The following is a 72,089-nucleotide window of genomic DNA, read 5'->3' as shown; positions in this document are numbered from 1 at the left end:
TTTCAATGTCATTTCAACAAACAATAATTATTTTCAATTTTCGTTTAATTACACCCATGTACGGTTGCGGCGTAGCCGCAACAACGCACCTAGTGATGGCTTACTCAAAAATCCTCCTCACAAAATTACAAAATGCTCCCTCTCTTTCTTTCTGTTTTCTTTTTTAATTTTTCCTCTAAATTACTCAAAAAATTACTCTCCTAAGAGAAAGAGGGGCCATTTTGAATTCTTAGTATGAGACTAAGAATTGAGAAATACTTTGATTTTGAATTATTCAAAATAGGGTTCTTAATCTTAATATAGAGGGTTCTTAATCTTAATATAGTAAGATTAATACTAGATGAAAAAAATTGCGTCCAATAGGATTTGAACCTATACCAAAGGTTCCGAGTGATGAAATAGATTTCAAAGTCGAATTTTCCTTTTTTGAATATGGAGTTTAGGATTACTTGTTAATGGTTGATCAAGCTTGATGGATTCACCTTCTGAAACAAGAAGTTCTGGCCCTGGAGGTATAACATCAACCGATGGATGTCCATCTAACGCATCAACTACGGTTATTTCATAGCCACCTTTCTCTTTATGTCTAAACCCTAAACCCTAAACCCGGGCAGCAGGCTCGTGAGCACTATGGAAGGAAAGGAACAGGAGGACCTTCAGCCTCAAGAGTAAATCTGAGCACATTTTAATTAATGAAGCAGCAATTGATGTACATAACTGGGTGCTATTTAGTTAAAAGTATTAGAGAAAATAGTGGGTTAGATACTATTAGGGCTTTTTTTATTTTGTTGGCAGAGCTCTTTACCATATAATAGGTGAGGAGGACATTTTTAGCTTTAAACTTTTTTACTTTTTTTACTCTTGCTGCATTTTTCATTTGGTTCATGTAGCACTCTTGTAAATATTTTTGTATATATCAATATATCTTAGTGGATCTTTCACTAACCCTCAAAAAAAAAAAATGTTGGTGTATTGGGACTCTTTAATAAAACAAAAATATATTATGTTCTACAAATTAGTGGCACTTTGTATTTGTGTTAGCTGTTGTTTTCGGAAAATAAGTACCAATTTCATTAGGTTGCAGTAACAAAATAATTGTTTGGTGACCTAATGGGATTCACAATAATTTGAGATTTGCTTAGCATGATTGTTATTTGAATGAAACTAGATTTTTTTTTTGATAAGAAAGAACGGTTATATCCTTATTTAATTGTTATTAATAGTAAGTTACAAAGGGTATATCATAAGCACTCTGAGCAATAGAAAATTCCTTTTTTAAATCTTTTATTAAAAAAATGTAACGTTTGTCCTTCTCGTGGATTTTTTATTATAACTAAATCAGAAATAAAATTTTGCTCAAAACATTTGACCCCGTAGAAAAAATAAATAATGGAATTAATTTCAGTAAAGAAAATAAGATGAAGACTATGATTGAAATTAACTGTATATCCACTGTGATTGTATCTCCCCTGAAATTCTTTGAACATTTTTATCTGTTCATATATAATTGTGTGATTAATAAAATTGTACTTTCTTTTTTCCTGTAGCTGCTCTGTTTTATAACTGAGCTTTTCATCAACTTTTTTTTTTTTTTTTTTCTAACATGTTCTGAGCATTCTTACTTGCAGATTAACAGCCATTTGTATACATTAGCAATGTGCTCAGACATTTAATAAATAGTGCACTGATTCAGAATTTACCGTGCACAATATACACATGTTGACCATACACTGGGAGGACCTTAATGCAAGTCAAAGGTGCTTAATTAGTCACCACTATAATTTTGAATTTTTTAGTTATGTATATTGAAATTTATTGTTCTAAAAGGTTTTATATGGTACATGCTCCCTCATAAAATACTAAATGTATGTCTGTACTTAGAATTCTATTTTTATGGTTTTGGAGACACGAGTTCAAGTTCCACTACCTCACATTACGTACTTTACAGTTTAGCCCCTCCAATCTAATTAAATTTTCTACTTCATCCAAACACCTTCCTTCTTGGTGGTGTTTTGAGGGTCCAGATTCTGTTTATATCGTTTGATATTCTTGGTCCATTCTTTATTATGAAAATATGCTGATTTGACAGAGAATTCACCTAACTTTGTTAATTTTCTAATTGCATCATATGGTTGTATTGATATGAAATGTGTTACCACATGTAATATTTAAATTCTCCAATTCTTGTTATTGAGAATTAGATTTCTTTGTAAAATTGTTGCAAAGAGATGTATCTTATTTGGGACTTTAGAATGATATGTCAACTAAAGCACGATCTTCTTCGTAGAGGAACTAGTTGGTTCTCTCATTGTTATGGCTTCTCCTCTAGTCCTAGTTCATTGTATAGACTCAAAGGAATAGCAAGTTGGTTTTGTTAAGCCAATGTATCTCTTTAATAGGGAGTTAATATAAAAAAGGCGATCGTTCTATGTTCTGCTGTTTTACCTACATCATTTCGCCTCAACAGGTCAACCTGATCTGTATCCAATGTAATCAATGACTAATGGATCGGGTATGGGTTTAACACTTTTTACCAGACCCGACCTGTTCAATTTTGATGAGTAATAATTTTTTATGATTCTCTTGCTTGCGAGAAAGCATAATGGGTATATTTTAGGGACTACTGGTCTGAGCTAAGCAGTTATATGTACTGGCACTCGATACTGGAGTTCTGGTAAATTTATTTTTCATTTTGTTAAAATTATGTAATCACAATTGAGTGTTGACAACATATTGTTTGAACTATTTTGAATATGATGTAAAAGTGAATCTGGAAACCTCTTAATCAGGTTCAGAGAAATGATAATTCGATTCATATGGAAGTTGATCTTTGCAACAGGCTCTGATTTGGGTATGATGTAAGAAAAATAATCAATAGATTTTTAGAATGGAATTCATTATATTATGAATACTCAAAGTGTAACCCATTAGCACATTAAAAATAAGTGTACCATTAGAGAAATTCTAAGGAAAAAACTATGAGAGATAAAGAATGGCCAAGCAAATAAAAAACAAGTGTGAGATATACTATCACATATTGCAAGAAGAACACACCTATTATAATCAAAAGCACAGTACATATATCATCTATGTTGCAGTACATATAATATAGATTCGCAAATCCGACCAGATACAATTAACAAAAACATTTACGTAAAAAAAAGGAAAGGAAAATAACAACTGCAACTGGGAGGAGGAAACTATATTTCCATTTCACTGATGGTTCCTTCAAATTAGAGGGCAACGATCCAATTAGAAATTGCTCAGTTGCTATTACCTCTTGAAGAACTCCAGGAGAGTCTAAAAATTTCGAACATGTTGCTTTGAGATGATTGCAACTGTGCCTCTCAGCTATCAACAACAAGGAAACCACATTGCTTGTGTCAATACTACCGCACAACATCTTTTCGCATATTATCTTCAATCTCTCCAAACCATATCTATCAGCCGCAACCAATAGATGGTAAGCAATTAATTTGGTGTCGTGTTTCTCATTGCTCTCTTTTATCTCTTCAAATTCAGAAAATGTATCATTATATATGAAATGAAGAAGAACTTTGAACACTGGAGCTTCCATTTCTTCAATTTTAATCGTATCTGATTTTTCCTTCATCGGACCAAAAAATTGTGCCGAAAAGACTGGAGATCTCGCTGCGAGAATTAATGCACTTGTGAGCACTAAAAGATTGACCATCCACTTCAAATGTAACATCTATTCCATTTCCATTCTCCAAAAGAGAGCCGAGTTGCTGCGGGATGTTACCGGGTGGAACAACAATATGCGGAGTTGGCTCCACCGGAAAAACTTTAAAAATAGTAATGACACTTTTAATTACGAAACAATCATCTGTGATTTTTGACTCCAACTCTGGTCTTTTACAAAATGATTTATAGCCCCAACCCCAACTGAAGGTTTCAAAATTTATAACATCTGTTGAATTGCGCAAGAATAAAACACATCCACTTTGGTCTAGAATAGTAAACGAAACTTCGGCTTTTATACCTTCTGATTTGCTTTTAAGGTAAACATATATCGATGTGTGGTCAACTTCTGCATCAAAGGAACCATTTGGGTAGTACTGGATACTCCAATCATATCCACCCACATGAAAAATGGTTGATTCAAGAAAATTGCCTTTGCCAATTTTCTTATCTACAGAATACCCCTCAATTCTAAACATGTGAGATCTCGTTACCTTCTCAATTCGTCTTACACAACCTGTGCTTTCTTGGATTTCAGCGGAATATTGAGTGGAAAGTGACATGGATAGAAATATATAAAGGAGAGGTTTTCTTAATTACAAAGCGGAGAGGTGTCTAGTGTTTCAACGGGATAGTGAAATTTTGTGCTTAGTTTCTCTCTTTTATAGGATGGAAAAGATGGACCAAGCAATAAATATTGGTAGTCTTTTGAAAAGATGGAGAATATGATTCGTTTTCAAGACGGTTTATCTCCTCTGTTCTTTTGAAGCGCCTGTCAATTCCAATTTTCTGTAAGCTTTGTGTTATATTCTGAAAATTTTAAATTTATAAATTACGTCTAATTAAAAAATTTAGTTAACTAAAGAATAAATTAAATTATGAATGCATTTATTAAACTAACATCAAATTTTTAATTTATTAAATTATGGCTGAAAATTAATTCGAGACATTAGATTAGAAATAAATAAATACAACAATAGAATAGAAAGAACTTATGTGAAATTAAATTATAAAATTTATGACGTATTTAGAAATGAGAAATTTGTGGAAGTAACATATTAATTAAAATTTAATGAAATTATAAACTAATAACATTAATAAAAATTTAGACTATGATCATAAATAAATTATAAATTTAAATCAACTATTATTCGTAAAAAAATTTAACATAAATTCCCATTGGTTTTTGTTAAATAAAATGGAATGTCTAGTTTCGTTTAATCCTTAATTGATGTTAGGAAATTCAGAAATAATTGAACTGTTCTATTAAATCGTACAAAATCAAAATTTAACATAAATAGATAAATGAAACAAAAATTAGATTTTTTTTTTCTTTTAAAAAGAGACAAACTTTCCCAATCGATTCGAGAAGGATTAGAAAATTACATACAATAATTTAGAAAACAAAACGATTCGACACATGAAAGACCACACAGATCCCTCCTCAAACTCTTATTTCTCCCATTTCCTTTTCAATAATGGACCCTCCCCTGTCCCCCCTCCTTTTTATTCCTTCGTGGAGAAGGAAATTTTTAAAATCCCATTCCATTTCGAATTGAGATCCGCACTCCCCTTCTCTTTTGATTTTGTGACAAGTGGACCCCACCACCCTCAAAACCTTTGTTCTCCTGTCTCACCTACAATCGGGCCCTACCTCAATTAAACTCGTCTTTCTTTTTCTTTTCTTCCTTGGGAAGAAAGTCCTCTCTGAGGATCAAAATCTGCTTGTTTTAGCAAGGAAATGAGCACCCTTCTATTCTTTTATCTGAACTGTTCAAAATTGATCATGCAACGGACAGGAATGAATTTGGGGGTTACCGTTGGAAAGAACAATTTAAATGAAGAAGAAGGGACTCAGGGCAGCCGGGTCAGGAAGTTCGGGCAGGGGTCTTTTACTGACGATGACTCTGCGAGTGGACCCTTGGCAATTGATAGCAAAAAGGGGGCAGCGTTGGTCTCTGAGTCTGACAATATGGGTCCAATACCCACAACAGAGACGATTGGAGAGGAGGGGGAACTGGAGGGGAACCAATAGACAAAGGCACTGCCATTTCCAGAGTTGTTATAATGATTCATCCACCTCCGCTGAAGTTTGTTATTCCACATCAGTTTCTTTTGCTGACGTGTCCAGTCTAGAATAAATCTAATGTTTTACGCATCCATTTTAATTACTTTCTTTTACATTTTAGATCGCCTTTATAAGGCTAATACTCCTGTGGAGAGGGATTATGCAAAAAATGTACTGAACTTCACGAATTGCTGTTTGCTCTTCGTTGTTGGAAATAATATCATTTCTTCGTTTCTATACAAAATTACCTCAAAATTAGTTACAGAATCAAACTATATTGATTCTACCTGCTTCGACTATCTAAGATCGTTGCAGTTCTGGTATCAGAGCCAAGTTGGCCACATCTGGGAAGTGTCAGCTATAGAAGACGATGCCGCCAAAACAGCGTACTAACGAACCGCCCGAAGAGATCTCGTTAGATCTTATAGCCTTGAACGATCGATTGACACAGTACACTAGAGATATTCAGATTTCTCAGCAAAACCGCGATGATCAGATTCAAGCCCAGTTCCAAGATCAAGCAAATCAGCTGAATGGGTTGCGTACCGAGTTCAGAGAGTTAACGGGTATGATCAGATCACTGGTACTGGATAGGAGTAGTGATAATGGGCAGCACAGCAATCAGGCACACCGAACTGATCGGTTCTTTCGTGTTAACGAGAAGGAGGGACCTGATCCACATCCTGACGATGAAGGTGAGGGGCATATTGACAATAGAAGGCAGAATCGGACTGTAGAGAATGGTCAGATGACAAGAGGTTTCATGCCACACATCGATCTGCCTGTTTTTGATGGGAGCAAAGCAAGTGAGTGGTTAGAACAAAGTAATTTCTATTTTAATTACTACCAGACAGCAGAAGTGTACAAGGTGGGTATGGCAACCAGACATTTCACAGGAGATGCTGAGGAATGGTATGAGTGTTATCGGGTTGAGTTCCCAAACTCGAATTGGCAGGCATTAGTGAATGCTGCTTTTGAGCGATTCAAGAGGAGGAGTCATTTGAATCCTGTGGTGCAGTTTAAAAAGGTACAACAAACTCATTCAGTAGATGAATTCATAAGGGAATTTCAGAGGGCTAAATCTAGATTGCTCATTGAAACGGGGATAAGAAACGAATACTTCTTTGTATGGAGTTTCGTTTGTGGATTGAAAGAGGAAATACAGAATTCCATGAACCTGTTTAAGCCTCAAACACTAAATGAAGCTTTCAACTTGGCCTTGGAATTAGAGGTGGCCATAAGCCCTCCTGAAAAGAAATACACTTTCTTAAAACCTCAGACTCAGTCAAACTTCCGACCTCAAATCAGTGCACCTAATAAACCTATCAAGGCTATTGAAGGAAATTACAGAAAACCCCCTGAAACTTACACCAATTACAAACCTCCTGTTAAAAACCAGAATTCTATGACCTTAGACCAGAAAAGGGCTCTAGGCTTGTGTTTTAAGTGTAATGAGAAGTGGGGGCAAGGGCACAAATGTAATAAAGGGATTCATACTCTGGAAGGAGAAGAAGAAGAGGAAGAAGAGAGGGAATTCGAAGGAGAAGGGCAAATAGTGAAATATGGAAATCCTGAAAATGTAGAGGAAGAAGAAGAGATTGCAACATTGAGTAGTGACAGTAAAGCTGGAGGGGGAAGGACTCCCAAGTATAAAGGGCAAATTGGGAACATTTCAGTATGCATATTGGTGGACACAGGTGCTACTCATTCCTTTATACATCCCATGGTTGTTGATGAGCTGAAACTGGACACAAGCACTACCACTACCCTACTGGTAAGAAGTGCTACTGGAGAGAAGTTGGTTACTAACAGTTTGTGCAAGAATGTTGATTTTACCATACAGGGTCATTCTTTTTGTGCTGACTTCAGAATTCTGGAGGTTCAAGGTTATGAGTTGATTCTAGGGGTCGATTGGATTGCCAGTCTAGGTGATATTAGAATGAATTTGATGAAAGGGCATTTTGTTGTGGAGTATGAGGGTAAAAAGGTGAATCTCCTGGCAGGTAATAAGGGTGCAGATGTAAAAATTTGTGAGGGAGTCATAAATGTGGAGAAGGAGAATAAGAGTGGTAACCAAGTGTTTCTAGCTCACATATTCAGAATTGAGAAAGGAGAAGAAGACAAAACCTTGCAAGTGAACCCAAAAATCAACACATTATTGAACCAGTTCCATGAAATCTTTGCTGAACCAAAACAACTCCCTCCAACAAGGCCAGTGGACCACAAAATTACCCTTCTTCCTAACACCAAACCTGTCAACCAAAGACCTTACCGACTTTCATACCACCAAAAGGGAGAGGTTGAGAAAATTGTGCAGGACCTGCTGCAAAATTCTTTCATCCAACCTAGCATCAGTTCTTACTCTTCACCCATACTCCTAGTCAAGAAGAAGGATAACAGCTGGAGGATGTGCGTAGACTACAGAAAACTCAATGAAAACACCATTAAAAACAAATTCCCCATTCCAATCATTGAAGATCTACTTGATGAGTTGCATGGTGCTGATTATTTCTCAAAATTAGATTTGAGATCGGGTTACCATCAAATTAGAATGGATGAAAATGATATTCATAAAACAGCTTTTCAAACTCATGAGGGGTTATATGAGTTTACAGTTATGCCCTTTGGGCTAACTAATGCTCCAGCCACATTTCAAGCTTTAATGAATAGCATTTTCAAACCATTTCTCAGAAAGTTTGTGTTAGTTTTCTTTGATGATATCTTGGTGTATAGCAAAGATTTAGATACTCACATTCACCATTTGCAAACTGTCTTACAAACATTGAAGGATCAGCAATTGTTTGTTAAGAGAAATAAATGTGAGTTTGGGGTACACAAAATTGAATATTTGGGTCACATCATTTCCAAAGAGGGGGTAGCAACTGATCCAAACAAAATTGCCACTATGGTTAGTTGGCCAATTCCAAAAAATATCAAAGGGCTGAGAGGTTTTTTGGGATTGACCGGCTACTATAGAAAATTCATTCAAGGTTATGGAATTATTTCTAAACCTTTGACAAACCTTTTGAAAAAGAATGCTTTTAAATGGGACAATGCAGCACAACAAGCTTTTGAACAATTGAAAACGGCTATGGTACAAGCACCTGTTCTCAAGCTTCCAGATTTCACTCTACCATTTGTGGTAGAAACTGATGCAAGCCAAGATGGTATTGGTGCTGTCCTCATGCAGTCCAATAGACCAGTAGCTTTCCTGAGTAAGAAGTTAGGGGTAAAAAGTCAAGCCTTATCCACTTATGAGAAAGAACTATTGGCCCTATTCACAGCTGTACAGAAATGGAGGCATTACGTGATGGGAGGAGAATTTATAATCAAAACTGACCAAATTGCCCTCAAGTACCTGTTGGAACAAAGGGTTAATACTCCAATGCAACACAAAGGTTTGAGTAAGTTGCTGGGTCTAAATTACAGAATTGAGTACAAGAAGGGTGTTGAAAATAAGGTTGCTGATGCTCTTTCAAGGAGAGAAGGAGATGGAGAGGTTGTGGTGTCACCAGGAGAGGTAAAGGTAGTTAGTGTACTAATACCTAGGTGGGTGGAGGAATTGAAGGAGAGTTATGAGGGAGATGAATGGATACAAGAAGTGAGAACAAAACTGAAGAATAGTGATTCTATGGAGGCAACATTCCCTTACACTGAGTTTCAAGGACTGATAAGATATAAAGGCAGGATTTGTGTGGGTTCTGGTGAGAATTGGAGGCATAAAATTTTGCAAGAATTGCATGGTTCTAGTTTGGGTGGCCATTCAGGAATTACGGCTACTTATCAAAGGGCTAAAAGGTCATTCTATTGGCCCTTGATGAAGGAGACAGTGCATACCCATGTACAGCAATGCCATAACTGTCAGGTCAACAAGGGGGAGCATGTGCCAAATCCTGGACTCATTCAACCACTACCTATACCAAGGGAAGCATGGTGCAGCATAGGTATGGACTTTATTACTGGTCTGCCTAAGTCCAAGGGTTATGAAGTCATACTAGTTGTTGTGGATAGGCTTACCAAGTACTCCCATTTTATACCCATTAAGCATCCATACACAGCTGCAAGTGTGGCTCAGGAGTTCATGGAACAAGTGTACAGGTTGCATGGTTTGCCTACTGATATAGTATCAGATAGGGATCCTGCATTTACCAGCAAGTTTTGGGGAGAATTGATGGGAAAGTTGGGGGTTAAACTGAATATGAGTACTGCCTATCATCCTCAATCGGATGGCCAGACTGAAAAGGTGAACCAATGCCTGGAACAGTACCTAAGAGGGATGGTTTTTGATAAACAGTCAAAGTGGAAGGATTACTTGGCATTGGCTGAGTGGTGGTACAACTCAAATTGGCATAGTGCTATTAAGAGTACTCCTTTTGAGGCACTATATGGGTATTCCCCTCCCCAATTAGCTCTAGGCAGTATACCCAAAAGTCAGGTAGAGGCCGTAAACATTGTCATGAGAGACAGGCAATCAGCACTGTCATTGCTGAAAAACAACTTGAAAAAAGCTCAAGACAGAATGAGGAAGGTTGAGAATCGACACAGGAGTGAAAGAACCTTTGCTGTAGGAGACTGGGTTTATCTGAAATTACAACCTTATCGCCAAATTACAGTAAGTGGCATGAAGAACCAGAAACTCAGTTCAAGGTTCTATGGACCCTTTGAGGTAATTCAGAAGTTTGGGGAATCGGCATATAAACTAAACCTACCCCCAAATTCACAAATTCACCCTGTGTTTCATGTCTCACAGCTCAAAAAGAAATTGGGTGAAAGACAGATACCTTCACCTTCTTTACCCATACTCGGTCCTCACACTAAGGACAAGCTTGAACCTTTGTCGATCCTAGCAAGGCGCATAGTGAAGAAGAGGAATGCTGCACAAGTGCAATTGCTGATTCACTGGCGTAATCAGACTCAGGAGGATGCCACTTGGGAGGATTATGAGTGGATTGATCACAAATTTCCTAATTTTATTCATGAGGACATGAATATTCTGAAGGGAGAGGGAGTGCAACGGACAGGAATGAATTTGGGGGTTACCGTTGGAAAGAACAATTTAAATGAAGAAGAAGGGACTCAGGGCAGCCGGGTCAGGAAGTTCGGGCAGGGGTCTTTTACTGACGATGACTCTGCGAGTGGACCCTTGGCAATTGATAGCAAAAAGGGGGCAGCGTTGGTCTCTGAGTCTGACAATATGGGTCCAATACCCACAACAGAGACGATTGGAGAGGAGGGGGAACTGGAGGGGAACCAATAGACAAAGGCACTGTCATTTCCAGAGTTGTTATAACGATTCATCCACCTCCGCTGAAGTTTGTTATTCCACATCAGTTTCTTTTGCTGACGTGTCCAGTCTAGAATAAATCTAATGTTTTACGCATCCATTTTAATTACTTTCTTTTACATTTTAGATCGCCTTTATAAGGCTAATACTCCTGTGGAGAGGGATTATGCAAAAAATGTACTGAACTTCACGAATTGCTGTTTGCTCTTCGTTGTTGGAAATAATATCATTTCTTCGTTTCTATACAAAATTACCTCAAAATTAGTTACAGAATCAAACTATATTGATTCTACCTGCTTCGACTATCTAAGATCGTTGCAGATCACACGGTTTCAATTGATTCGTTTTAATAAATTATATTGATATAAAAGAAAAATAAAAGATGAGGGTAGGTGAGATAAATAATATAAATGGAAAATTGAATTGATGAGATTGGCTGAAATTAAATTAAAACTGGAATGGGCTTGATCCAAACCGAAAATAATATAAATGGAAAATTTCCCTTTGCACTGGGCCGAAACAGAATAATAAATTGAATTGTGATTTTCTTTGGTAACTTTAGGAATGAGTTGCGCATGCACTCTTGTACTGAAATTTATTACTCTAAACATAATGACTTGTTCAAAATATTTAAGTAGAGATGCTATCGGATCAGGTCGGGTTCGGATACAATTATATTTGGACCTGTACTCTAAAAGTGTTTGGGTCTGAATTTCGATCCATATATTTATTTGTTTCAAATCGGGTCTGGTCCGGATTCGGATACCTATCTACCCGTAAATATTTCGGATCCAGTTTTTTGGTTCCGAATAGATAGATACCCATAACTTGCTTTTAGATTATCGGATCCGGTTCGGATATGGAGCGGTTCCGGATCCGAAGAGGGTATATGTCACAACTCTCAAACATTTGAGAAATTATTTATATTTAAATATAATTATAATATCTTAAACATCTCACATAATAAATCACTATAATATAAATTAAAAACTGCTACAAAATAAAAATTATACTATTATTCTTGTTCATAAATAGAATATTAATATTTGTTTCAATCAGTGAATAGAGCAATAAATTTCAATAATTTGTATAAAAAGACAAATATATGGTAGACAAAGAGATCAAGAAAGATATATGGTATATATTTAAAGGACATATTAATGAGAATAATAAATTTTCATGATTACAGTAATAAATTTTATTCAAAAAATTAATATGCAAAATATGATTATTACCGTGACATTTTGTTCATTTGATTATATGCAAAATTATATTTTCATAGTTATTAATTTATATTTTATTAGGTATTTATACGGATATCGGGTCGGGTTCGGTTATGAGTCGGATAACCAAATCAAACTCATATCCTATCCATTACAATATCGGTTCCGGTTCGGTTCCAAATCGGATATTAAATTATTAATTTTGTAACCGTACCTATAATTTAACAGGTTATATTTTCTAAGTCATACCCTATCCAAATTAATCGGATTTGGGTCAGTTTCGAGTTGGATCCGAGTAATCGGGTAAAAGTAGCCCCTTTATATTTAAGTGCTAATCAAACTATAAAAAAGAAACAAAATTTATATTTAACAAGACTTGAACTTCTGGAATTTAACTCAGGCCGAAAACAGATATTTAATAGTTTTAAAACTAAAAATGAGCAAGATTTGAAATTAATACAAAGTGAGAAAATTTTAATAATAAAAGTAAAGAAGCACCGAACCAATCCCATAAATTCTACATTGTAAATTTCTCTACGAAATTTCTCTGTTTGATTATTCGTATAACATGTACTCACATTTGACTATTTGTACCACCCTCATATATATACGATTTGTACCACGCTCATATATATATACGATTTGTACCACGCTCATATATAGATATATACGATAGATACGTTAAGTTATTATGAATTTGGTTATCAAATGTGTCACCTAAAATACTTTAATCACTCGTTAATCTTACATATTAGATAACCTGTCATTAAAGCACCCACCACGTAGTTATATAAAATCAGGTTAACAAATTTAAAATTTAAAATCTAAAATTTATTAGTTAACAAGGACAACAAATTAACAACATATTTTATTTTATACTTCAAACTTATTACAAATTATTATAATTAGAGTAATAAATTAGTAGCAAATGTATTTTATCGTATAAATAAAGTAATAAATTAACGTATGTAAAATTTTCTAAGTTACGATTTTTAGAATAGGAATTTATTTGGATAAGTAATTAAAACACGTATTTCTATTTTATACGTACTAGAAATCGATTGCAAATGGATAAATAAATTTATAACATGTTTTTATCATATCACTATTGTTATAGACTTAATTGTATAACAAATAATTTCAAAACCGAATCAGGACAGTCGGACGTAATTATTGCAAACAATTGTGACATATATTATCGCACATTTTATAATAAAAAACACAGTACATATATCATATATGTTGCAGTACATATATTATGGATTCGCAAATCCGACCAGATACAAGCAACAAAAACATTAAATAAAAAAAATGAAAGGATAATAACAACCGCAACTAGGAGGAAATTATATTGTTACTTCATTGATGGTTCCTTCAAATTAGAGGGCAACGGTCGAATTAGAAATTGCTTTCAAGCATGTTGCTTTGAGATGATTGCAACTGTGCCTCTCGGCTATCAACAACAAGGAAACCGCATTGCTTGTGTTAATAGTACCGCACAACATCTTCTCGCATATTATCTTCAATCTCTCCAAACCATATCTATCAGCCGCAATCAATAGATGTTGTGCCATTAATTTGGTGTCATGTTTCTCATCGCTCTCTTTTATCCTCGCTACTAAATAGCACGCAAATTTTTTTGGGATTCAAAACTCTATTCACCCAAACAAGATCTGAGCTGTTCATTTAATAGATCTGAGCCACTCATCAAAATACATTTCAATCTCAGCTTTTAATTAATAAATTTAGATTTTATGTATCTGTTTCATGTTGTCAAATATGTAGAAATCTAAATTTAATTAAAACCGTATCCACTACATGAAAAGACGCATAATAATTCAACAAAATCTCCACGCGTTTTCCCTTCTTTCCACGCCCTCCACGCGTTTTCCTTCTCTCCATGAATAGGCACCGGACACGTGTCACGCAAAAGTTGGAATATCTCAGCGGAATACGCAAAAGTTACGCAAAAGTTGAGATATCTCAAAGGATACATTCCGGATCTTCCGTGGCCTGTTTGATGTGGTTGTTTGTGTTTCCATTGATTAACAATTCATTGATTTTTGTTTCTCTCATTATTAATTAATACATTATGATAAAATCAAATAAATATTAATCACATCTAAAAAAAGTAATCAAAATAATATTTCAATCCCGTTGCAACGCACGGACACTCAGCTAGTCTCTTCAAATTCAGGAAATGTATCATTATATATGAAATGAAGCAGAGCTTTGAACACTCGAGCTTCCATTTCTTCAATTTTAATCGTATCTGATTTTTCCTTCATCGGACCAAAAAATTGTGCCGAAAAGACTGGAGATCTCGCGGCGAGAATGCACTTGTGAGCACTAAGAAGTTGACCATCCACTTCAAATGTAACATCCGCTCCATTTCCATTCTCCAAAAGAGAGCCGAGTTGCTGCGGGATGTTACCGGGTGGAACAACAATATGCAGAGGTTGCTCCACCGGAAAAACTTTAAAAATAGTAATGACACTTTCAATTACGAAACAATCATCTGTGATTTTTGACTCCAACTCTGGTCTTTTACAAAATGATTTATAGCCCCAACTATCATCAAAGGTTTTGAAATGTTTAATATCTGTTGTTTTGTTCAATGGTAAAGCACATCCACTTTGATCTAGAATAGTAAAACAAACTTGTGCTTTTGTACCTTCTGATTTGCTTTTATGGTAAAGAAATATCGATATGTCGTCAATTTCTGTCCCGAGGGAACCATTTGGGTAGTACTGGATACTCCAGTCATATCCACCCACATCAAAAATGGTTGATTCAAGAAAATTGCCTTTGCCGATATTCTTATCTACAGAATACCCCTCAATTCTAAACATGTGAGATCTCGTTACCTTCTCAATTCGTCTTACACAATCTGTGGTTTCTTGAATTTTAGCGGGATATTGAGTGAAAAGTGACATTGTGATGGAAATATATAAAGGAGAGGCTTTCTTAAATATAAAGCGGAGAGGTACGTGTCTAGTGTTTCAACGGGATAGTGAAATATTGTGCTTAGTTTCTCTCTTTTATAGGATGGAAAAGATGGCCCAAGCAATGAATATTGGTAGTCTTCACTTGGAGGACTTCCTCCCCAGGAAGAAAAGAAAAAGAAAGGTGAGTTTAATTGGGGTAGGGCCCGATTGTAGGTGAGATAGGAGGACAAAGGTTTTGAGGGTGGTAGGGTCTACTTGTCACAAAATCAAAAGAGAGGGAGTGCGGATCTCATTCCATTTTAAAATGAAATGGGATTTTGGAAATTTCCATCAGGAAGGAATAAAAAGGAGAAATGGGAGGTAACACAATTAGCTAGAAAAAAATTCTAGAGTTGTTATACCCAAAGGTCGAGAGTTCAATTCTCTCTCACGACTTCACAACTTCTGCGAAGTTTTTCAAAAAAAGAAAGGAATAAAAAGGAGAGGGGAGAGATTCTAATGATGTGGGGTCCATTAATAAAAAGGAAATGGGAGAAATGAGAGTTTGAGGTGGGATCTGTGTGGTCTTTCACGTGTCAAATCGTTTTGTTTTCTAAATTATTGTATGTAATTATCTAATTCTTCTCTAATCAATTGGAAAAGTTTTCGTCTCTTTTTTTTTTTTTTTAAAAACTAATTTTTGTTTCATTTATCTATTCATGTTAAATTTTGATTTTGTGAGATTTACTCGAACAGTCAGATTATTTCTGAATTACCTAACGTTAATTGACGATTAAACGAAACTAGACATTCCAATTTATTTAACAAAAATCAATGGGAATTTATGTTAAATATTTGTACGAATAATCATTGATTTAAATGTATAATTTATTTATGATCGTAGTTGTAATACTCCGTCATGTGAATATTTTTTGTATTATCAATGGATTTAGGAACGTATAATATTCAACGTAATAAAAAAATAATAATTTGATAATATAGTTTTTGAAATTGTCTATGCAACACTAGCCGTACATGAATCTTTGATTCATGCAACAAATCCTATAACTATGTCCTGATAATTTATCAGAAGTTAATATGATCATATATTAAAGATTTTTATCCACAACTTTTATGTTAATGTTACGTAAAGATAATAATTACGAGACCTAGAGCTTGTATATTTTGAGCTTTCTTAAAATCTGAACATATAAGCTCCACGTATATATAGGAACCAAATAAACTCACCTAAAATAAAATAGGTCTAATATACGTAATTATAAATTAATATGTAAATAAATATATAGAACATGAGAAATTGGATTTGGGACCTAGATTGATGTCAATTAACCAAAGAATGAGAATTTGCCGGAGATCTTCATTTGATATAATCTAAGAATATATGGGTGGTCTTTTTGCAAAATGTCCATATTTTCATTTTACACGAAGAATAAAAGCATACCACAAATTACTCCTTATTTTTTGTTGGCTTCCATAATTTCTCCATAATTTCTCTGTCACGGTTGTGATTGTAGGCTCATGCGGTCCCATTACAAACGTGATCGTAGACGCAAACGGTCCTTTCACGGACGTGTGATAGACATAATATACGCATTTGATCTAATTTTTATCATGAAATAACACCAAATATCTTGTATTTTGCATATAAAAATAATAGAATACACCTAGAATCAAGTTACTGCCTTTCCTCAGTCTTAATTTGTAGGACATGAAGAAAAATGGAGAAAAATGCCCTCAGTGCGGACGCACTAAGCACTTAGAAGAAAATCTGCCGACTTCAGCATTGAATAGAAGAAGTCCGACCGTAGTGCGGACGCACTCATGCCCTGTTGGGTCCCTCTCTCATTACACTCATTTTTGTATCATTTGTAATTATCTTAGTTTTAGAGGGCCCTTTTGTAATTTTAGCATATATGTGTAAAGCAAACCTTTTTAGTTCACAGTAGAAAAAAAATTGGGGTGCTCTCCCCGACAAAAATCTCTCTTCTATTTCTATTATGTTTTCCTTTTATACCACTCAAAACCCTACATCTGGTATCAGAGCGTAGAGATTCCTGGTGCTTCCGTTTTCTGATTTTGTTTCGCTTTCAGCGTGCTACAGTGATCCGCGAGCTACAGTGAACAGTGATTTTGCTCCTGGTTCGCTGCTCTCCTTTGTTCCACGGTGAGCCGCGATTTTGGGTGTATTTTCTCTGTAGACCGCGTGGGTGAACCAAGATCCCTTTGGTTAATTATGCGCTGATTGCTGTAAGTTTATTTAATCAGAATTTTAGTATTTGGTGCATCCAAGTCTTGGTTTAGTGGTGATTTAAAATTTTGAAATGGAGGAGAGTAATAGTGGTACTATGATCAAACTTACTTCGTCCAACTATTCTATTTGGAAGTCTCGTATGGAAGATTTGTTGTATTGTAAGGATGCTTATGAACCCCTTACGGGTACAAAACCCGATAGTACCTCCGATGCGGCTTGGAAAATTTCTAACCGAAAGACAATTGCCATAATTAGACAATGGGTTGATGATTCCGTGTATCACCATATTTCAACCGAAACCGAGGCTAAAATTTTGTGGGAGAAACTTGAGAGTTTGTATGAGCGCAAGACCGCTCAAAATAAGGCTTTTTTATATTAGAAAGTTGGTTAATATGAAATACCAAGAAGGGTCTTCGGTGTCGGATCACTTGAGTCGGTTTCAAGATTGTGTAAACCGTTTGTCTACCATGAAAATGGTTTTAGATGAGGAGTTACAAGCATTAATTTTGTTGAGCTCCTTACCCGATAGTTGGAAAACTTTGGTGGTGTCTTTGAGTAACTCGGCACCGGATGGTGTTGTGACCCTAGCCATGGTAAAGGATAGCATGCTCAATGAGGAGTTGAGGCGTAAGGAGTTAGGGATCACTAGTGAGCCTTCGGCTCTTGTTACCGAAAACCGTGGTAGGAATGCTTATAGAAACTCTCATGATGATGACAAGCGGGAAAAATCAAGGAGGTCAAAGTCGAGAAATGGGATTATATGTCATTATTGTAAGAAGCCCGGTCATATGAAAAATGAATGCCGGAAGTTAAAAGCGAAAAATGATGGTCTCAAGAGAGATCAATCCAAAAGTAGAGGCGGTGATAATGAGAAGGAACATACCGCCGCAATTGCATCCGATGGAGAAGTGTTTATAGCTTGTGATGAAGGTTTTGTAAACTTAACTAGTCAATATTCCACTTGGGTGGTAGACTCCGCGGCCTCATTTCATGTCACGTCTTGACGTGACTTGTTCACTTCTTACAAGGAGGGTGATTTTGGTGTTGTGAGAATGGGAAACAACGGAGTTTGTAAAATCTCCGGAATTGGAGATGTAAGTGTGGAGACAAGTTTGGGGTGCAAGCTTATTCTCAAGAATGTTCGGCATGTGCCGGATATGAGACTTCATCTAATTTCGGTTGGTGCCCTTGATGATGACAGGTACCAAAGTTGCTTCTTTGGAGGAAAATGGAAATTATTGAAAGGGCATTTAGTTGTTGCTCGCGGATCCAAATCAGGTTCGCTTTATGTGACTCAAGTTAAGGTGTGTGGTGTAGTAAATGTTATAGAGTGTAACTCAACCGATTTGTGGCACTTGCGGTTGGGTCACATGAGTGAGAAGGGTATTGAGATTCTTTCAAAAAGAAATTATGTGCCTAGTGATGGTACTTCTCTCACTTCATGCACACATTGTTTAGTGGGCAAACAACATCGTGTAGCCTTCAAAAGAAATCTCACAAGTAAGAAATCGGGTTTGCTAGATTTGGTGCATACCGATCTTTGTTCAATGGGAGATAGAACCATTGGTGGTGCTCTTTATTTTGTGACATTTGTGGATGATCATTCTAGAAAATTGTGGGCATATTCCCTAAAATCAAAGGATCAAGTATTGGATGTGTTCAAGCAATGGGTTGTGGAGGTTGAAAGAGAAACTGGTCGGAAGTTAAAGTGTGTTCGGTCGGATAATGGAGGAGAATACCGTGGTCCTTTTGAGATATTTTGTAAGACCAATGGTATTAAACTTGAGAAAACCGTACCTAAAACTCCACAACAAAATGGTCTAGCCGAACGGATGAACCGCACAATTTGTGAGAGAATCCGATGCATGCTCTCTCATTCTAAACTTTCAAAAGGTTTTTAGGGTGAAGCTTTGAACACCGCGGTTCACTTGATCAACCGTTCTCCTTCACATGCATTGGACGGTGATATACCGGAAAGGGTTTGGAAAGGTAAAGAAATTTCTTATGATTATCTTAAGGTGTTTGGTTGTAGAGCATTTGTGCACATACCCAAAGATGAAAGGTCAAAACTTGATAGCAAGACCAAAGAATGTATTTTTTTGGGATATGGAAATGGTGAATTTGGGTATAGGTTGTGGGATCCAATTGAAAAGAAGTTAGTAAGAAGTCGAGATGTGGTGTTCTTTGAACAAGAAACCATTGAAAATGTGCGGAACCTCGACAAGGCGAAAACCTCTTCAAATAATTTTGTTGATCTAACTCCTATTTCAAATAACAACCTAAATATTGAAACCAATCAGCCAAACCTAAGCCAATCAATTGAAACAAATGTCCCACAAGATGAGAAGAATGACTCTCAAACCGAAATCTCTTCAAATGAGGTTCCACAAGTGCAAGAAGTAAGGAGATCAACCCGAGATAGGCGGGCTACTACAAGGTATTCTTCTAATGAATTTGTTTTGCTTGTAGATAGTGGTGAGCCTGAATGCTTTGAAGAAGCCATATTGTCGGAGCACAAAAGTGAGTGGTTGGAAGCCATGCAAGATGAGATGAAATTTTTGCATGAGAACAACACTTTTGAGTTGGTGGAGTTGCCAAAAGGCAAGAAAGTGCTCAAGAACAAATGGGTGTTTCGGATTAAATCTGAGGGTCAAGATGCAAAACCAAGGTACAAAGCTCGGTTAGTTGTGAAGGGATTCGACCAAAAGAAGGGAATTGATTTTGAAGAAATTTTTTCGCCCGTGGTCAAAATGTCCTCAATTCGGGTAGTGCTTGGTTTGGCTGCTAGTATGAATTTGGAGATTGAGCAACTAGATGTCAAAACCGCATTCCTTCATGGTGATTTGGAGGAAGAGCTACATGAAACAACCCGAAGGGTTTGTGATGAAAGGACAAGAGCACTTGGTGTGCAAGTTGAGAAGGAGCCTCTATGGCTTGAAGCAAGCGCCTCGAAATTGGTATATAAGGTTTGAATCTTTTATGTGTGACAACAAATTTGAGAAAACTAATTCCGATAATTGTGTTTTTGTGAAAATGTATTCTAGTGGTGATTTCATTATTCTTTTGCTCTATGTCGATGACATATTGGTTGTTGGAAGTGATCTAAATAGGATAAAAGAGTTAAAAGAAAAGCTTGGAAATGAATTTGCCATGAAAGATTTGGGTGCGGCAAAGCAAATTCTTGGAATGAGAATCACTAGAGACCGTGAGAAGCGCAAACTTTGGTTGTCACAAGAGAAGTACATTGAGAGAGTACTTAAAAGATTCAACATGAGCAAAAGTAAACCGGTAACCTCTCATCTTGCTAGTCATTTTAAGTTGTCTCATGATAGTTGTCCGAAAGATGACAATGAGAAGGAGGAGATGAGAAACGTGTCATATGCCTCGGCCGTTGGTTCTTTAATATATGCAATGGTGTGCACTAGACCGGACATTGCTCATGCGGTTGGTGTGGTAAGTCGCTTTCTTTCTAACCCCGGTAAGGTGCATTGGAATGCCGTTAAGTGGATTCTTCGGTATTTGAGGGGAACAACCAACCATTGTATTTGTTTTAGAGGCACAAACAATCCGGTATTGGAGACATACACGGATGCTGATTGGGCCGGTGACGTAGACACGAGAAAGTCCACATCCGGTTATTTGGTGTGTTTTGGAAATGGAGCCGTGTCATGGCAATCTAAGTTGCAAAAGTGCGTTGCACTCTCTACTACCGAAGCCGAGTACATAGCCATTACGGAGGCATGTAAGGAACTAATTTGGATGAAAAAGTTCTTGCATGAGTTGGGTGTTCGGCAAGAAAGGTATGTATTGTTTTGTGATAGTCAAAGTGCAATTCACTTGAGTAAGAATCCGATGTTTCACTCTCGGTCCAAGCACATTGAGTTGAGATACCATTGGATACGTGATGTGCTTGAGAAAAAGGAATTGGTGTTGGAGAAGATCCACACGAGTGAGAATGGTTCGGATATGTTGACTAAGCCGGTACCGCCATTGAAGCTTAAAACTTGTTGTGAAAAGGCGGGTTTGATTGAAGGATGCGTTCCATTAGTCGGGAGGAGGAGTTTTGTTGGGTCCCTCTCTCATTACACTCATTTTTGTATCATTTGTAATTATCTTAGTTTTAGAGGGCCATTTTGTAATTTTAGCATATATGTGTAAAGCAAACCTTTTTAGTTCACAGTAGAAAAAAAATTGGGGTGCTCTCCCCGACAAAAATCTCTCTTCTATTTCTATTCTATTTTTCTTTTATACCACTCAAAACCCTACATATGCCCCAATGCGGACACACTCACTAAGCCAAATTTTAGACGATTTCAAAATCTTCGGAAAATAGAAAATCCCAAGCGCATTGCGGACGCACTGGGACGCTGGTGTGGACGCACGTAGGAATGCAGGAAAGTTAAAAAAGGAAATTCGGGAGCCAGTGTGGACGCAGAGAGGAGCTAGTGCAGACGCATTGAAGTCGCAGGTAGCCAAAAAAAATTGTTTTTGACAGTTTTTCTATTTCTGACACATCCAAGACGCATTTTAAGGACTCAAATTAGACCACCCAGTTTGAGAAATTTGTAGAACAATTATCTAATAACCTTCACACATTCTAGGCTCCAAATTGGGCAGAACTTCAGCTATAAAAATAGGAGAACTTTCCCATTCAAGGCATCTCTTGGTGTATATCTCTTATGATTGAATACAGCAGAAAATCTGCAGAAATTCCTCAAGGGCCTAGTGAGGCAAATGAATTCACCGCATAGTGAGGCAAATGAAATAGATTAAGTGATTTTTGAAAGTAGTAAGTAATGATAGGATATGCATTGCATTAAAAGAAGCATACGCATTTTATTTATGTATATTCATATTTGAGTGTATAAGTAAAGATTTTATAAGCTATGGGCTGAAACTATAACATTATGTAATTTTAGGTACATACGATCTAATCGAAAATCTCATAAAAAAATGATACATAAATTATGTAACGCCACGTAATTGAAAATACTAAGTGAAGATACGACGCTAACAATTGATATATATTGATTCTTCCATTTTATTTTATTTTTCTTCTGTACATTTAAATAGATTAATTTGAACAAATTAATCAAATTAAAATATTATGAATAGAAAACTCATATGCTCGATTTATATCATGAAATTAGTAGTCCGTATAATGGACCATAGAAATTGTAAACAAAAGAAGTCCAATATAACCACTTGATTTAACAACTATGAGTAAAATAGCAATTATCCTAAATTAAATCCGGTGTCCCTCTGTTTTTAAATCATGTTCCCTTCATTTTTGGAAAAAAAATGAATCGCTCCCATGTACGCACCCCTTGATAACCCCCGCTCATTAATTATAAATCAAAACTCCTCACTGTTTGTATCCCATAACCGTACCCCATATATTTGAGTTTAATTAAGAATAATTATTTCTGTACCCGCGCTACAGTATCCGCACAGTACCTGTGCTACAGTAATTGCATTTAGAGGAATGATATATTATGGTCCCCACTAATTATATTATATCTACTAATTATTATTCTAAAAAGATATTATATAGTCTCAACTAATTATTATTCTAAAAAGATATTATATAGTCTCAACTAATTATTATTCTAAAATCCTAGCAGCACCCTTTCAAAGCCTCGGCACTAATTCCGCGTCAACATTTCTCTAACAAAAATAGTTGACCTCATAAAAATAAATACTTCAGTGCATAGATATAAATACTTTCAGTGTCATATGTAAAAAGAACAGAGATCCAATTATAAGATTATGGCAGTTTAGGTCCTCACAAACAGTTATATAAAAATTACAACATTGTTTACTATATAGATATAAATACTTGTGTTCTTTGAACTATATACTTCAAGATTTGACTATTAATATATAAAAAAAGTTATAGATCTGGAATGATTGCGGTCCCCACAAGCAATTATGGCAGTTTAGGTGTGGGTACGATGTCAGAAATTTCAAAAAAAAGGTGCGGCTACGATTATTTAAAAATAATTAATTTATCATTTACATTGTTTGCTATATAGATATAAATACTTGTGTTCTTTGAACTATATACTTCAAGATTTGACTATTAATATTTTAAAATAAAGTTACAGATCTAGAACAGTTGCGGTCCCCACAAGCAATTTTGGCAGTTTAGGTGCGGGTACGACATCAGAAATTAAAAAAAAAAGTGCGGGTACGATTATTTAAAAATAATTAATTTATCATTTACATTGTTTACTATATAGATATAAATACTTGTGTTCTTTGGACTACATACTTCAAGATTTGACTATTAATATTAAAAAAAAAAGTTACAGATCTGAAGTGCAGTTATGGCAGTTTGGTCCCCACAAACAGTTATATATGACAATTTAGGTGCGGGTACTGTAGCGCGGGTACTCATATTAGCTTCCTTTAATTAAACCCTATCTCTAATTGGATATCATCTCTCTCTCCGTTTTCTTCACAGAAGAGTAAAAACAAAGGTCAAATCTCTACATTTTTATTTATCTTTCCTTGGTAATTTTCATAGGAAATCTAAATCAAGAAAATAAAGTATTCCAATCTTACATTCAATTAGTATTTAGTAAGTAGATTAAATAGTCTCTTATTTACCTATTTGATAAGATTTCGTATATTTATTATTTGATATAATATCTAGATTATATTAATTTATTTGATAAAGATTTCCGAAAGTTTTATAATTTCTGAAAATTATTTATTTAATAAGATTCCTTCTATATATTTATTTTATAAAATCTCTAGATCATATAAACAGTGAAATTTAAGAATTGTTTCAATTATTAGAAATTTATGGAATTTCATAAATCAGTTTGAGAAACAAATATAGTAAAATATTTTATATGTTCATATTTTCTCTGTGTATTTTATTTGTTTCGGAATCGGCAAGAAAAGAATATCTTTTAAATATGTTTCAATTGTTCCTTGTTATCTGTTATCATGTAACACATATTATTTTCAGATATTGAATCACCGTAATTAATTAGTTTGTTTCAAACGTAAAGTTGGAGGATATAAGTTTTTAATTGATTAATGCTTGATACTATTAAGTAATTTCAATTAGATTGACTTTTCATAAAAAATCCGATAATTAATTATATAAATATAAACTTTCTTATTAAATAAATATATAAAAAGAATCTAAACGGAGTCTACTTTAATTAACAACAGTCAAATAGAAACATATATAAATATTAATTTAGACATAGTGTTACCTTTTCTAGATTTGAATTATGAAGTAAGAAGTAATGTAGAGGCAAGAGTGAACTACCCCACGACAATAGGTACGAGTTTTCTAGACATTGTCAAATTGTTACTTACCATTTTGTTTGCATTTATTTATTTATGGAATTATTCATGTTGAATCGAACGATCCCCTGGGCTTTGTTTAGAATACTAGGATATGATTATTCGTTTGATCAACGAATTTATAGGATGTGTTGTGTTTACCATGACTCGTTTGTGATTAATGAAACGAATATGGAATGCAATGGATAAGTTCAAGGAAAGGGGCCAATATGTGTTGAACGCATGTTGGAATGTATACATTGGGTCTAGTGTCCGACTGGATCCCTCGTTAACGTGGCGTTGGTTGGACTTCCCGTCACGGGTCAATATCTTGCGGTGGTTCGAGTCCCCGTTGAGTGAGACAGTTGAACTAGTGGTGGTTCGAGTCCACCTAGTGAGACGCCAATAGCTGGGGTGGTTCGAGTCCCCCTGGTGAGGCAAAGAAGATCTAGCGTGGTTCGAGTCCCCGTCTAGTGGCATGGCCAAGATTTAGTGGGGTTTGAGTCCCCCTGGTGAGGCAGTTAAAAACTTGAAAGATAACTTAAGAAGTGTGTGTGTGTGTGCCCCCGCGTGTGTTTGTTTCAAATATTCATTAGTAAGATCGCATGTAAGGATATAATTGTAATATCCTGTTTGTGTTAATAAGTGAATTTGTCAAATTCCGGGATTGAAACTGAATCCCGTACTGAGAGACTGTTCGATCTCTCACCCGTTCCACTTTTATATGGGTTTCAGGAAATCATGAGGTTGACATGGAGCACGAATAGGAGGGATGTGGATCAAGAGGCAAACGAGCAGATGACTCAAATATTTTTTTATTTTCTTTTAGTTAAACTTTAATTCTCTCTATTTAAAAGTGGATACATTGACTGACATGACAATTATCGGTTTGTTTGCCATGTTTGTCTTGATCTCATATTGAATATGTGTTATGTACTCAAATTAATTGTGGTATTTGAAGATTGTTTGACTTTTAAATGTTGCATTAGTATTTATTATTGATAATGTATGTGATGCGCTCACGCCTTACGTGTAAATACGTGGTGGGTTGTCTCGGGTGTGACAGGAACTAAATCCCGCACTGATAGAAGGTTCGATCCTTCACCCATTCTACTTTTTGTGAGTTCCAGGTAATGAAGATGAAGGATTCGAGCAACGACAAGAATGAGACTAAGCGGGAAGACTTATGATTGATAAATTGCCACATGTTTATTTTTGTTTCAATGATTCAATAATTGATACATTGAGCAGGCATGGTAGTGCTTGTGTTACTAGCCATGTCCGCCATTATCTTTTGTTAAACTCGGTTGATTATGAAATAAATGTGGCTCTATTTATTATTATTGATAATGTATGTAATGTGCATACGTCTTACGTAGAAATACGTGGCGAGTTATTCCGGGGTGTGACAATAGTCTAAATTTTGATTAATGTTATTAGTTTATAATTTCATTAAATTTTAATTAATATGTTACTTCCATAAATTTCTCATTTCTAAATACGTCATAAATTTTATAATTTAATTTAACGTAAGTACTTACTATTCTATTATTCTATTGTTGTATCTAGTTATTTCTAATCTAATGTCTTGAATTAATTTTAAGCCTTAATTTAATAAACTAAAATTTTATGTTAGTTTAATAAATGTATTCATAATTTAATTTATTCTTTAGTTAACTAAATTTTTTAATTAGACGTAATTTATAAATTTAAAATTTTCAGACTATAACACAAAGCTTACAAAATATATATACACATAATTTCAGAAGTATGTAATTTACTGAAACTTAAAATCTCCATTTCATAAGAGAAATGCATAATTGAACCAAAATAAACATCCAGTAAGTCAACCCTTTGTGCATTCTTATATAAATAAAATAGTTCCCAAGATAGCTTAACCTCTCGATTGGGTAAGCAGCCACATATTTTAATCAATTATATGCTATTAATATAAGTATCTAATTAATCCTTTCATAAATCTGCTCTGCTTCATATTTCATTCATTTCCCTCCAAGTCAAATGGAAACCCATGATGAAATCATCTATGATTCCGAGGGTTACATTTGAATTTACAAGAGTGGCCATGTTGAGCGCTTTACATCACCCTCAACCGATCCAACCACCGGTGTCTCTTTCAAAGACACCACAATCGTGCCTGGTGTCAGTGCACGGCTTTACATCCCCAAAATAGAGTCCGACAAGAAACTTCCAATGCTGGTCCATTTCCACGGTGGTGCATTCTGTCTCGGATCTGCATTTGAACCGATATTGCACAACTTCTTGGTCTCATTAGTTGCTCAATGCAGTGTTGTGGCCGTGTCGGTCCAATATCAACTCGCACCAGAGCACCCCATCCCGGCCGCCTATGAGGATTCTTATGCCGCTTTAGACTGGGTTCTTTCTCAGAGTAATAATAGGACTGAGCCATGGCTTGTCAAACATGGAGATTTCACCCGATTATATGTCAGTGGGGAGAGTTCCGGTGCCAACATGGCACATCACAAGGCGATGTATGGTGGGACCAAGATCCGAGGTGCAGTCCTGATCCAACCGTACTTCCTTTCTTCAAAAGAGGTCGAATCAGATAAGTTTAATCCAGAAATGACTGAGAATCTGGTAAAGATATGGAAAATAGTGTGTCCATCAACAACGGGTGTGGATGATCCATGGATCAACCCGTTAGCAGATGATGCACCGCCACTTGCCACGCTTGGGTGTAAGCGGGTTTTGGTCTTGGTTGGAGGTGCTGACCCGTTAAGGGACAGGTGCAAAGCCTATTATGAGAAGTTGAAGGAGAGTGAATGGAAAGGGGAGGTGAAATATTGGGAAGCTCCTGGCGAAGCACACGGTTTTTATGTGTTCAATCCGAAGTCTGAGGTGTCAGTTTCTCAAGATTTGATCATTGCTAATTTTGTGAACACGATATGATAAACAAAAATGCTATGTTCTGAACTGCAGAATTAGCGCAGTGGCACAAGTTTCGTCTCTCTACGGAGAGACATAGGTTCAATTCCTGTGAAAGACATCTGAAAAATGTTGGTGTATCGGGGCTCTTTAATAAAAAAATGTTCTGTTGTAGTGGCACTTTGTATTTGTGTTAGCTATTGTTTTCGGAAAATAAGAAGTACCAATTTCATTAGGTTGCAGTAACAAAATAATTGTTTGATGACCTAATGTGATTCACAATAATTTGAGATTTGTTTAGCATGATTGTTATTTGAAGCTAGATTTTTTTTTTTTTTTTTTTTTTTTTTTTGATAAGAAAGAAGGGTTATATCCTTATTTAATTGTTATTGATAGTAAGTTACAAAGGGTGTTGTAACTAAATCAGAAATTGTTGGGGGGGGGGGGGGGGGGGGGGATAATAAAAATACTGTTTTGGGCAGCATGCTGGTTACTGTGGAAGGAACGGAACAGTAGGATCTTTGAAAGTAGAGAGAAACCGCCAAAGTTGGTTTTGCAAAGAGCGGTACATGAAGGTTTCCTGTGGCTGAAACACTGCTAGTTAGAATGGTTATTCAATTGATGTAATATAGTTGTTGTTGAAATAATAGAGAAGAAGAATAGTAAAATAAAGAACACAAGACTCCCTAGAACACCCTTCCCTCCCAGTATTATTTCATTGAATTGTATAAGTTACAACAGATTTTTTCTTACTCTTACACGGCTCATACATCCTCTATTTAACACCTTACACAAAAGATCTATTTTACTAGGAATGTAATCTACCATTTATTATATAAATCTAACTATAGAAATAATCTCTAATTCTGCCTCCAGCTTTTATCTTGTTTCCTTCTTTACTTAGATATCAATCCCACAGAATCACACCAGAAATATAATTTAGATATTCCTTAATATAGCATGCGCCAACACCCCCCCTCAAGCGGGTATGTACAGATCCGTCATTCCCAGCTTGATAAGCATGTCATGAAACAGGGTTCCAGTCACTGGTTTTGTGAGAATATCTGCAAGTTGCTGATTAGAGCTGACATGAGAAATTTGTATCACTCCAGTATCGAGTTTCTCCTTTATGAAGTGTCTATCAATCTCCACGTGTTTCGTTCTGTCATGTTGCACCGGATTATATGCAATACTCACAGCTGCTTTGTTATCGCAATATAAATCCATAGCTTTACTTGGTGGAAAACCTAGCTCAGAGAGCAATTTTTTCAACCACAGAAGTTCACATATTCCTTTTGCCACGCCGAGAAATTCTGATTCAGCACTAGATAGTGCTACCACATTCTGTTTCTTGCTTCTCCACGTTACGAGATTGCCTCCCACAAATGTGAAATACCCCGCAGTTGATTTTCTGTCACTGATACTGCCGGCCCAGTCTGCATCCGTATACCCGGCTACATCTAGGTTCCCTTGTTTCTTGAAATGTAACCCCTTGCCAGGCGACCCCTTTAAGTACCTCAAAATTCGTATAACCGCCTCCATATGGTCTTTGCTTGGGTTATGCATGTATTGACTCACCTGACTTACAGCGTAAGCGATGTCTGGCCTAGTATGAGACAAGTAAATTAACTTTCCTACCAGCCTTTGGTACCGTTCTTTATTCGTAGGGACTTGAGTAGAAAATTCTCCTAGCTTGCAATTTTGAATCATCGGGGTATCACTTGGTTTACACTCCAACATCCCTACCTCTGCTAATAGATCCAAAATATACTTCCTCTGACATAGTACGATACCTTTGTTGGATCGAGCTACCTCGATTCCAAGGAAGTACTTCAAGCCTCCTAAGTTCTTCATCTCGAAGTCCCTAGAAAGCTTCTTCTCAAGGTCTTTAATCTCATCCTGATCATTCCCTGTAATTATCATATCATCAACATAAATAATTAGAATGGTTATTTTATCTTGAGACTTCCTAAAAAATAACGTGTGATCCGAATCTCCCTGCTTGAATCCATATTCCTTCATCGCAGTGCAAAATCTTCCAAACCAAGCCCTTGGAGATTGTTTTAACCCATAAAGCGCCTTCTTTAATTTACAAACCTTCGTTGATAAGTTTTGATCCTTGTATCCAGGTGGAAAATCCATATAGACTTCCTCCTCCAATTTTCCATGTAAGAATGCATTTTTTACATCGAATTGTTGTAATGGCCAATCTAAATTAGCTGCAATAGACAATAGCACCCTTATAGTATTCAATTTTGCCACTGGGGAAAAGGTTTCTTGGTAATCAATTCCATAGGTTTGAGTATACCCTTTTGCTACTAACCGGGCCTTATACCTGTCCACATTCCCATTAGAGTCATACTTAATTGAAAAAACCCACTTACAACCAACAGTTTTCTTTCCCTTTGGCAAATCAACGATGTCCCAAGTCTCATTCTTCTCTAAAGCCCTCATCTCCTCCTCCATAGCGTGTTCCCATTTTTTATCTTTCTGAGCTTCCTGTACACTAGTTGGCACTGTTAAACTCAACGATTTATCACAAAAATCTTTTAGCTTTCCAGAGAGATAATTTGTTGTGACATACCTGGCAATTGCATATTCTGCACTACTTCCATCCTCCGAGATGTACCTCTTCGGTGCCTTTCCCCTATTTACTCTAGGTGGTAAAGTATAAGATGAATGAGAAGAACTTACTTGATTGTCAGGAGACTCTGGGCTTGGTGGCAGGGCTTCATGTACCATCTCATCATTACCAGCATTCCCCCAAATATCACTATCTATTTCCCCAAATATTCTTCTGTTTTTCGTTCTCTCATAGACCCTAAGATGACCAGCTACTTGGTTTTGTTCAGACCGAACAGCACAGTTCGGACTAGTGAAAGGAGAATTCGGAGCTGGTGAGATTTCGGCCAAGTCTGGGTTAGATGGTAACGAGCCAGGTGGTAAATCAGTGGTTATATTTTCAGACTGGTCAGGTATAGTTTCGGACTGGGTTAAGTCTTGATTTGGTTGGGACGGAGAATCACAAGACACTTCTGGTAAGATATCAATAGAACCCGAAATATCAGGAGAATCTGAAATATTTTTACTAGTTGTGAAAATGTCATCTTGCCACATGTGGCTTTCATTATTTCCCTCCCCCTGAAAGGAACATGAGGATTTTCCAAGATAGGGTTCATTTTCCACAAAAGTCACGTCACAAGTTACAAACCATTTTCTAGATGTCGGGTCATAACATTTGTAACCTTTTTGGGTTGTACTAAGTCCGAGAAGAATACATTTAATGGCACATGGCTCAATTTTTGTACGATTAATTTTTGGAATGTAAACATAGGCGACACAACCAAATACTTTTGGTGGGAGACTTTGTATAGAAGGAATGGTTACAAATTTAGAAAGTTTTTTCAAAGGGGTTAGAAAATCAATGCTTTTAGAAGGCAATCTGTTAATAACATAAACAGCAGTGGTTACTGCATTTTCCCAAAATCTTCCTGGGACATTGTGCTCAAATAGTAAGGCTCTAGCTGTTTCCAAAATATGCCTGTTTTTCCTTTCTGCGACCCCATTCTGTTGTGGCGTGCCTACACAGGATGTTTCATGTATGACTCCCTTGTTGGTAAAAAATTCTCGAACATCGTTGTTAACAAACTCAGTCCCGTTATCACTTCGAAAAATTTTAATCATTTTTCCATATTGGTTTTGAATCAAATCAAAGAAATCCTTTATGATTCTGGGTACCTCATCTTTCCTTTTTAAAAGAAAAATCCAAGTCATTCTAGTACAGTCGTCTACAAACTGGATAAACCACCTAAAACCATTTACAGAAATTATCGGGGATGGACCCCACACATCAGAATGAACCAGATCAAAAGGATTTTCACAAACAGAAGAAGTAGGGTAATATGGTACCCGATGGCTTTTAGCCTTAATGCAAGTTTCACAAGTAATATTAGATAAGTTTACATCCTTAAACAAATCAGATAAGAGTTTTCTTAAATAACGAAAGGAAGGATGACCTAAACGACGGTGCCATTGCCACAATTTCTCCAAAACCTTTGATCCGCTATTCACCAAATTTGCTCTTCCAACCTTGAAATCTTCGAGATGGTACAATCGCCCCCGCTTACTACCATGCCCAATGATCTCCTTCGTACGAATGTCCTGAACCACACAACAGTTAGGGTACATAATAACAACACAATTCAGGTCTTCAGCAAGTTGACCTACTGAAATCAATTTTGTAGACAGTGATGGGACAATCGAAGTATTAGACAATTTTAAGTTTTTCGTAAGTTCAACATCTCCTGCTCCAACAACAGGGTAGGAAACACCGTTTGCATTTAAAATTTCACTTTTGCGAGCCTTAGAAACACTTGTCACATCCCTTCTAGAATAGGTCATATGATCTGTTGCTCCAGAATCAATGACCCATGCTCCATTCTTGCTAAAAGAATTGTATAAGGAAGAGATTGTACCTTCTTCTGATATTTCTTTACCATTTGTTTTCACCAGAGTTGCCCTTGCCTTACCATCACTTTGTTTCCTCTTTTGATAATCATCCCACCAGTCAGGATAGCCGTGTAATTGGAAACACTCCCTTTTAGTATGTCCCTTTACCTTGCAGTGGTGGCACGCCAAGTCTTTCTTTGACCTCCCCCTAGCAACAGCCACTGAAGCCTTCTCTGTATCGGTTCCAGTACTCAGCTGAACACCTCCTTGTGGAGCCGAATAGTGTATGCCTGCCACCTGCTGCTTCAGTTCGGGTGTGGGTAGTTGTCCTAGCATAGATACTCCCCCTGCAGACGGACCAGAGCCAAAGACATTGCTCTGAGTGGTATTATAAGAAACAACATTAGTTTTATTACCTACAGTGAGCATAGCCATCGAGTTGTGAGAGTCACCGCCATGTACTGCTTGTCGCACATCTTCTCGACGAACGTGCGAGAAAGCTTCCTCCACCACAGGAAGGGGTCGCATTCGAAGTATTTTTGCCCGAATACTATCAAGGCGGTTGTCAAGGCCACCCAAAAACACGTGTAGCCTATCTCTTTGTGTAATCTTATTGAACTCATCAGCATCTTCCTTGCACTTCATGTTATTTGGAGTCCTGAAGTCAATTTCTCGCCAAAGGGCTTGCAAGTTGTTGTAGTAATCTTCAAGGCTCCCACCTGCTTGTTTTAGACCCCACACACGAAGTTGTAAGTTATAAATTTGGGTACTATCTGACCCATCAAAAGAACTCACCTTAATGGCATCCCAAATGTCCTTTGAGGTAGGAAGTCGCACAAAATTGCCCAATTGGACTGGTTCTAATGAGTTGAGAAGCCAGTTTCGCACGGCATCATCATCACATTTCCAGGTACCATAACCCGGATCATCTTTGTTCGGTCTCTCTCCAGTTTCATTAATGAAGTCTAGCTTTTTCTTTGATGAAAGATATACCTCCACCATTTGAGACCATAGCCAAAAATTTCTGCCATCATATTTAATCGCTGGAGATTGATTCAGCTCCTCGGATGCAGGTTTTGATGTGGAACCAAAGGTTGGTTTTTGTAGATGTGTTTGGAGGATTACTTGAGTAATGGTGGCTGTCAAGTCTTTGAGAAAATCTGGGGTTAAAGTAATTGACTCCTTTTTAGGAGAACTCGGTTCTGAGCCAGTCATGGCGCAAGACACAAGAAAGGAACAACAAATTCCTTATGCTAAGAGGGAAGAGGTATTATGAGGTAGAATTACAAGATTGGTCCACTAGTCCACCTTCGGCATAGCCATCGGCAAACTAAAGCACCAAAACTCGCTCTGATACCATGTTGAAATAATAGAGAAGAAAAATAGTAAAATAAAGAACACAAGACTCCCTAGAACACCCTTCCCTCCCAGTATTATTTCATTGAATTGTATAAGTTACAACAGATTTTTTCTTACTCTTACACGGCTCATACAGCCTCTATTTAACACCTTACACAAAAGATCTATTTTACTAGGAATGTAATCTACCATTTATTATATAAATCTAACTATAGAAATAATCTCTAATTCTGCCTCCAGCTTTTATCTTGTTTCCTTCTTTACTTAGATATCAATCCCACAGAATCACACCAGAAATATAATTTAGATATTCCTTAATATAGCATGCGCCAACAGTTGTGCTGTTCAGTTGATGTAATTTTACTTTACTGTTGTAAAACTGGTAGCCTCTATCAGTATTTAAAAAAAAAAAAAAAAAAAACTAAATCAAAAATGAAATTTTGGTCAAAACTTTTGACCCCGTATAAAAATATAAATAATGGAACTAATTCAATAAAGAAAATAAGATGAAGAATATGATTGAAATTAACTGTATATCCACTGTGATTGTATCTCCTCTGAAATTCTTTAAACATTGTTATCTGTTCATATATAATTGTGTGATTAATAAATTGCACTTTCTTTTTTCCTGTAGCTGCTCTGTTTTATCACTGAGATTTTCATCAACTGTTTTTTTTTGACATGTTCGGAGCATTCTGACTTGCAGATTAACAGCCATTTGTATACATTAGCAATGTGCTCAGACATTCATTAAATAAATAGTATACTGATTCAGAATTTACCATGCACAATACACACATGTTAACCAAACCCAGGGATCAGTTCTTAATGCAAGTCAAAGGTGCTTAATCACCACTGTAAATTTGAATTTTTGAATTATGTATATTGAAATTTATTATTTTAAAAGTTTTTACATGGTACATGCCCCCTCATAAAATGCTAAATGTATGTCTGTACTTGGAATTATATTTTGTGGTTTTGGAGACATGAGGTCAAGTTCCACTACCACACATTATGTACTTTACAGTGTAGCCCCTCCGATCTAATTAAATTATCTAGTTCTGCCTCTGACCATACACTATTCTCTCTTTATCATCAGATTATCAACCGTTAGAATTCTGTTGCAGATTATAAGTTATCCGCACATATTCATTTTTTGTGGTATTTTGAGGGTCCAGATTCTGTTTATATCGTTTGATATTCTTGGTCCATTATTTATTATGAAAATATGCTGATTTGACAGAAAATTCACCCGACTTTGTTAATTTTCTAATTGCATCATATGGTTGTGTTGATATGAAGTGTGTTACCACTTTACTATTTAAATTCTCCAATTCTTGCTATTGAGAATTAGATTTGTTTGTAATTATGATTGCAGCAACATAATTTGGGGTTGCTGTAATATAGTTGCAAAGAGAAGTATCTTATTTGTTTTCTGTTTTTTTACAGCTTTCACCTTTATTTTGCCCTTTCATGTAACTGCTCAACTGTTTGAGCAATTTTTCTTGTGTTTTTAGGTGGTGGTTACCACTCTCATGTAACTGAACCTTATATTTCAATATAAATGAGGGCATGACTTTCATTTCTATTCAAAAAAAAAAAAAGCACGATCTTCTTTGTAGAGGAAATTACAACTAAAATTAGATGATTAAAGAGAGGAACTAGTTGGTCCACTCATTGTTATGTCTTCTCCTCTAGTCCTAGTTCATTGTATACATTCAAAGGAATAGCAAGTTGGTTTTGTTAAGCCAATGTATCTCTTTAATAAGGAGTTTTTATATAAAAAAGGTGATCGTTCTATGTTCTGCTGTTTTACCTACATCATTGCGCCTCAACAGGTCAACCTGATCCGTATCCAATGTAATCAACGACTAATGGATCGGGTATGGATTTAACATTTTTTACCAGACCCAACCCGTTCAATTTTGATTTTTTACGATTGTCTTGTTTGAGAGAGAGCATAATGGGTATATTTTAAGGAATACTGGTCTGAGCTAAGCAGTTATATATGTACTGGCACTCGATACTTTGAGTTCTGGTAATTTGTTTTTGGTTAAAATTATGTAATCACAATTGAAAACATATTGTTTGAACTATTTTGAATATGATGTCAAAGTGTTTCCGGAACCTCTTAATCAGGTTCAGGGTAATGATAATTCAATTCATATGGAAGTTCATCTCTGCAACAGTCTCTGATTTGGGTATGATGTAAGAAAAATAATCAATGGACTTTTAGATTGGAATTTCATTATATTATGAAAGTGTATTCCATTAGCATATTGCAAAACAATTGTGACATATATCATCGCACATTACAATAAGAACACACCTATTATACATATATCATCTATGTTGCAGTACATATATTATGGACTCGCAAATTCAACCAGATACAAGCAACAAAAACAGTTAAGTTAAAAAAAAGTAAAGGAAAATAACAACTGCCACTGGAAAGAGGAAACTATATTTCCATTTCACTGATGGTTCCTTCAAATTAGAGGGCAACGATCCAATTAGAAATTGCTCAGTTGCAATTACCCTTGCAAGAACTCCAGGAGAATCTAAAAATTTCAAGCATGTTGCTTTGAGATGATTGCAACTGTGTCTCTCGGCTATCAACAACAAGGAAACCACATTTCTTGTGTCAATACTACCGCACAACATCTTTTCGCATATTATCTTCAATCTCTCCAAACCATATCTATCAGCCGCAACCAATAGATGCTGAGCAATTAATTTGGTGTCGTGTTTCTCATTGCTTTCTTTTATCTCTTCAAATTCAGGAAATGTATCATTATATATGAAATGAAGAAGAGCTTTGAACACTGGAGCTTCCATTTCTTCAATTTTAATCGTATCTGATTTTTCCTTCATCGGACCAAAAAATTGTGCCGAAAAGACTGGAGATCTCGCTGCGAGAATGCACTTGTGAGCACTAAAAGATTGACCATCCACTTCAAATGTAACATCTATTCCATTTCCATTCTCCAAAAGAGAGCCGAGTTGCTGCGGGATGTTACCGGGTGGAACAACAATATGCGGAGTTGGCTCCACCGGAAAAACTTTAAAAATAGTAATGACACTTTTAATTACGAAACAATCATCTGTGATTTTTGACTCCAACTCTGGTCTTTTACAAAATGATTTATAGCCCCAACCCCAACTGAAGGTTTCAAAATTTATAACATCTGTTGAATTGCGCAAGAATAAAACACATCCACTTTGGTCTAGAATAGTAAACGAAACTTCGGCTTTTATACCTTCTGATTTGCTTTTAAGGTAAACATATATCGATGTGTGGTCAACTTCTGCATCAAAGGAACCATTTGGGTAGTACTGGATACTCCAATCATATCCACCCACATGAAAAATGGTTGATTCAAGAAAATTGCCTTTGCCAATTTTCTTATCTACAGAATACCCCTCAATTCTAAACATGTGAGATCTCGTTACCTTCTCAATTCGTCTTACACAACCTGTGCTTTCTTGGATTTCAGCGGAATATTGAGTGGAAAGTGACATGGATAGAAATATATAAAGGAGAGGTTTTCTTAATTACAAAGCGGAGAGGTGTCTAGTGTTTCAATGGGATAGTGAAATTTTGTGCTTAGTTTCTCTCTTTTATAGGATGGAAAAGATGGACCAAGCAATAAATATTGGTAGTCTTTTGAAAAGATGGAGAATATGATTTGTTTTCAAGACGGTTTATCTCCTCTGTTCTTTTGAAGCGCCTGTCAATTCCAATTTTCTGTAAGCTTTGTGTTATATTCTGAAAATTTTAAATTTATAAATTACGCCTAATTAAAAAATTTAGTTAACTAAAGAATAAATTAAATTATGAATGCATTTATTAAACTAACATCAAATTTTTAATTTATTAAATTATGGCTGAAAATTAATTCGAGACATTAGATTAGAAATAAATAAATACAACAATAGAATAGAAAGAACTTATGTGAAATTAAATTATAAAATTTATGACGTATTTAGAAATGAGAAATTTGTGGAAGTAACATATTAATTAAAATTTAATGAAATTATAAACTAATAACATTAATCAAAATTTAGCCTATGATCATAAATGAATTATAAATTTAAATCAACAATTATTCGTACAAATATTTAACATAAATTCCCACTGGTTTTTGTTAAATAAATTGGAATGTCTAGTTTCATTTAATCATTAATTGATGTTAGGAAATTTAGAAATAATCTGACTGTTTGATTAAATCGCACAATCAAAATTTAACATAAATAGATAAATGAAACAAAAATTAGATTTTCTTTTTAAAAAAGAGACGAAAACTTTCCCAATCGATTCGAAAAGGATTAGAAAATTACATACAATAATTTAGAAAACAAAACGATTCGACACATGAAAGACTACACAGATTCCACCTCAAACTCTCATTTCTCCCATTTCCGTTTTACTAATGGACCCCATACCATTAGAATCTCTCCCCCCTCTCTCTCTCCTTTTTATTCCTTGCTGGAGAAGGAAATTTTCAAAATCCCATTCTATTTTGAATTGAGATCCGCACTCCCTTCTCTTTTGATTTTGTGACAAGTGGACCCCCACCACCCTCAAAACCTTTGTCCTCCTGTCTCACCTACAATCGGGCCCTGCCCCAATTAAATTCATTTTTGTTTTTCTTTTCTTTCTTGGGAAGGAAGTCCTCTAAGGATCAAAATCTGCTCCTTTTCTTACACCATGTTTGGATGATGAGGACACCGCTACTTATAGTAGCTTGATAAGACATTTCACTCTCTTACGGGAGAAGTGAGCTCAATCTCTATTAAAGATAGGAAAAATTGTATGTGTGTGGCTTACGAGTAATTTTCAAAAAAAAAAAAAAAAGTTTGGATGGAGAGTATTGGAAGTGGAGGTAAATAATAGAAGAGAATGAAATGAAATAAAAAAAAAAACTAAAATAAATTTAACTCTCATTTTTTTTTTTGGTTGATTAAAATTTAGAAAGTTAATGAGAAATTTGGCCGCTATTGTAGGATTGTGACAAAAAACTTGTATGAGAATTATATAGATATGATATAGAGTTAAGTGTTGTGTTATTCTTTCTAAAAATATTTGCAACAAACTTTCTTTCCATCCGTTACATCCCAAATTGGAAGGGACACCAATTCTATTGATTACAATAATACAAGGTTAAATCTTTCACCTCCTGTACTCTTTACCTCTGATATAATTTTATCAACCAAACACGATTTGATGAAAAGTTTTCTTTGTATTCCATTCCCTCCCTTCCTCTACTCTCCATCCAAACAAAGGTGTTAAGAAAAGGAGTACCCTCATATTCTTCCATTTATATCGTTTAAATCGATCACACGGCTTCAATTACATCTAATTCGTTTTAATAAATTATATTAATATAAAAGAAAGATAAAGAAAAAGAAAAGATGAGGGTTGGTGAGATAAATAATATAAATGGAAAATTGAATTAATAAATTAGGAATTTAATTGATGGGCTCGGCTGAAATTAAATTAAAACTGAAATGGGCTTGATCCAAACGGAAAATAATATAAATGGAAAATTTCCCTTTGCACTGGGCCGAAACAGACTAACAAATTTAATTGTGATTTTCTTTGATAACTTTTGGCATGAGTTGCGCATGCACTCTTGTACTGAAATTTATAACTTCAAAGTCCAAACATAATCACTTGTTTAAAATATTTAAGTGCTAAACAAACTATAAATAAGAAGAAAATTTATATTTAACAAGACTTGAACTTCTGGAATTTAACTCAGGCCGAAAACAGATATTTAATAGTTTTAAAACTAAAAAATGAGCAAGATTTGAAATTAATACTTTTTTTAATCAATGAAAATGTCAGCATAACTGACCTTCAAAAAAAAGATTTGAAATTAATACAAAGTGACAAAATTTTAATAATAAAAATAAAGAAGCGCCGAACCAATCCCATAAATTCTACATTGTAAATTTCTCTAGGAAATTGTTGTTAACAAAGAGAATTTTAAATTTAGGATATACAATAATCTGTTTGATTATTCTTATAACATGTACACACATTTGACTATTTGTACCACGCTCATATATGATAGATACGTTAAATTATTATGAATTTGGTTATCAAATGTGTCACCTGAAATACTTCAATCACTCGTTAATCTTACATATTAGATAACCTATCATTAATTTACCCTCCACACCACGTAGTTAAATAAAATCAGGTTAACAAATTTTAAATTTTAAATCTAAAATTTATAAGTTATTAGATAACAAGGTCAACAAAGTAACAACATATTTTATTTTATACTTCAAACTAATTTCAAATTATTATAATTAGAGTAATAAATTATTAGCCAATGCATTTTATCGTATAAATAAAGTAATAAATTAACGTACGTAAAATTTTCTAAGTTACGATTTTTAGAATAGGAATTTATTTGGATAAGTAATTAAAACACGTATTTCTATTTTATACGTACTAGAAATCGATTGCAAATGGATAAATAAATTAATAACATGTTTTTATCATATCACTATTGTTATAGACCGAATCGGACAGTTGGACGTAATTATTGCAAAACAATTATGACATATATTATCGCACATTTTATAATAAAAAACACAGTACATATATCATATATGTTGCAGTACTTATATTATGGATTCGCAAATCCGATCAGATACAAGCAATAAAAACATTAAATAAAAAAAAATGAAAGGATAATAACAACTGCAACTGGAAGGAGGAAATTATATTGTTATTTCACTGATGGTTCCTTCAAATTAGAGGGCAACGATTCAATTAGAAATTGCTTTCAAGCATGTTGCTTTGAGATGATTGCAACTGTGCCTCTCGGCTATCAACAACAAGGAAACCGCATTGCTTGTGTTAATAGTACCGCACAACATCTTCTCGCATATTATCTTCAATCTCTCCAAGCCATATCTATCTGCCGCAATCAATAGATGTTGAGCCATTAATTTGGTGTCAAGTTTCTCATCGCTCTCTTTTATCTCTTCAAATTTAGGAAATGTATCATAATATATGAAATGAAGCAGAGCTTTGAACACTGGAGCTTTCATTTCTTCAATTTTAATCGTATCTGATTTTTCCTTCATCGGACCAAAAAATTGTGCCGAAAAGACTGGAGATCTCGCCGCGAGAATGCACTTGTGAGCACTAAAAGATTGACCATCCACTTCAAATGTAACATCCATTCCAATTCCATTCTCCAAAAGAGAGCCGATGTGCTGCGGCATGTTACTGGGTGGAACAACAATATGCAGAGTTGGCTCCACCGGAAAAACTTTAAAAATAGTAATGACACTTTCAATTACGAAACAATCATCTGTGATTTTTGACTCCAACTCTGGTCTTTTACAAAATGAATAATAGCCCCAAGCAGAATCAAAGGTTTTGAAATGGCTAATGTTTATTGTTTTGCTGAAGGGTAAAGCACATCCACTTTGGTCTAGAATTGTAAAGCAAACCTGTGCTTTTATACCTTCTGATTTGCTTTTATGGAAAAGAAATATCGATATGTCGTCAATTTTTGTCCCAAGGTAACCATTTGGGTAGTACTGGATGCTCCAGTCATGTCCACCCACATCAAAAATGGTTGATGCAAGAAAATTGCCTTTGCCGATATTCTCATCTACAGAATACCCCTCAATTCTAAACATGTGAGATCTCGTTACCTTCACAAATCGCCTTACACAACCTGTGATTTCTTGGATTTCAGCGGGATATTGAGTGGAAAGTGACATTGTGATGGAAATATATAAAGGAGAGGTTTTCTTAATTATAAAGCGGAGAGGTGTCTAGTGTTTCAACGGGATAGTGAAATATTGTGCTTAGTTTCTCTCGTTTATGGGATGGAAAAGATGGACCAAGCAATGAATATTGGTAGTCTTCACTTGGAGGACTTCCTTCCCAGGAAGAAAAGAAAAACAAAGATGAGTTTAATTGGGGTAGGGCCCGATTGTAGGTGAGATAGGACGACAGAGGTTTTGAGGGTGGTGGGGTCCAATTGTCACAAAATCAAAACAGAGGGGGAGTGCGGATCTCAATTCAAAATGGAATGGGATTTTGAAAATTTCCTTCTCCAGGGAAGGAATAAAAAGGAGAGAGATGGGAGAGATTCTAATGATGTGGGGTCCATTAGTAAAAAGGAAATGGGAGAAATGAGAGTTTGAGGTGGGATCTGTGTAGTCTTTCACGTGTTGAATTATTGTATGTAATTTTCTAATTCTTCTCGAATCAATTGGGAAAGTTTTCGTCTCTTTCAAAAAAAAAAAAAAATCTAATTTTTGTTTCATTTATCTATTTATGTTAAATTTTGATTTTGCGAGATTTAATATTATTTCTGAATTTTCTAACGTCAATTGACGATTAAACGAAACTAGACATTTCAATTTATTTAACAAAAATCAATGGGAATTTATGTTAAATATTTGTACGAATAATCATTGATTTAAATTTATAATTTATTTATGATCATAGTTGTAATACTCTGTCATGTGAATATTTTTTGTAATATTCAACGTAATAAATAAATAATAATTTGATAATATAGTTTTTGAAATTGTCTATGCAACACTAGCGTACCGATTTTTTTATAAATATCCTAAATTTATATTAAATTTAAAAAAATATCCGATTCAGCTGTTTTTTTTTTTCAAAAATACTCATTCCGGAAAAAAAATTTCCGGACTAAACCTCTAAAACGGGAAATTTTTTTTCCGGAAACACGATGCTAAATTCGGAAATTTTTTTTCCGAAAATAGCTCCCAAATCCCGAAATTTTTTTTCCAAACTCGGAATTGGCCTACAAAAGACCCGCGCGGGGTCTCTCCTTCCCCACTCACTCCTCCATATTCTTTCATCCGATTGAAGGTAATTTTTTTTTAACTTATTTAAATATTTAATTTTAAATGGTTTAGAATAATGTCCAAATAATTTAGAAAATTGTGTAGAATAATTTTGGAAATACCAAATGGTCTAGAATAATTTAGAAAATACCAAAATAGTGTAGAATTGTATCCAATACCAAATGGTCTAGAACAATTTAGAAAATTCCAAAATGGTGTAGAATAATTTGGAAAATACCAAAATGGTGTAGAATAATTTGGAAAATACCAAAATGGTGTAGAATAATTTAGAAAATACCAAAATGGTTTAGAATAATTTTGAAAATACCAAAATGGTGTAGAATAATTTAGAAAATACCAAAATAATCTCGAATATTTAGAAAATATGAAAATAGTGTATAATAATTTAGAAAATACCAAAATGGTCTAGAATAGTTTAGAAAATACCAAATGGTCTAGAATAATTTAGAAAATAACAAAATAGTCTAGAATAATTTAGAAAACACGAAAATAGTTTACAATAGTTTAGAATATACCAAATGGTGTAGAAAATTATCCTATTAATGTAGAAAATTATTCGATTAATTTAGAATTTTTTTAGGAATCTCTTTTCTTTTCGGGTCCCTTTCGGAGCTCTGACTGTCTGATCGATCAGATCTGCGATTCAGGTTTTTATATTTATATTGTTTTAATTTTAATTTCAAATACAATTAATTAGTTCATTTTAAATCGTTTAGAATATTGTCTTATTAATTTAGAAAATACCAAAATGGTGTAGAATAATTTAGAAAATTCCCAAATGGTGTAGAATAATTTAGAAAATAGCAAAATGTGTATAATAATTTTATTTTAATTCCAAAATAGTCTACAATAATTTAGAAAATACTAAAATGGTGTAGAATAATTTAGAAAATACCAAAATGGTACAGAAAATTTCCCTATTAATTTAGAAAATTATTTGATTAATAACAAAATGGTGTAAAATAATTTAGAAAAATTTAAGGTGATTTACAATATTGTTCGAATTTTGTAGTATGGCACACGAAGTACTTAAGCATAAATTTAGCCTCTTGTTGTGGGTAATTCACGGCAATCATAGAGTATCTGAGGCATCTAAGGAGGTAAGCATTTACTTATTTCGTTTTTCATAACTCTGTAAGTAATCAAATTATATTGTAATTGATTTTTTTCTTACTTTAGAGTACGGATATTTTAACAGTGAGACATTATCGGCACAAATGCGAGTATGATGAGAGGTACACCGTTTTTAATTTGAATGAGCTTATATCAGATCGTGACATTGCCTGATATCGCCCTCGATGCGGCCCTCATTCACGAACTTGTCGAGCGGTGGCATCCAGAGATGCACACTTTTCATCTCCCTTCGGAGAGATGACAAGTATTAACTAATTGAAATATTTTTTTTGAGTTCCTTACTGACAAGTTAAATAAATTATAGTTACTCTGGAGGATGTGAGTTGTCTGTGGGGTTTGCCTATTACGGGGGATCCGGTAACGGGAATTACAGACTCGGCGAGTTTTCAAGGCCGACTGTATGAGTTGCTAGGTGTAAAGATAATGAAGTGAATGGGTTAATAAAAAAGAGGGGAAAAGATACGTGCGACATGCTTGTGGCCAAAAAAGCACTCCGTGAGCGCTTCAAAAAATTACCAACAGATGCGACCGACGAACAATTGACGATTAGGTATGTCCGTGGATTTCTCCTCGACTTGCTAGAGGTTAATTCCGGAAAAAAAAATTTCGGAATAGGTATTTTTGGAAAAAAAAAAACAGCTGAATCGGATATATTTTGAAATTTAATATAAATTTTAGATATAAATAAAAAAATCGGCTAGCCGTACTTGAATGAATCTTTGATTCATGGAACAAATCCTATAACTATGTCCTGAGAATTTATTAGAAGTTAATATGATCATATATTAAAGATTTTTATGCACAACTTTTATGTTAATGTTACATAAAGATAATAATTACGAGACCTAGAGCTTGTATATTTTAAGCTTTCTTAAAATCTGAACGTATAAGCTCCACGTATATATAGGAACCAAATAAACTCATCTAAAATAAAATAGGTCTAATATATATAATTGTAAATTAATATGTAAATAAATATATAGAACATGAGAAATTGGATTTCGGACCTAGATTGATGTCAATTAACCAAAGAATGAGAATTTGCCGGTGGTCTTTTTGCAAAATGTCCATATTTCCATTTTACATGAAGAATAAAAGCATACCACAAATTACTCCTTATTTTATGTTGGCTTCCATAATTTCTCTGTCATGAATGTGATTGTAGGCTGACGCGGTCCCTTCACGTACGTGATCGTAGGCGCAAGCGGTCCTTTCACAGACGTGTGATAGACATAAATTATACACACATTCAATCTGATTTTTATTATGAAATAACACCAAATATCTTGTATTTTGCACATAAAAAGAATAAAATATATCTAGAATCAAGTTACTGCGTTTGCTTAGTCTTAATTTGTAGGAAATGAAGAAAAAGGCCCTCAGTCAGCACTTAGAAGAAAATCTGCTAACTTCAGCATTGAACAGAAAAAGTCCGACCGTAGTGCGGATGCACTCAAGCCCTAGTACGAACGCACTCACTACTTAGCCAAATTTTAGACGATTTCAAAATCTTCGAAAAAAAAAATCCGAGCGCAATGCGGACGCACACAGGAATACAACAAAGTTAAAAAAAAGGAAATTCGGGAGCTAGTGCGGATGCAGAGAGGAGCTAGTGCAAACGCACTGAAGTCGCAGGCTGCCAAAAAAGTGCGTTTTCGATAGTTTTTCTATTTCTGAAACATCCAGGATGCGTTTCAAGGGCTCAAATTAGACCACACCAGTTTGAAAAACTTGTAGAACAAGTATCTAATAACCTCCGCACATTCTGAGCTTCAAATTGGGCAGAATTTCAGCTATAAAAAGAGAAGAACTTTTCCATTCAAGGCGTCTCTTAGTATATGTCTCTTACGATTGAATACAGCGGAAAATATGCAGAAATTCCTCAAGTCTCGGAAGCTTTTCATGGAAGAAAAAGAAGAAGATTCAAGCAAGATGTCGCAAGATTAAGGTTTTTCATTTAGAGAAGGGTGTAACTATTTCTCTATTTAATTTCTCTTTGTTTTTGTCAATTTTTGTAATGAATCTTTCTATGAGAGGCTAGTTTTCTCTCTAGGGGTTTAGGTCATATGCATGAACTTGTTTAATTTTATTTTACTTGGATTTTAGTTTTTATTATAATTGTTTGATTTGATTGTTAATTTCTGTGATTTATTCTTTGTGTTGATTATATGATTTGTACTTGAATTGTAGTTATCCCGCTTTGGATTCGAAAGAACCAAAGAAGCTTAGAATCATATAGGATAGTATCAAATTATGAACACAAATACCTTAGGATTTGAATTAGAATTTAACCAATCTGTAATCTAAACCGGAACTGCAGAAATTAGGGTTAGGGTTTGGTGAATGAGATAATTGTGAAGTCAACCCCTAATTAGGACCTCTTGAATTGGATTGAATATTTGTATGAAGGACTTAATCGTGAAGTATCGATATTTGAGAATATAATAGATTAACAAGAGCTTCATTGTCTATAGCTAGGGAGAATATAATAGACAAACACTTTGGTGAGCATAAGAAGAGCCTAGTTCTACTCTATTTTATACTTCAAACTAATTTCAAATTATTATAATTAGAGTAATAAATTATTAGCTAGTGCATTTTATCGTATAAATAAAGTAATAAATTAAACGTACGCAAAATTTTCTAAGTAACAATTTTTATAATAGAAATTTATTTACATAAGTAATTAAAACATGTATTTCTATTTTATACATACTAGAAATCGATTGCAAATGGATAAATAAATTAATAACATGGTTTTATCGTATCACTATTGTTATAGACTTAATTGTATAACAAATAGTTTCAAAACCGAATAAGAATAGTCGGACGTAATTATTGCCAAACAATTGTGACATATATTATCACACATTGGATGAAGAACATACCTATTATAATAAAAAAACACAGTACATATATCATATATGTTGCAGTACATATATTATGGATTCGCAAATCAGAACAGATACAAGCAACAAAAACATTAAGTAAAAAAAAAATGAAAGGATAATAACAACTACAACTGGAAGGAGGAAATTATATTGTTATTTCACCGATGGTTCCTTCAAATTAGAGGGCAACGATTCAATTAGAAATTGCTTTCAAGCATGTTGCTTTGAGATGATTGCAACTGTGCTTCTCGGCTATCAACAACAAGGAAACCGCATTGCTTGTGTTAATAGTACCGCACAACATCTTCTCGCATATTATCTTCAATCTCTCCAAACCATATCTATCAGCCGCAATCAATAGATCTTGAGCCATTAATTTGGTGTCAAGTTTCTCATCGCTCTCTTTTATCTCTTCAAATTTAGGAAATGTATCATAATATATGAAATGAAGCAGAGCTTTGAACACTGGAGCTTTCATTTCTTCAATTTTAATTGTATCTGAATTTTCCTTCATCGGACCAAAAAATTGTGTGAAAAAGACTGGAGATCTCGCCGCGAGAATGCACTTGTGAGCACTAAAAGATTGACCATCGACTTCAAATGTAACATCCGCTCCATTTCCATTCTCCAAAAGAGGGCCGAGTTGCTGCTGGATGTTACCGGGTGGAACAACAATATGCAGAGTTGGCTCCACCGAAAAAACTTTAAAAATAGTAATGACACTTTCAATTACGAAACAATCATTTGTGATTTTTGACTCCAACTCTGGCCTTTTACAAAATGATTTATAGCCCCAACCAAAAGTAAAGGTGTTGTAATGTCTAATCTGTGTTGTTTTGCTTAAGGGTAAAGCACATCCACTTTGGTCTAGAATAGTATAACATACTTGTGCTTTTGTACCTTCTGATTTGCTTTTAATGTTAAGATATATCGATATGTCATCATCTCCAGCCTCAGCGCAACCATTTGGGTAGTACTGGATACTCCAATCATACCCACCCACATCAAAAATGGTTGATTCAAGAAAATTGCCTTTGCCAATATTCTCATCTACAGAATACCCCTCAATTCTATACATGTGAGATCTCGTTACCTTCTCAAATTGCCTTACACAACCTGTGGTTTCTTGGATTTCAGCGGCATATTGAGTGGAAAGTGACATTGTGATGGAAATATAAAAAGGAGAGGTTTTCTTAATTATAAAATGGTGAGGTGTTTCAACGGCATATATAGTGAAATATTGTGCTTAGTTTCTCTCTTTTATAGGATGGATAAGATGGACCAAGCAATGAATATTGGTAGTTTTCACTTGGAGGACTTCCTTCCCAGAAAGAAAAGAAAAAGACAGATGAGTTTAATTGGAGTAGGGCCCGATTGTAGGTGAGATAGGATGACAAAGGTTTTGAGGGTGGTGGGGTCTACTTGTCACAAAATCAAAAGAAAGGGGGAGTGCGGATCTCAATTCAAAATGGAACGGGATTTTGAAAATTTCTTTCTCCAGTAAGGAATAAAAAGGAGAGAGAGAGGGGAGAGATTCTAATGATGTGGGGTCCATTAGTTAAAAGGAAATGGGAGAAATGAGAGTTTGAGGTGGGATCTGTGTGGTGTTTCATGTATCGAATCATTTTGTTTTCTAAATTAATGTATGTAATTTTCTAATTCTTGTCGAATCAATTGGGAAAGTTTTCGTCTCTTTTAAAAAAAAAAAAATCTAATTTTTGTTTCAATTATCTATTTATGTTAAATTTTTGATTTTGTGAGATTTAATCGAACAATCAGATTAATTATTTCTGAATTTCCTAACGTCAATTGACGATTAAACAAAACTAGACATTCCAATTAATTTAACAAAAGCCAATGGAAATTTATATTAAATATTTGTACGAATAATCATTGATTTAAATTTATAATTTATTTATGATCATAGTTATAATTTTTTTTTATTATCAATGGATTTAGGAACGTATAATATTCAACGTAATAAATAAATAATAATTTGATAATATAGTTTTTGAAATTGTCTATGCAACACTAGCCGTACTTGAATCTTTGATTCATGCAACAAATCCTATAACTACGTCCTGATAATTTGTTAGAAGTTAATATGATCATATATTAAATATTTTTATGCACAACTTCTATGTTAATGTTACATAAAGATAATAATTACCAGACCTAGAGCTTGTATATTTTGAGCTTTCTTAAAATCTGAACGTATAAGCTCCACGTATACATAGGAACCAAATAAACTCACCTAAAATAAAATAGGTCTAATATATATAATTATAAATTAGAGTAGGGTTAAAATGCCTCATTGTTTTTTGTCCCAACCATGCCCCATCTCTATATCTTCGTTTACAAAGTTCAAATAGTCGATCCGAACCGTTCATCTTGTTCTACATATTAAAATGTGCTTAGAGACCAAATTTTATATTTTTTAGATAGGTACAAAATCACTACATCTGGACCATCCAAAAACGGTGATTTTGTACCTATCTAAAAAAATAGTAAAAAATTTTCAAAAAATATAAAATTTGGTCTCTAAGCACATTTTAATATGTAGAACAAGATGAACGATTCGGATTGACTATTTGAACTTTGTAAATGAAGATATAGAGATGGGGCATGGTTGGGGCAAAAAACAATGGGGGCATTTTAACCCTACTCTATAAATTAACTAGTTACATTGTTGCAGCTCCGCTGCAAATGTATTTTTGGTGTTTGTTTATGAGGGTGACATTTTTATTTCCTTGGAGACATTGTTTTCAGTAAGTGTATCGATTAGGTTAACATGGAGTAAGGAATTGAATTGTTGATCTCACGATCTTCGTGTTATAAATATAGGCGGGCGGTGAATTTGTTCTCAATTAGGTTCCCAATTTTGGTGTTATCAATCCTTGCTAAACCTTAAGCTGAAAACTCCAGAACTTAGACCGAAAAGGTCAATTATATATGTCAATCAACTTTCTAGCTCTCAATCTTTGTGGTCTCAATTTAGGTGGTGGTCAAGTTTGATTATCTGGTTGCCCAAATAATGACATTTTGTTTGCCTTCTTTTGTTTACTTACTGTAGTACATATTGTCATCAGATTTGGAATTAGATATAAATTATCAGTATGTAATGAAACTGTCATAACTATTGAACATATACAATCTATCGGTTAAATTTGTTAAGTGGGTATACATTTGAAATGATTTACTATATATTTTTCGTCTTCAAGGAGCTAAGATGTAGTTGTACATGTGATGTCCCTATACAAGAGAATTGGAATGTGAATTTATTGTCAGTAAAAATGGAACAACAATTAAGTAAAGAGTGAAAGTGGCCGTCAAAATATGACAACAATTGACTACCTAAAGAGTGCCATTGCAAGTGGGAATGACAATCTATTGCCAGTAAAAATGGGAGAACAATTTACGCTTATGAATAGCACTCTTTTAGCAATATTCATTGATATGAATAACGAACTACCATAATAAACATGGAAATAGATGAATTTACCTGAAGAATGTGTCTTAATGGAGCCTAATAGTATGCCGGAAGTTGCTCAATAGCATCTGCATTGTAGTTCATGTAAGACTGTGAGTTCACTGACAAAATTGTAACTTCTTCAATTTAATCTGTACCCAAAAAGATTTAACAAAATTAGGAAAACATTTACCAATGGAGATGACTAAAATAATAAGCTCCAAATGAGTAATTATGAATATAGAATTTCAAGTACCGAATTGAAGAATCAGCTAGTGAAATTATGAAATAATTGTTGGGGACAAAATTCATGAAGAAAAATCAAACTGCTGCTGATACTTAGGACATACTGGTAAATACACGCCCTACATTACCGTCACTGAAAGCTTAAAATATCTAACTGTACTGACACTGACTAAGTTTCAATTTCATTTCTGATACTCATTTGTATTATAAATATTCAAAATATCTGAATCCTTTTGAAATAAGGGAATGGAAATGCAGATACATATTTATTGTTGTAGCAGATGCCAAATCAGATTATAATTATATTTGGATCCATAAAATAATTCAATTAGTGCTGCATAACAAAATATAGCAGCAAAAATAAAATGATCAATGTAAATATGAGTTTTACTTGGTGCCATATAACCTCTATGTAAACATCTAATTTTAGGACTCAGATCCTACCATACACAAACCAAAGAGTGAGGCTATGGTAGTATGCATGGCACATATTGAGAATGTTACATCTATAGAAGAGGCTCTCATTTGTGCATAATTCATCTATTTTTTATGGGCATTTTCCACTCTAGAAACTTTTTTTTTTTTGTCCATTTTTTTGAAAAAAAAAAAAAACAGCTCACTCAGAAAGATAACACACTCAAGCCTTAAATTTAAAAAGTCTACTCAGAAAGATAACAGACACAGCTCACTCTGAAACTTTTTTTATGCATAATTCTCTACGGTTCTACCTCTATCATTGTGTTTCACTACGATGTACCTAGTTTTGAAGTGTAACTCTCTAAAGGTTATATATGCAAATTTGAACTTTGCAATAGAGTATCCACATTATTCCATAATTTTACGGTGATGAATGACCAAATTAGTAGGAAACCATGAGAGCTACAGTAATAAATTATCCAGTAATATTGCAACCACCATTGTGCCTAGAGAATAATGGATAACAGATCAAGTAATGGAAAGCAAGAAATATTCTTTTGGGCCAAATAAAGAATCATGCTTGCTTTGTTAATCTGGCAAGACAAATTCACAAACATGCATTGAGTTTAGTAAGCATCTTACCTTGCTGACATAGCATCCCAGCCAACAAAATTTTCGATTCAGATTGGGTGCTATATAGTAGGTAGCATACAAATTTCCGATTCAAATTTCAGTTCAAAGTTATCTAAAAAATCTGTTCACAAAGTAACAACATATTTTATTTTAGGAGGAATTGGTTCTATGCCACTCCAAAATGCTGAATTTAGAAAAATACCACCTCAAAATTTTGATTTTGTTAAATGCCACTCCAAATCCCATTTGTTAAGGAAAATGTCACAACTAACAAATTATTATACATTTGTAATAAAAAATAAACATAATATATTGTATTTTGAGTAGTATTTTCGTATATTTCAAAAATACCCTCAGTGCCCCATTTCCAGTTTTCCTTCTTCTCCGACTTGTCTCACTCTCTCTTTTTTTCTCTCTCTCTGCCCTACCCGTCGCCAACCCCTCTCCTTCTTCTCATTTCTCTGCCTTCCCTCTCCAATCCCTATCTCCTCCTCACATCTCTCATGATAGTTGACACAAGCTCACGCACCAACTCAGACGAAATATCCTGAGATGTCGCTGACTTGTTGTGCAGGGGTCAATTAGAGCTATTCAGAGCACCATTTCTTTCATTTATTGATTGTTTAAATAGTGTATATATAGAAAAATAGTCTCTGGAGTCAATTTAGACAATTATCCAACTAATTCTGAGTTTTACCTAAGCTTTGGCATTTCGCCATTTTTGTATCCGTTATGAGATTCTAATTAAATTGGTTCGATTCTTGAATTTGTTTGTTCAATTATCTTGTCTTTGATTGCAACACAAATAGGGTAGATATGTTTTAACCGTGATAAGCATTGGTTTTTATTATTCCCAACATCAAAAGAAATTTTTATCAAGGCTATTTCGGTAACTTCAATTATAATATAAATTTTTAATTTAAAATTATATATTAATATGCTATTTGTGGCATTTTCCTTAATAAATGAGATTTGGGGTGGCATGGATCCAATTCCCCCTTTATTTTATACTTCAAACTAATTTCAAATTATTATAATTAGAGTAATAAATTATTAGCCAATGCATTTTATCATATAAATAAAGTAATAAATTAATGTACGTAAAATTTTCTAAGTTACGATTTTTAGAATATGAATTTATTTGGATAAGTAATTAAAACACGTATTTCTATTTTGATACGTACTAGAAATCGATTGCAAATGGATAAATAAATTTATAACATGTTTTATCATATCACTATTACTATTGTTATAGACTTAATTGTATAACAAATAAGGACAGTCGGACGTAATTATTGCCAAACAATTGTGACATATATTATCGCACATTGCAAGAAGAACATACCTATTATAATAAAAAACACACTACATGTATCATATATGTTGCAGTACATATATTATGGATTCGACAATCCGACCAGATACAGGCAATAAAAACATTTACGTAAAAAAATTGAAAGGATAATAACAACTGCAACTGGAAGGAGGAAATTATATTGTTATTTCACTGATGGTTCCTTCAAATTAGAGGGCAACGATTTAATTCGAAATTGCTTTCAAGCATGTTGCTTTGAGATGATTGCAACTGTGTTTCTCAGCTATCAACAACAAGGAAACTGCATTGCTTGTGTTAATAGTACCGCACAACATCTTCTCGCATATTATCTTCAATCTCTCCAAACCATATCTATCTGCCGCAATCAATAGATGTTGAGCCATTAATTTGGTGTCATGTTTCTCATCGCTCTCTTTTATCTCTTCAAATTCAGGAAATGTATCATAATATATGAAATGAAGCAGAGCTTTGAACACTGGAGCTTTCATTTCTTCAATTTTAATCGTATCTGATTTTTCCTTCATCGGACCAAAAAATTGTGCCGAAAAGACTGGAGATCTCGCCGTGAGAATACACTTGTGAGCACTAAAAGATTGACCATCCACTTCAAATGTAACATCCGCTCCATTTCCATTCTCCAAAAGAGGGCCGAGTTGCTGCTGGATGTTACCGGGTGGAACAACAATATGCAGAGTTGGCTCCACCGAAAAAACTTTAAAAATAGTAATGACACTTTCAATTACGAAACAATCATTTGTGATTTTTGACTCCAACTCTGGCCTTTTACAAAATGATTTATAGCCCCAATTATCATCAAAGGTTTTGTAATGGTAAATCTTTGTTGTTTTGCTCAAGGGTAAAGCACATCCACTTTGATCTAGAATAGTAAAACAAACTTGTGCTTTTGTACCTTCTGATTTGCTTTTATGGTAAATAAATATCGATATGTCGTCATCTTCTGACTCAATGCGACCATTTGGGTAGTACTGGATCCTCCAATCATACCCACCCACATCAAAAATGGTTGATCCAAGAAAATTGCCTTTGCCGATATTCTTATCTTCAGAATACCCCTCAATTCTAAACATGTGAGATCTCGTTATCTTCTGAATTTCTCTTACACAACCCGTGGTTTCTTGAATTTTAGCGGGATATTGAGTGGAAAGTGACATTGTGATGGAAATATATATATAAAGGAGAGGTTTTCTTAATTATAAAGCGGAGAGGTGTCTAGTGTTTCAACGGGATATATAGTGAAATATTGTGCTTAGTTTCTCTCTTTTATAGGATGGAAAAGATGGACCAAGCAATGAATATTGGTAGCCTTCACTTGGAGGACTTCCTTCCCAGGAAGAAAAGAAAAAGAAAGATGAGTTTAATTGGGGTAGGGCCCGATTGTAGGTTCTGAGGGTGGTGTGGTCCACTTGTCACAAAATCAAAAGAGAGGGGGAGTGCGGATCTCAATTCAAAATGGAATGGGATTTTGAAAATTTCCTTCTCCAGGGAAGGAATAAAAAGGAGAGAGAGGGGAGACATTCTAATGATGTGGGGTCCATTAGTAAAAAGGCAATGGGAGAAATGATAGTTTGAGGTGGGATCTGCGTGCTCTTTCACGTGTTGAATCGTTTTGTTTTCTAAAAAAAATAGTGCATGCAATTTTCTAATCCTTCTCGAATCGATTGGGAAAGTTTTTTTCTCTTTTTAAAAAGAGAAAAACTAATTTTTGTTTCATTTATCTATTTATGTTAAATTTGATTTTGTGCGATTTAATCGAACAGTCAGATTATTTCTGAATTTCCTAACGTCAATTAACGATTGAACGAAACTAGACATTCCAATTTATTTAAGAAAAACCAATGGTAATTTATGTATATTTGTACTAATAATCGTTGATTTTAAACTTATAATTTATTTATGATCATAGTCTAAATTTTAATTAATGTTATTAGTTTATAATTTCATTAAATTTTAATTAATATTATTTGTTTATAATTTCATTAAATTTTAATTAATATCTTACTTCCATAAATTTCTCATTTCTAAATACGTCATAAATTTTATAATTTAATTTCACGTAAGTACTTACTATTCTATTGTTGTATTTATTTATTTCTAATCTAATATCTCGAATTAATTTTCAGCCATAATTTAATAAATTAAAAAATTTATGTTAGTTTAATAAATGTATTCATAAGTTAATTTATTCTTTAGTTAACTAATTTTTTTAATTAGGCGTAATTTATAAATTTAAAATTTTCAGAATATAACACAAAACTTACAGAAAATTTAAATTAAAACTGGAATGGGCTGGGTACGCTACTGATCAGTCTGATCTCGGTACCAGTGGATTCATAGTACTGGTACATCCTTTTTAAAACTACTAGGAGCCATTTTACAAATTTCTTTAATTGAGGGGCTGATCTGTTAAAAATAAGGTCCTTGGTAATAAGTAATAACACCCTATTTTAGGCACTCAGAGATAAATTAGGAATTGAATTGATGGGCTCGGCTGGAATTAAATTAAAACTGGAATGGGTTTGATCCAGACCGAAAATAATATAATGGAAAATTTCCCTTTGCACTCTTGTGCTGAAATTTATAACTCCAAACATAATCACTTGTTTACAATATTTAAGTGCTAATCAAACTATAAATAAGAAGAAAATTTATATTTAACAAGACTTGAACTTCTGGAATTTAACTCATGCCAAAAACAGATATTTAATAGTTTTAAAACGAAAAATGAGCAAGATTTGAAATTAATACAAAGTGAGAAAATTTTAATAATAAAAGTAAAGATGCGCCGAACCAATCCCATAAATTCTACATTGTAAATTTCTCTAGGAAATTGTTGTTAACAAAGAGAATTTTAAATTTAGGATATACAATAATCTATTTGATTATTCTTATACCATGTACACACATTTGACCGGCCATTTTTTTTAATACCCCCAAAAAAAAGAAAAATATTAAAAATAACCTCTGTTTTGGATTTTTTTCATATATGCCCTGACCGCCTGGAAACGGAGCGGGCCAAAATTTTAGCAAACCGCCCATTGTATGGGCGCTTCATGCCATTACCAAACCGCCCATATAATGGGCGGTCCACTTTTTTTTTTTTTTTTTTTTAAACAGAAATTTTTTATTTTTTTTTATTTTTTGTATTGAAATATTAGAAATATTGAATATATTTCTTTAAAAATAGATAAAATACAATATAATTTAATTTATTAGAAATACTATAACAAATAACCCGGATCAATATTTTTCAGGCCGGATTTTTCGCGGCTGTAAGAAAAATTAATATATTTCTTTATGTGTTATTGGACAAAAATAAAAATGCTTAGATTCCGAGTAATTGATCCCGGTTCAAAAGTTACTTCTATGTAATCTAGAAAATATTATAATCCTTCTAGGATATTTAATTTATAAAAAGTTGTATCTATTTTTGAAAAAAAATAAAAACTTTAAGTTATTTAATAATTGTTATTCAAAAAGAATTCTCAAAATAGATACAACTTTTTATAAATTAAATGTACTAGAAGGATTATAATATTTTTTAGATTACATAGAAGTGACTTTTGAACCGGGATCAATAACTCGGAATCTAAGCATTTTTATTTTTGTCCAATAACACATAAAGAAATATATTAATTTTTCTTACAGCCGCGAAAAATCCGGCCTGAAAAATATTGATCCGGGTTATTTGTTGCAGTCTTTCTAATAAATCAAATTATATTGTATTTCATCTATTTTTAAAGAAATATATTCAACATTTCTAATATTTCAATACCAAAAAAAAAATAAAGAAATTTCTGTTTAAAAAAAAAAAAAAAAATTAGAACCCCAAACCGCCCAAGCCTGGGGCGGTTCATTTTTTTTTTTTTTTGAAAGTTTTTTTTTAAACAGAAATTTTTTTATTTTTTGTATTGAAATATTAGAAATGTTGAATATTTTTTTTTAAAATAGATGAAATACAATATAATTTGATTTATTAGAAAAACTGCAACAAATAACCCGGATCAATATTTTTCAGGCCGGATTTTTCGCGGCTGTAAGAAAAATTAATATATTTCTTTATGTGTTATTGGACAAAAATAAAAATGCTTAGATTCCGAGTTATTGATCCCGGTTCAAAAGTCACTTCTATATAATCTAAAAAATATTATAATCCTTCTAGTACATTTAATTTATAAAAAGTTGTATCTATTTTGAGAATTCTTTTTGAATAACAATTATTAAATAACTTAAAGTTTTTATTTTTTTTCAAAAATAGATACAACTTTTTATAAATTAAATGTCCTAGAAGGATTATAATATTTTCTAGATTACATAGAAGTAACTTTTGAACCGGGATCAATTACTCGGAATCTAAGCATTTTTATTTTTGTCCAATAACACATAAAGAAATATATTAATTTTTCTTACAGCCGCGAAAAATCCAGCCTGAAAATTATTGATCCTGGTTATTTGTTGTAGTCTTTCTAATAAATTAAATTATATTGTATTTCATCTATTTTTAAAGAAATATATTCAATATTTCTAATATTTCAATACAAAAAATAAAAAAAATAAAAATAATTCTGTTTAAAAAAAAAAAAATTTTAAAAAAAAAGAAAAAAAAAAGAAAAATTGGACCGCCCATTATATGGGCGGTTTGGTAATGGCATGAAGCGCCCATACAATGGGCGGTTTGCTAAAATTTTGGCCCGCCCCGTTTCCAGGCGGTCAGGGCATATATGAAAAAAATCCAAAACAGAGGTTATTTTTAATATTTTTCTTTTTTTTTGGGGTATTAAAAAAAATGGCCGCACATTTGACTATTTGCACCACGCTTATGATATATATGTTAAATTATTATGAATTTGGTTATCAAATGTGTCACATAAAATACTTTAATCACTCGTTAATTTTACATATTAGATAACCTGTCATTAAAGCACCCACCACGTAGTTAAATAAAATCAGGTTAACAAATTTAAATTTAAAATCTAAAATTTATAAGTTATTAGTTAACAAGGACAACAAATTAACAACATATTTTATTTTATACTTCAAATTAATTTCAAATTATTATAAGAGGAGGGATCGGATGACACCATTTTTTGGTGACATCGAATAACATCGTGCATTTTTAAAGTTTTCAAAATTCAAACAGTCAATCCAAACCGTTCAACTTGATGGATATGTTAAAATGTGCTTGTAGATCAAATTTTATATATTTTTGGAATTTTTTTACTACTTATTAAGTATTTAACAAAATCGCTATATTCAGACCATTGAATTTGTGTACCCATCTTAATAAATAGTAAAAAAATTCAGAAAAATATAAAATTTGATATACAAGCACATTTTAACATATCCATCAAGTTGGACGGTTTGGATTTTGAAAATGCACGGTGTCATCCAATGTCACCAAAAAAGGGTGTCATCCGATCCCTTCTCTTATTGAGGAGGGATCGGATGACACCATTTTTTGGTGACATCGAATAACATCGTGCATTTTTAAAGTTTTGAAAATTCAAACAGTCAATTCAAACCATTCAACTTGATGGATATGTTAAAATGTGCTTGTAGATCAAATTTTATATTTTTTTGGAATTTTTTTACTATTTATTAAGTATTTAACAAAATCGCTATATTCAGACCATTGAATTTGTGTACCCATCTTATCGTATAAATAAAGAAATAAATTAACGTACGTAAAATTTTCTAAGTTGCAATTTTTAGAATAGGAATTTATTTGGATAAGTAATTAAAACACGTATTTCTATTTTATATGTACTAGAAATTGATTGCAAATGGATAAATAAATTAATAACATGTTTTTATCGTATCACTATTGTTATAGACTTAATTGTACAACAAATAATTTCAAAGCCGAAGTTCTCGGACGTAATTAGGATTTAGTTTAATTAATATTTACAACTTAGATTCCGAATAATAAAATTAAGTTATAAGGCATATTAAATTACCGTAGCAAATGACGTAGTTATCGCACGAGTGTTCTGACTGTATAAATTATGATAAACAATTTATCTTCAAATTAAAATAAATTAAATGGAGTTAGATTAATTACGACTAATCCGGACCAAGTCAAACAGATTAAACCGGACGAGTCGGACTGACTGAATCGGCAAATTATTATAAGTCAAAATAATGGAAATTACAACTAAAATTAAATGATTAAAGAGAGGAACTAGTTGGTTCTCTCATTGTTATGGCGTCTCCTCTAGTCCTAGTTCATTATATTGTATAGATTCAAAGGAATAGCAAGTTGGTTTTGCTAAGCCAATGTATCTCTTTAATAAAGAGTTCATATAAAAAAGGTGGTCGTTCTATGTTCTGCTGTTTTACCTACATCATTGCGCCTCAACAGGTCAACCTGATCCGTATCCAATGTAATCAATGACTAATGGATCGGGTATGGGTTTAACATTTTTTACCAGACCCGACCCGTTCAATTTTGATGAGTAATATTTTTTTACGATTGTCTTGCTTGCGAGTAAGCGTAATGGGTATATTTTAAGAACTACTGGTCTGAGCTAAGCAGTTATATATGTACTAGCACTCGAGACATGAGTTCTGGTAATTTTTTTTTGTTAAAATTATGTAATAACAATTGACAACATATTGTTTGAACTATTTTGAATATGATGTAAAAGCGTTTATGGAAACCTCTTAATCAGGTTCCGAGAAATGATAATTCGATTCATATGGAAGTTCATCTTTGCAACAGTCTCTGATTTGGGTATGATGTAAGAAAAATAATCAATAGACTTTTAGATTGGAATTTCATTATATTATGAAAGTGTAATCCATTAGCATATTGCAAAACAAATGTGACATATATTATCGCACATTGCAAGAAGAACACACCTATTATAATCAAAAGCACAGTACATATATCATCTATGTTGCAGTACATATTATGGATTCACAAATCCGACCAAATACAAGCAACAAAAACATTAAAGTAAAAAAAAAGAAAAAAAAGGAAAGGAAAATAACAACTGCAACTGGAAGGAGGAAACTATATTGTCATTTCACTGATGGTTCCTTCAAATTAGAGGGCAACGATCCAATTAGAAATTGCTCAGTTGCTATTACCCTTTGAAGAACTTCAGCAGAGGCTAAAAATTTCAAGCATGTGGCTTTGAGATGATTGCAACTGTGCCTCTCGGCTATTGACAACAAGGAAACCGCATTGCTTGTGTCAATACTACTGCACAACATCTTCTCGCATATTATCTTCAATCTCTCCAAACCATATCTATCAGCCGCAACCAATAGATGCTGAGCCATTAATTTTGTGTCTTGTTTCTCATCGCTCTCTTTTCTTTCTTCAAATTCAGGAAATGTATCTTTATATATGAAATGAAGCAGAGCTTTGAATACTGGAGCTTCCATTTCTTCAATTTTAATCGTATCTGATTTTTCCTTCATTGGACCAAAAAATTGTGCCGAAAAGACAGGAGATCTTGCTGCGAGAATGCACTTGTGAGCACTAAAAGATTGACCATCCACTTCAAATGTAACATCCATTCCATTTCCATTCTTCAAAAGAGGGCTGAGTTGCTGCTGGAAGTTACCGGGTGGAACAACAATATGTGGAGTTGGCTCCACTGGAAAAACTTTAAAAATAGTAATGACACTTTCAATTACGAAACAATCATCTGTGATTTTTGACTCCAACTCTGGTCTTTTACAAAATGATTTATAGCCCCAAGCAGAATCAAAGGTTTTGTAATTATTAATCTCAGTTGTTAGGCTTAATAAGGGTAAAGCACATCCACTTTGGTCTAGAATAGTAAAACAAGTTTGTGCTATTATACCTTCTGATTTGCTTTTATGGTAAAGATATATCGATATGTCGTCATCTCCGGCCTGAGTGCAACCATTTGGGTAGTACTTGACACTCCAATCATACCCACCCACATCAAAAATGGTTGATTCAAGAAAATTGCCTTTGCCGATATTCTTATCAACAGAATACCCCTCAATTCTAAACATGTGAGATCTCGTTACCTTCTCAAAGCGTCTTACACAACCTGTGGTTTCTTGGATTTCAGCGGGATATTGAGTAGAAAGTGACATGGATAGAAATATATAAACAAGAAGTTTTCTTAATTACAAAGCGGAGAGGTGTCTAGTGTTTCAACGGGATAGTGAAATATTGTGCTTAGTTTCTCTCTCTTATAGGATGGAAAAGATGTACCAAGCAATAAATATCGGTAGTCTTTTGAAAAGATGGAGAATATATACGAGGGGTTTGCAAGAAGGTTTATCTCGCCTGTCCATTCGAATTTTCTTTAAGGTTTGTGTTATAATCTGAAAAATTTTAATTTATAAATTACGTCTAATTAAAAAATTTAGTTAACTAAAAAATAAATTAAATTATGAATACATTTATTAAACTAACATAAAAATTTTAATTTATTAAATTAAGGCTGAAAATTAATTTGAGACATGAAATTAGAAATAAATAAACGCAACAATAGAATAGTATGTACTTACATGAAATTAAATTATAAAATTTATGACGTATTTAGAAATGAGAAATTTATGGAAGTAACATATTAATTAAAATTTAATGTAATTATAAACTAATAACATTAATCAAAATTTAGACTATGATCATAAATACATTATAAATTTAAATCAACGATTATTCGTAAATATATTTAACATAAATTCTCATTGGTTTTTGTTAAATAAATCGGAATGTCTAGTTTCGTTGTTAATTGACATGAGGAAATTCAGAAATAATCTGACTGTTCGATTAAATCACACAAAATCAAAATTTAACATAAATGGATAAATAAATAGATAAATAAAACAAAAATTAGATTTTTTTTTTTTTAAAAAAGAGACGAAAACTTTCCCAATCAATTAGAGAAGGATTAGAAAATTACATACAATAATTTAGAAACAAAACAATTTGACACGTAAAAGACTGCACAAATCCCACCTCAAACTCTCATTTCTCCCATTTCCTTTTTACTAATGGACTCCACATCATTAAAATCTCTCCCCTCTCCTTTTTATTCCTTCCTGGAGAAGGAAATTTTCAAAATCCCATTACATTTTGAATTGAGATCCGCACTCCCCCTCTCTTTTGATTTTGTGACAAGTGGACCCCACCACCCTCAAAACCTTTGTCCTCCTATCTCACCTACAATCGGGCCCTACCCAATTAAACTCATCTTTCTTTTTCTTTTCTTCCTGGGAAGGAAATCCTCCTCGTTAGAGCATCTCCAACTGTGATTGCTTATGGATTGCTTATGCTGATGTGTCAATTATTTTTGTAATTGCTGGGTTGTATGGCTATTGCTTATTTAGCAATTGTTAGAAATAATTGTTTAATAAGAAATCATTTTCTAAAGATGAGTTGGCCAAATGTTTAATTCTTATTGGTCAAATGTTTAATTCTCAATTATTTGGTTGATTAGACCAATGTAAGAGTGGATTGCTTAATTTTTAAAATTTTCATAATTGCTAATTTAGCAATTAATTTCAATTGCTGGATTGGAGATGCTCTAAGGATGAAAATCTGTTTGTTTTTTTTTGTTTTTTTTTTTGTTTTTTTTTTGTTTTTTTGTTTTTTAAGAAAAGAAGCACCATTATATTATTCCATCCGAAGCGTTCAAAATTGATCACATGGCTTCAATTACATCTATTGCAATTGAAGCCTTGTGATCGATTTTGAACAGTCCGAATAGAAAAATAGGAGAGTGCTCCTAGTTGATTTGAATCCCTCCTCTAATCTCTTCTTCTTCCTCTACAAGCAACCCCATCCTGCCTGTCCAATCCGTCTAATTGCCAGTATGTCTCCCACGCGAGCAACGACTTTGGAGGCACCCTACGCTACCTACGTCATTCCTCTCTCCCTCTAAGTGTCGGAACCGAATCTCCTGCATCTCTGGGGGGTAGAAAATTCATGTCCCTAAAGTCACTGCCGATGGGTCCGAGATGGACCTCATATTAAATATTGAAATGTTAAAAGTGATCTCGAGAAACACGAGCCATTCATTTTACTCAAAAAAGATAAAAAAAATATCCGAAAGGAAATGATATTTGTTGGATTTACAAGCTAATATGTCAAGATATGCATCTACTCAAAGAAGGAAATAATAAATCTAAGGAGAAAACTGTCGAGACAGGTCATGTGGTTGCTCATGACTCATGAAGGATTAGATCAATAGTGGAGTCGTCGAAGAAGGCTAACTCATGAGTCATGAATGAGACGGTCATGACTCATGATGGAGATGGTGCCTCTGTGATTTCTTTACTTGATTTATTTACTTAGTTGACTTGGGTTTATTTTCTGTTTTGTAATAAATAGCTGGTGGTGAATTTAGTTCTAAAGTTAGAATTAAAATTCTATATCTAGCATTGACAATTGATTTGATTTATTGTCCGAAAATATCTCTCTGAATTTGATAAATATGAGAGATGAATGGCTGTGAAATCTAAGATTGTGTAATACTATTTTTTCAATGAAATAAAAAAAGGGAGGAAGGATTGTGGGAGTCTTGTGTTATTTACTCTTATAATTTTTTCAATGAAATAAAGAAAGGGAGGGAGGATTGTGGGAGTCTTGTGTTATTTACTCTTATAAACTAATAAACACCCAATGATTATCCTTACTCAATCCAAATAAGTGCATATATGACATGATACAAGTATAATTTTGGATTCATTAACTTTATTCTATAATCAGTTATACTGATGTGGAAAACAACAAACAGACAAGAATTGACCTTTCGCCATGGCAGGAGAAGAAGAACATGAGAAGAAGGGAGGGTATTTTAGTCATTAATTATTTGAAGTGGCAAAATTAAAAATTAATGAAATTTAGAGTGGCATTATTATAATTTCAAATTTTGGGATGATATTTTTCAAATTTGAAGGTTTTGGAGTGGCAAATAACCAAATTTTCCTAATTTCTAAGACTATTAGGAGTATGTCAAAGAATTATATAAAAAATACTAAATGGATACAAGTTAAAAATAGATATAAATTATAAGAACAATTATTTTTTTATAAACTTGACAGGAGCTAAGAACAATTGTTAAAGTTATTTATATTCAAATAATAATCAATTATACTATAATTGGAATATGCATGCTCTAATAATCAATTATACTATAAACAAGAAAACTAAAACTCCACAAAATTATTTAATATTAAGATCTCTATATATATACACACACTGTAGCTGACCGCCTCGCTCTTGGGCTGTTTGGTCAAAAAAAAAAAAAGAAGTTGATCGCCCCAATGCAGGATGGTTTGGTAAAAAAAGCTGACCGCCCCTCAGCTTTTTTCCATCGACCACCGGCGTCTCTTTCAAAGACACCACAATCTTGCCTAGCGTCAGTGCACGGCTTTACATCCCCAAAATAGACTCGACCAGAAACTTCCAATGCTGGTCCACTTCCACGGTGGTGCATTCTGTCTCGGATCCGCATTTGAACCGATATTGCACAACTTCTTGGTCTCATTAGTTGCTCAATGCAATGTTGTGGCCGTGTCGGTCCAATATCGACTTGCACCAGAGCACCCCATCCCGGCTGCCTATGAGGATTCTTACGCCGCTTTAGACTGGGTTCTCTCTCAGAGTAATAATGGGACCGAGCCATGGCTTGTCAAACATGGAAATTTCACCCGATTATATGTGAGTGGAGAGAGTTCCGGTCCCAACATGGCACATCACGCAACGATCGATGTATGGTGGGGCCAAGATCCGAGGTGCAGTCCTGATCCAACCGTACTTCCTTTCTTCAAAAGAGGTTGAATCAGATAAGTTTAATCCAGGAATGACTAAGAATCTGGTAAAGATATGGAAAATAGTGTGTCCATCAACAACGGGTGTCCATCCGAGGCCCAGAGGATGCACCGCCACTTGCCACGCTTGGGTGTAAGCGGGTTTTGGTCTTGGTTGGAGGTGTTGACCCGTTAAGGGACCGGGGCAAAGCGTATTATGAGAAGTTGAAGGAGAGTGAATGGAGAGGGGAGGTGAAATATTGGGAAGCTCCTGGCGAAGCACACGGTTTTTATGTGTTCAATCCGAAGTGTGAGGTGTCAGTTGCTCAAGATTTGATCATTGCTGATTTTGTGAACAAGATATATGATAAACAAAAATGTTATGTTATGAACTGCAAAATTAGCACAGTGGCGCAAGTTCCGTCTCTCTGTAGAGAGACACAAGTTCAATTCCTGTGAAAGGCATCTAAAAAATGTTGGTGTATCGAGGCTCTTTAATAAAAAGTATGTTTTGTTCTATAAATTAGTGGCACTTTGTAGTTGTGTTAGCTGTTGTTTTCGGAAAATAAGAAGTACCAATTTCATTAGGTTGCAGTAACAAAATAATTGTTTGGTGGCCTAATGGGATTCACAATAATTTGAGATTTGCTTAGCATGATTGTTATTTGAAACTAGATTTTTTTTTAATATAAGAAAGAAGGGTTATATCCTTATTTAATTGTTATTAATAGTAAGTTACAAAGGGTGTTATAACTAAATCAGAAATGAAATTTTGCTCAAAACATTTGACCCCGTAGAAAAAAAAATAAGGGAATTAATTCAATAAAGAAAAGAAGATGAAGAATATGATTGAAATTAACGGTATAGCCATTAGCCACTGTGATTGTATGTCCTCTGAAATTATTTGAACATTTTTCTCTCTTGATATATAATCAGTGTTCTAAATAGCTAGCTATAGCGGTGCTATAGTTTTTTCGGACCATAAACGCTAAATTATGAGATAAAAGTGCACTAACTCAACTACGAACGCTATAGCTGTAATAGCTAGCCGCTATTACCGCTATGCGCGACGTGCTATTGCTACTGCTATGCTAGATGGGCTTTTTTCTGCAATTTATATGGGTTTCTGTACTTCTATTCCTATTTCTAATGCTACATGGTCTTCTACGATAAGTATGCTAAACCAAACTATATGCTTCTGTTTTTATTTGTAATTTATTCTCTCATTTTATATTACGAAATACTCAAATACTAATTTTTCCTTTTGATTGCTCTTCGTATAGTATTCATTTGTAAAATTATTATCGTCCTTTTCAATTGAAAGTTGATTTTAATTATTATTATTATAAGGCAAAGGCTTCTATGGACATAAGAACCTATTTGTAAAATGAACATATTTTTATTTTTAAAGTTCAAACAGTCGATCCGAACCGTTCATCTTGTTCTCCATATTAATATGTGCTTGGAGACCAAATTTTACATTTTTCTGAATTTCTTTACTATTTATTAAGATGGGTACAAAAAATATTAAATTCAGACCATTGAATTTTGTACCCATCTTAATAAATAGTAAAAAAATTCAGAAAAATGTAAAATTTGGTCTCCAAGCACATATTAATATGGAGAACAAGATGAACGGTTCGGATCGACTGTTTGAACTTTGAAAATAAAAATATGTTCATTTTACAAATAGGTCCTTATGTCCATAGAAGCATCACTCTTATTATAATATATAAAATGTTTAAATATGTATACCGACTTCATTTACCTTATAAAATTAATTGCTTTTCGTCTATTATAATATGTAATATTATGAAAATCTTTTTTTTTCCTTATTTGCATAATTGATAAAAAAATATAGACTTAGATTAGTTGTTATTTAGTTGTTACCTCAATTCTCCAATATTAATCATGTTGATAATTAGTAGAAATATAGAATATAACATTTCAAAAAGAAAAAAAACGTTATCTATGATAGCTTCTGCTATAGCTACGCTATTTGCAATATCTTTTTTTTTGTCTCGCCGCTATACCGCTATAATCGCTATTTAGAACCTTGTATATAATTCTGTGATTAATAAAATTGCACTTTCTTTTTTCCTGTAGTTGCTCTGTTTTATCGTTGAGATTTTCATCAACAGTTTTTTTTTTTTTTTTTTTGACATGTTCTGAGCATTCTGACTTGCAGATTAACAGCCACTTGTATACATTAGCAATATGTTCAGACATTCATTAAATAAATGCTGATTCAGAATTTACCGTGCACAGTACACACATGTTAACCATACACACATTAAATAAAGGTGCTTAATTAGTCACCACTATAATTTTGAATTTTTTAATTATGTATATTGGAATTTATTGTTTTAAAAGTTTTTATATAGTACATGCCCCCTCATAAAATGCTAAATGTATGTCTGTACTTAGAATTCCATTCTTGGTCCATTCTTCACCCGACTTTCTTAATTTTCTAATTGCACCATATGGTTGTGTTGATATGAAGTGTGTTACCACTTTACTATTTAAATTCTCCAATTCTTGCTATTGAGAATTAGATTTCTTTGTAATTATGATTGCAGCAACATATATAATTTAGGGTTGCTGTAAATAGTTGCAAAGAGATGTATCTTATTTGGGACTTTAAAATGATATGTCAACTAAAGCACGATCTTCTTTGTAGAGGAAATTAACTAAAATTAAATGATTAAAGAGAGGAACTAGTTGGTCCACTCATTGTTATGGCTTCACCTCTAGTCCTAGTTCATTGTATAGATTCAAAGGAATAGCAAGTTGGTTTTGTTAAGCCAATGAATCTCTTTAATAAGGAGTTTATATAAAAAAGGTGATCGTTCCATGTTCTGCTGTTTACCTACATCATTGCGCCTCAACAGGTCAACCTGATCTGTATCCAATGTAATCAACGACTAATGGATCGGGTATGAGTTTAACATTTTTTACCAGACCCGACCTGTTCAATTTTGATGAGTAATATTTTTTTACGATTGTCTTGCTATGTACTGGCACTCGAGACTTGAGTTCTGGTAAAAATTTTTTTGTTAAAATTATTTAATAACAATAATTGACAACATATTGTTTGAACTAATTTGAATATCATGTAAAAGCGTTTCCGGAAACCTATTAATCAGGTTCTGAGAAATGATAATTCGATTCATATGGAAGTTCATCTTTGCAACAGTCTCTCATTTGGGTATGATGTAAGAAAAATAATCAATAGACTTTTAGATTGGAATTTCATTATATTATGAAAGTGTAATCCATTAGCATATTGCAAAACAATTGTGACATATATTATCTCACATTGCAAGAAAAACACACCTATTATAAATTTATAATAAAAAACACAGTACATATATTATGGATTCGCAAATCCGATCAGATACAAGCAACAAAAAACATATAAGGAAAGGAAAATAACAACTGCAACTGAAAGGAGGAAACTATATTGTTATTTCACTGATGGTTCCTTCAAATTAGAGGGCAACGATCCAATTAGAAATTGCTCAGTTGCTATTACCTCTTGAAGAACTCCAGGAGAGGCTAAAAATTTCAAGCATGTTGCTTTGAGATGATTGCAACTGTGCCTCTCGCCTATTGACAACAAGGAAACCGCATTGCTTGTGTCAATACTACTGCACAACATCTTTTCGCATATTATCTTCAATCTCTCCAAACCATATCTATCAGCCGCAACCAATAGATGCTGAGCCATTAATTTTGTGTCTTGTTTCTCATCGCTCTCTTTTCTTTCTTCAAATTCAGGAAATGTATCATTATATATGAAATGAAGCAGAGCTTTGAACACTGGAGCTTCCATTTCTTCAATTTTAATCGTATCTGATTTTTCCTTCATCAGACCAAAAAATTGTGCCGAAAAGACTGGAGATCTTGCTGCGAGAATGCACTTGTGAGCACTAAAAGATTGACCATCCACTTCAAATGTAACATCCATTCCATTTCCATTGTTCAAAAGAGGGCTGAGTTGCTGCTGGAAGTTACTGGGTGGAACAACAATATGTGGAGTTGGCTCCACCGGAAAAACTTTAAAAATAGTAATGACACTTTCAATTACGAAACAATCATTTGTGATTTTTGACTCCAACTCTGGTCTTTTACAAAATGAATTATAGCCCCAAGCAGAATCAAAGGTTTTGTAATGTCTAATATCTGATGTTTGGCTTAAGGGTAAAGCAGATCCACTTTGGTCTAGAATTGTAAAGCAAACCTGTGCTTTTATACCGTCTGATTTGCTTTTATGGTAAAGATATATCGATATGTCGTCATCTTCTGACCCAATGATACCATTTGTGTAGTACTGGATCCTCCAATCATACCCACCCACATCAAAAATGGTTGATCCAAGAAAATTGCCTTTGCCGATACTTTTATCTACAGAATACCCCTCAATTCTAAACATGTGAGATCTCGTTACCTTCTCAAAGTGTCTTACACAACCTGTGGTTTCTTGAATTTTAGCGGGATATTGAGTGGAAAGTGACATTGTGATGGAAATATATAAAAGAGAGGTTTTCTTAATTATAAAGCGGAGAGAATTTCATATTGTTTCGAGAGTTTAAAGAATCCATTGGAGGAACCAGAGGGATTGTAAGAAGGGAAGGAGATTTACGGGTGACCGATCGAACTCCGACAATGGGAGGCCAGATGACCACGATCCCCACACCTGTAACAAGAACGAACCCTAGATTTGGGAGAGGGCCGAGTAGTAGACGAATGGGGAGGAGAAGGGTTCTGTCTTGAGCAAGGGTTTTATTAAGGGGGTGAGTAGATCTATGAAGAGGATGAGGCGGCTGGATAGTATGCGGTTCTGGCGGTGGGACAATAGGAGGAGGAATGTGCGTGGGCTCAGAATATCTGGGTCGAGTGACTGGAGGATCACGGGCACTGGAGGGCTCCATGAGTGGAATTCTCCAGAAGAGTGAGGATTAATTGTAGCAGCCGGAAGAGGAGGAGGTGTGTTGACCTGTTTAACAGTGTTTGACAACCCGCTTCATGGAATACTCCATTGCCGCTATAGCTGTAAAGAAGGCCATGGGAAGAAAAAAGCCCAGTAGAGAAGCAGGCCAATAGGCCGAGAGAATAAAAAAATGAGGACGGTTCAAATGCCTCCATTTTTTGTGCCTCCTCCATTTTTTAAAACTTTAATAACTCAAGATTTAAAACTTAAAAGTCAAAATAAAATCATTAGATGTGATCTATGTTATTTTCTCTATGTGCTCATAAAAAAATATCACATTTCAATTTTGTTTTTATGTGAATCAATAAGTTCAAAAATCAACGTCTAAAAATCATTCAAATTAGTGCATTTTTTTACAAGCTCTTGATGACAATCAAAATAAAATTGAAATGTCATAATTTTTTACATGTGCATAGATAACATGATGTAGATCATATCCAACGGTTTTATTTTGATTTGTAAGTTTTAAATTTTGAATTATTAAAGTTTTAAAAAATGGAGGCATGGTGGAGGCACAAAAAATGGAGGCATTTGAACCCTCTAAAAAAATAGATACTACGGTTTAAATATGTTAAGTATGATATTACCTAATACAGAATAAATAGAGATATTCTGATTTCCCAATTTCTTAATTTAATTTTACGCTTATAACTAAATTTCAGAAGTATATAAATCACTGAAACTTAAAATCTCCATATTCATAAGAGAAATGCATAATTAAACCATATTGAACAGAACTTCAACGCCCCAAAATATACATCCAGTAAGTCAACCCTTTATGCATTCTTATATAAATAAAACAGTTCCCAAGATAGCTTAACCTCTTGATAGGGTAAGCAACCGCATATTTTAATCAATTATATGCTATTAATATAAGTATCTAATTAATCCTTTCATAAATCTGCTCTGCTCCATCTTTCATTCATTTTCCCTCCAAGTCAAATGTAAAATAATGATGAAATCATCTATGTGTAAGTTTCTATGCATTAACATAGACCAAACATGATTCTTAGAATCTTGAACAATATAATTGTCACAAACGTAAAATTACCTGATGCGGAAGATGCAGTCATGCTATTTCAACTTGGTGTATAAACGGTTTCTCTCCATTGACCCTCTTTCTCTTAATGTTACAAACATTTGAGATGGAAATATTTGTGTGTAACCTCTAATGGGTATGGATAGGACATATTTGTACTTGTTTTGCTTTAATCTGATACGTCCATCAAATACCAAATGGATGGATTAAATTTAGTGTTCTACAAACAGTGAAAAACCAAAATAATTGAAACTCTCAATATTAATGGCATTAAGAGTTACACAGTTTATTTGGTGACCTTAAGAGACTAAAAACTCTCAACACATTTATATCCATTATCTAGGCCACATTAATTGAAATTAATCTAACATTCTCCCAATTGACCTAATAATCGAACAACATAACTTCACCACTTAATTGCACCAGAGCACCCCATCCCAGCAGCCTATGAGGATTCTTACGCCATTCTAGACTGGGTTCTCTCTCAGAGTGATAATGGGACCGAGCCGTGGCTTGTCAAACATGGAGATTTCACCCGATTATATGTCAGTGGGGAGAGTTCCGGTGCCAACATGGCACATCACACAGCAATGTATGGTGGGGCCAAGATCCGAGGTGCAGTCCTGATCCAACATAACTTCCAAAAATATAAAATTTGGTCTCCAAGCACATTTCAATATGGAGATCATGTTGAGCGGTTCGGATCGGTCGTTTGAATTTTCAAATCGCAAAATATGAGTGTGAAGTAAAATAGTCGCTTTACTTCGCAACTCACCGTAGCCCATCTCTCTCTCTCTCTCTCTCTCTCTCTCTCTATATATATATATATATAGTAAGGCTACCATGCTTTGCAAATTAAAGTAAGTGTTTTAATTTGCGCTCATATCTCTAGTTTCAAAGTTTAAATAGTCAAAAATAAATTCTCAACATGTTCTTCATATTAAAATGTGCTTGAATACCAAATTTTATATTTTTTTAGAAAAATTTTACTATTTTTTTAGATTTTTTCAAAATTAGTGTTTTCTGAATTTATTATTATTATTTTTATTTAATGAAAAATACTTATTTTGAAAAATTCTAAAAAAAAATGAATAAGATGTTAAAAAGTTCGGATTGACTATTTGAATTTTGAACCTAAGGATTTGAGCGTAAATTAAAACACCAGCTTTAATTTGCAAAGCATGGTAGACTTACTATATATGTATATATATACTGTTGCTGATTGCCCCATCCTTGGGTGGTTTGGTCAAAAAAAAAAAAAGTTGACCGTCCCAATACGGAAATGTTTGGTAAAAAAAAAAACTGACCGTCCCTCAGCTGGACGGTCAAGGCATTTTTTTTTTTGAAGCAGAGGACATATATATTTGATATTTTTATTATTTTTTAGAGTATTAATTAAAAAAATCGAGATTTCTAGTCTTTCAACGGGATATTGACATATCGAGGGGTTTTCAAGACAGTTCATCTCGTCTGCTCTTTTGAAGTGCCTGTCCATTCGAATTTTCCGTAAGCTTTGATTACATGTTGTATCCAAATATCCTGGCTGATAGGATTTGTGCACAGTACGAGTGGTGGTTGAAATGATGTTGATGGAAGGAAGATAGAAACAGATTGCTGTGTGTGATGTGCAGAGTTTAAATGTAATAGTTTAGATTGAGATGTAAAAACCTTTAATTTTCTGTACTAGTTGGTAGCTTCTACCAACCTTTCAAAAAAAAAAAAAAATTATAGTAGAAGATACGAGCATCCAAAGAATTTGGAAACTACCCCTTTTTGAATGTGAATCCATATT

General features: G+C 34.0%; 3 protein-coding genes and 6 pseudogenes across 3 annotated transcripts; 2 read left to right on the top strand and 7 right to left on the bottom strand.

Moving 5' to 3' along the window:
- Positions 1–13,656: 13,656 nt before the first annotated feature.
- Positions 13,657–15,179, bottom strand: LOC144552509 (BTB/POZ and MATH domain-containing protein 1-like; annotated as a pseudogene).
- Positions 15,180–26,895: 11,716 nt separating this feature from the next.
- Positions 26,896–27,709, top strand: LOC144552508 (2-hydroxyisoflavanone dehydratase-like). Its single transcript, XM_078300479.1, has one exon. The coding sequence runs from the start codon at positions 26,993–26,995 to the stop codon at positions 27,707–27,709; it is 717 nt and encodes a 238-aa protein (XP_078156605.1). The 5' UTR covers positions 26,896–26,992.
- Positions 27,710–35,841: 8,132 nt separating this feature from the next.
- LOC144552823 (BTB/POZ and MATH domain-containing protein 1-like) lies at positions 35,842–37,070 on the bottom strand. Its single transcript, XM_078300824.1, has 2 exons — positions 36,754–37,070; positions 35,842–36,555 (listed from the first exon to the last, which is right to left on the bottom strand). The coding sequence occupies exons 1-2, from the start codon at positions 37,013–37,015 to the stop codon at positions 35,903–35,905; spliced, it is 915 nt and encodes a 304-aa protein (XP_078156950.1). The 5' UTR covers positions 37,016–37,070; the 3' UTR covers positions 35,842–35,902.
- Positions 37,071–40,279: 3,209 nt separating this feature from the next.
- On the bottom strand, positions 40,280–41,383 carry LOC144552507 (BTB/POZ and MATH domain-containing protein 2 pseudogene; annotated as a pseudogene).
- A 5,208-nt stretch (positions 41,384–46,591) lies between these two features.
- LOC144552506 (BTB/POZ and MATH domain-containing protein 2 pseudogene) lies at positions 46,592–47,560 on the bottom strand (annotated as a pseudogene).
- A 5,142-nt stretch (positions 47,561–52,702) lies between these two features.
- On the bottom strand, positions 52,703–53,671 carry LOC144552505 (BTB/POZ and MATH domain-containing protein 2 pseudogene; annotated as a pseudogene).
- A 5,720-nt stretch (positions 53,672–59,391) lies between these two features.
- On the bottom strand, positions 59,392–60,644 carry LOC144552738 (BTB/POZ and MATH domain-containing protein 1-like). Its single transcript, XM_078300729.1, has 2 exons — positions 60,335–60,644; positions 59,392–59,983 (listed from the first exon to the last, which is right to left on the bottom strand). Exons 1-2 carry the CDS (start codon positions 60,594–60,596, stop codon positions 59,541–59,543), a joined length of 705 nt encoding a protein of 234 aa, XP_078156855.1. The 5' UTR covers positions 60,597–60,644; the 3' UTR covers positions 59,392–59,540.
- A 3,135-nt stretch (positions 60,645–63,779) lies between these two features.
- Positions 63,780–64,724, top strand: LOC144552504 (2-hydroxyisoflavanone dehydratase pseudogene; annotated as a pseudogene).
- Positions 64,725–67,584: 2,860 nt separating this feature from the next.
- On the bottom strand, positions 67,585–69,109 carry LOC144552794 (BTB/POZ and MATH domain-containing protein 2 pseudogene; annotated as a pseudogene).
- Between the last annotated feature and the right edge of the window lie 2,980 nt (positions 69,110–72,089).

Source organism: Carex rostrata, chromosome 4, assembly GCF_964058835.1.
Source record: "Carex rostrata chromosome 4, lpCarRost1.2, whole genome shotgun sequence".
Classification (NCBI taxonomy): Eukaryota; Viridiplantae; Streptophyta; class Magnoliopsida; order Poales; family Cyperaceae; genus Carex; species Carex rostrata.
Note: the sequence above shows the minus strand (reverse complement) of the source record. Positions and strands in the feature narration are given on the sequence as shown.

What these genes read in the sequence shown, in the direction of transcription:
- LOC144552508 (XM_078300479.1), top strand. Translation starts at nt 26,993, where the DNA reads ATGCTGGTCCATTTCCACGGTGGTGCATTCTGTCTCGGATCTGCATTT.
- LOC144552823 (XM_078300824.1), bottom strand. Translation starts at nt 37,015, where the DNA reads ATGTCACTTTCCACTCAATATTCCGCTGAAATCCAAGAAAGCACAGGT. An exon ending in CCTTAAAAGCAAATCAGAAG is followed by an intron (nt 36,556 to 36,753) that starts GTATAAAAGCCG and finishes CTATTTTTAAAG; the next exon opens with TTTTTCCGGTGGAGCCAACT.
- LOC144552738 (XM_078300729.1), bottom strand. Translation starts at nt 60,596, where the DNA reads ATGTCACTTTCTACTCAATATCCCGCTGAAATCCAAGAAACCACAGGT. An exon ending in CCATAAAAGCAAATCAGAAG is followed by an intron (nt 59,984 to 60,334) that starts GTATAATAGCAC and finishes GCATTCTCGCAG; the next exon opens with CAAGATCTCCTGTCTTTTCG.